Source organism: Agelaius tricolor, unplaced genomic scaffold (genome assembly GCF_023055355.1).
Source record: "Agelaius tricolor isolate 1412-34295 unplaced genomic scaffold, bAgeTri1.0.p SCAF_53, whole genome shotgun sequence".
NCBI lineage: Eukaryota > Metazoa > Chordata > Aves > Passeriformes > Icteridae > Agelaius > Agelaius tricolor.
The window spans coordinates 1,484,636-1,555,914 of record NW_027269313.1 but is presented as its reverse complement, the minus strand read 5'-3'; the positions used below and the strand labels follow the sequence as shown (position 1 = coordinate 1,555,914).

The 71,279-nt window shown below is 47.9% G+C and overlaps 1 protein-coding gene across 1 annotated transcript; it reads right to left on the bottom strand.

The window, feature by feature from the left end:
* Window positions 1-10,843: 10,843 nt before the first annotated feature.
* Window positions 10,844-41,865, bottom strand: LOC139604598 (RNA polymerase II elongation factor ELL2-like). Its single transcript, XM_071455723.1, has 8 exons — window positions 41,737-41,865; window positions 40,279-40,345; window positions 38,645-38,749; window positions 33,082-33,335; window positions 32,406-32,530; window positions 11,584-11,755; window positions 11,082-11,126; window positions 10,844-10,942 (listed from the first exon to the last, which is right to left on the bottom strand). The coding sequence occupies exons 1-8, from the start codon at window positions 41,863-41,865 to the stop codon at window positions 10,844-10,846; spliced, it is 996 nt and encodes a 331-aa protein (XP_071311824.1).
* Between the last annotated feature and the right edge of the window lie 29,414 nt (window positions 41,866-71,279).

The following is a 71,279-nucleotide window of genomic DNA, read 5'->3' as shown; positions in this document are numbered from 1 at the left end:
CCTTGTGTCAACTGTATGTTGACAATGCTTTACAACCTTTACGACAAGCCTGGCCTGAAACAATCATTTATCATTATATGGATGATATTTTATTTGCGCAGCCACAACCTTTTACAGGTCAACAAATTCAAAAAATACACGATGCCCTGAAACTACATGGATTGGCTGTAGCTCCTGAAAAAATTCAATTATTTGCGCCTTGGAAATATCTAGGATGGATACTTAGTGATCAAATTGTTACCCCCTAGAAATTGCAATTAAATATTAAAATACATACATTGCATGATGCTCAAAAGTTACTTGGTGATCTGCAATGGCTGCGCCCTATTGTAGGCACCCCTAATGAACTATTAGATGAACTTCGACCTTTACTGAAAGGATCTGATCTGGCGCAGCCTGTTCATATAACCTCTGAGCAGGTTAAGACACTGCAACAGATACTGGACTGTGTGACACAAGGCAGTGTTCGGAGACGCGATCTTAACCTCCCCATACAGCTGACAGTTTGGTGTGGAACTAAATTTTTACTGGGTGCACTTACTCAGCAAGACAGAAAAACGGGGGAGGTGTGGGCCTTGGAATGGATATCTCCTCCACCTCAACAGCATAAAACCCTTCTTCAAAAAGTTGAAATTTTGGCTGATTTGCTTAAAAAGGGTCGTGAACGGGTGTTACAGATCACGGGAAAGGAACCTGATCAGATACAGATACCAATGAAGAAAAGACACATTGACCTGGTACCTGACAAACAGTATGGAATTACAAGAGGCTCTGTTGGGAGCTGGTAGTGTGATTGCCACTGATGATATTCCCAATATACCGTTGAATTGGATAGGGCAATGGGGTTGGATTCAATGCCCACAAAGATCACAGAAGCCCCTGTTGGATGCTATAACAGTCTATACGGATGCAGGAAGAAAATCCAGAACTGCTGCAGTGACCTGCAGGAAAAGGGACAATGGCACCATCAGATTCTCCAGGCTTCTGAGTTGGATACTTTCAAATGATGGAGCTGTTGGCTGTTGTATGGGCCATGATGCATTTTTCTGGGCCTCTCAACATAGTGACAGATTCTTTGTATGTTGCAGGAGTGTGTGAGCAAATAGAAGATGCCTCTATAAAAGAGGTTCAAAACTGGAGGTTACATGAACTGTTTATACAGTTGCAGAGGGTAATTAAGTTGAGGAAGCATTCTTTCTCTGTTATCCATAGCAGAAGTCACAAGTGGGATATTGGTCTAGGAGAGGGTAACACACGAGCAGATAAGCTAGTGTCAATCCCACAAGCAACTCCAGTTCCCAGGCAGACTATGGCCAGAGAGGCACATTCCATGTTTCACCAAAATGCAAAAGGCCTGCATAGAGAATTTCAGATATCTATGGAGGAGGCACAGGCAATAGTTAAAGCCTGTCCTATATGTAGTCATCATAATGGGGGCTGCGGGTTAGGTCTGGGAGTTAACCCAAGAGGGCTGAACACAAATGAGACCTGGCAAATGGATGTCACACATGCTGCTGAGTTTGGAAGGATGAAGTATGTGCATGTTACTATAGATACTTACAGTCATTTTATATGGGCCACAGCACAGACTGGTGAGAAAGCAGGGCAGGTGGAGAGACATCTCAGTGGTTGTTTTGCAGCAATGGGAGTGCCACAGCACATCAAGACAGATAACGGACCTGCTTACTGCAGCAAAAGAATAAAGCAGTTCATGCAAATGTGGGGGATAGAACACATGACAGGCATCCCTAATTCTCCTACAGGGCAAGCGATCGAAGAAAGAGCAAATGGTACCTTGAAAAGATATCTGGGTAAATACACAGATGTCAGAGAGCCACAAGAAAGATTGTTAAAGTGTTTATTTGTTTTGAATCACTTGTGTGTTTTTGGAGAAAGTAAAGTTCCTGCTGCAATTTGCCACTATGTACAGGAAAAAGATGATGTGAAGCAAGATGTATGGGTAAGATACAGAGATCCTAAAACAGGACAATGGCAAGGTCCTGCTAAGGTGTTATTTTGGGGCCGCGGATGTCTTTGTGTTTCTACCCCTACAGGATCTTTGTGGGTACCTGCTAAATGGACCCGAGCAGCTGTGTTAGATGGAACACCTCAATCAACTGAGCGAAGAGGATCATCAGTGAGTGGAGACGAGGCTGTTGATCATCCTTCGACCAATACTTCTTAAACTGAAAGGACAGTGTAATTTTGCCATTGACCAAGCGGTCGATCAGTGCAAATCTGTTGATAATATATTAAGCTTGCTTTCGGCGCTTTCTACATTTGAATTTAGAGGACCTAGGATTTTAACTTGTATTAAGTGTCAAAATAGACATTGTGCTGCATGGATACTGCTTTTTTGTGGGGGTTGGCAGGAAACTAAGTGGGTGCATCAGTCCCAATTACGAGTTGTGGTGCAGGAGCTGTGATTTCTCTTGGCAGTTCAACTCCTGGCAAAGAGAACTTGAAGCATTTACAGGGCTACCTGGCCGCCAAGGGTTATAGTTGTATGAATCCCCAGAACAGAAAATTCTTGCACGGTTTAGGTGGGAAACCCAGCACTTAGTCAAACGTGCTTTAGGGCAATCTCATTCGTGTATTTTACAGTCTAAGTGTGGTCGGGATATTCCCCTGTCACAGTCAAGTATAATAGGTCCGATTTCAGGAGATCAAGATCCCAACCGAGCGTGGGATGATTGTTAGAGAGACCTAAAGAGGTTACATCTGGGCAGATCAAGGGGGAAAAAGAGAAAGGGAAAGAAGAGATATTCTTAATAATTTGTGAGAAACATGCTTATTTCCCAAATGTCTGAGTGGTTCAAAGTAGTGCCTGGAAAAATTAGGGTGACGTGGCAGTCTTATGCTATTACTTTACTAATCTTTGCCCTTTTTCTGGACAGTGCAGACCATCAAGTATGGGTCCCACTTCAGCCCAAGACTAACATCTGGGTCACCCTGGCAAACTTAACTAACCAGGAGGCTATTTGCCTGTCATTATCTTCTCCTGGTACAACCTGTTTGGTTGGGTTACCAGCAGATCCCTGGCCATGCCCCTCACATGCACCCACCTGTAGGACCAACAATGCTAGGGCAAGTGTGGATAATTGGGACCAATGGGTTTCCTTTTTTCTCATAGCACCAGAGGAACCCCAAGAATTGGTGCTGTTAGGCTCAGTGATGGCAGATGCGTGTCTTAATTTCAACCATAGAAGCCAGCTGCCAGCCAAGAACCATTCCAATATTGTAACTTCCAGCATGGCTGTCTACCGTAATGCAACAGCCTGGTGCAATTATACCACAAAGAAAGTGTCAATCTCATCAAATGACCCTATTCAATTGCCAGCAGGATACTTCCTGATATGTGGGGCCGTGCTTGGCCCGGTACCCCATCAATGCTGCACGGGGGACTGTGTACAATTGGACGGCTGTCTCTACTCACACCCAACACGTCCATGATACTGAACATGAGCCGCCGGCATCATCGAAATAAACGAATGGCTCATGCATTTGCTGCAGACTGCAGGGTCGATGTCAAATTCTGGTCCCCAGGGGCCATAGTTGCAGCATCTTTCTTGACTCCAGGGGTATCAGCAGCAGGTGCTCATGCTATTTTAAACAAGTTGGAATGTTGGCTGGCTAAGCAAACCAATGCCACCTCTTTAGCACTTTTTAGCCTTTTGCTTGATGTTGATTCTATTCGCCATGCAACGCTTCAAAATAGAGCTGCAATTGATTTTCTTTTACTTGCACAAGGCCATGGTCGTGAAGAATTTGAGGGCATGTGTTGCATGAATCTTTCTGACCATTCACAGTCCATTCACTCCCAACTCTCTGAGTTGCGGAGGTTAACTGGAAACCTACAGGTAGAATCAGGCTTTGGTATTGATGAATGGCTCAAATCTTTAGGCCTGGGATCATGGTTACGCTCTATTGTTAAGGCCAGCATTATAGTGGGCATTATAGCTTTGTTAGTAGTATTAATTTTGCCATGCTTTTGCGTATGCCTACAGAACATGGTGCAAAAGATGATATCGGCTGCATTTAATCAGACCATGCTTGTTCAACAGAAAACGGGGAAAATGTGGAGTGCCTTGTGGGGAGTTGGCTAGCTGAGAAAGGTCACATTGACATTATACCATTGGTTAAGTTAGAAGGAGACAAGTCTAGGATTCAGCAGTCAGTGTGCAACCACTGAAAAGGACATTATGCCTTTGGTGCAACAACTGGATAGAGGAGAGGATCTTTTGCCAAAACTATGAGGATGGTTTCAGCAGAATAACCACAAGAATGTAGAAGTAGTAACAAAATAACCATAAGAATATAGAAGTAGGCGTGGTTGACTGATAAGTTATTAACCAATAATGAGCTCAGCTTTGCAATATGTATAACCTTCCTTAACACCAATATAAATATGTGTGAACTATCAATAAAGTTCAAGACTTGCTGATCACTCAGATTGAGTGCTGCATTTCTTCTGCCGATTTCCCACAGCCACCCACTCAAGAAACCTCCCAATAAGAAGAAGGGACAGACTGAGCATGCAGCCTAAGGAGCATGAGAAGTGAGAGGATCGTTACAAACGGCAGGCAGAATACTCATTATGAGAGAACTAGGGAACTTGCTAAAATAAACACTAATTGCTTTCTTTCCTCAAATGCATAAATACTCAAACGCTCTGGGTTCTTGTGCTGCTGGCTTTGTGAATTTGTCCCTGAGCCCCCCTTTCTGCACAGAAGTGTAAGTAATTACCTCCACTCACTGGGTGGATCGGCCTCTTGAAGAGCGGGTGCTGGAACCGGCCAAGCTGGAACAACACTCGCTGTGGCTCTGACACCTCCACTCTCGCTTCAGCCGCCGAAGGATCTGAGCGGTCCTGCCCTGTGCCTCTGACAATGGCCACGTGTCCTTGGAAATGGGGAGTTCCATGTGCCAGGCTGGCTGGGATTTCACTGAGGAGCGGGACAGGACACAGTGGGGACAGAGGGATTTCACAATGGGCACAGGTAGGGAATGCCCTGCCCTGTCCCATCACTGACTCTGCTCGTTCCCAAGTGCAGAAAGGGGCACCCCACCAAGCCCAGTAGCTGCAGCTGTGCAAACCAGGGCTAATGAAGTGTTTCTGCACAAAAGTGCTGCACTTGGCTCTCTCTGAGACATAGGAGCAGCTGAACACTTCTAACCAGGGCAATCCTGTCATGGGCCCCTCAGTCTCTGAGGCTTCCAGCATGTACACGGGCACTCAAATATCATCTCTTTGACACAGCCCAACGGCCTTTCCTCATCCCAGCCTCCTCAAAGGAAACAAGCCAGCAGCATGCCCAGGCCCCCTGGCTGCTCTGCAGGAGGAGCTGACATGGAAAGGCCAGGGAGGACCATGAACACAATTCCAGGCTGACAGTTGTGCTGACTCCAGGTGGCCATTGAAATTACTGACACATCTGGAAAAATATTTTACATTCAGCTTATGATCATTTGATTTTCATTTTCTCCACACCCAACCTTAGTCCTGATCTCAGTCAGCTGGCACCAATAAAACCCTTGTCCAGTCATTCCAGGGTGAGGTAATAAAGTAGGTAATTGAAAATAGGTTGAATATTGCCATCCAAAGATAATTTCCCATTAAATGTTGTCTTTGTTTTCAAGACCATGTCCATATCTGCCTATGTCTGATCTCTTGGCTGCCACACTCACAAGGACAGTGTAGTTTGAGGAGGGCAAGGAAGGAAACAAATTAGAAAACACCAGAAGCAACATGTCTAGAAGAACTGTGCCTCTTTTGGGGAATGACTGGATGGTATTGATTATGGATGCCCAGTTATGAACTATTGGAAAAGCCTTTGTATGAACCATGAAAGGAATCCAAGGAGTGTTACACTGGACTCCAAAATGTCCAACAGCCGTTCCGTATCTTAAAAGGCATTGATGAGAGCCCCTGCCCTGGAGTTACCAGATTTGACTGAACCCTTTGTACTGTTGAGGCACGAGTGCCTTTGCCTTGCACAGTAACTCCACAGTTAGCTCAAGGGCTGGGAATCTATGAGAGAAGCAAGTTGAAAGGAGTGTATTTCTTAAAAAAGAACTAAACATTGTACTTGAGGGATGACCAGTACACCTGAGAGCAGGAGCCACCACAGGTGAGGCTATTCATTTGATAGAATTGGCTTGAAAATAAATGGGGAGTGTCATGGTTTAACACTGGCACAATGCCAGTGCCCCCATGAAGATACCTTCTCCCTGGTTTCTGCTGTGAGATGTGACCAGGAATAAGCAAAGCAGGCTCCTACTTAGGGAAAAAAGAAAACAAAACTTTATTAACTACACTACAACTACAAAGAAAAAGGAACACACATACACAGGGAAAATGAAAACTTCACAAATGCATTTCCTCCTCCCCCCACCAAATTTCCAACACAATACATTTGTTTCTCAAATCACCAACTCTCGGTCCAGCACCACCCTTCAAACAATCAATCCTCAGTTCATCAAGAGGAGAGGAGTCCTTCTTGTGCCATGGGCTTCCCCTGGAAACACAGCTGAAGCCTCGTGTGTTTCTGTATCACTCGTGGCACCGCCCGGAGTACATCTGCCGTCGTGACTTCTTCCTTTTCATGTCCAGTGCTCTCACCACTGAACACGGACCAGAACTGCTTCTAGGGTTGTCTTTTAAGGATGCTCTGTCCCGATCCAAAAAAGGCACAGTCTCTCCTTTGGGACACCTATCCCCACAATCTCTCCTTTGGGACACCTGTCCCCCCCATATTTTTTCACCCTTTGGGGCCGAGGGGCATCAACACTGAACCCTCTTGGCTCTGAGGCCATTGCCTCCCCCTAGAATGCAGTCTCTGTATCACAAGGAACATGGTTCTGTCCATGGCTATACAAAAAGAGTCCAGCAAAAGCCACTCCATCATCTCTTCCCACTAGGATTCTTCTCTACTCTTCTACTATCTCTCACTCGCCCAGACCTCTCTCACACTGGCCCATTTCCTTTTTTCATCTTCCACTCTATCTTCTAGGAAAGGTCAATGTTCTGTAAAGTTCTCATTTTCCAAAAAGGGGTTAAAAGCTCCTACAAGCGGCTGGCTGAACCCCCCCCTCTTCTCCGTCCCAGCCGTGCTGCCGGCACAGGCCCATGTTTATCAAGCTTCAAGGTTACAGTCTCAGGCAGCGGCTCTCTCTTTCTCTCTCTCTCTGTCTCTCAGGGGGGGCTGCCCGATGGCTCCCGGTGTCTCTCTCTCTCTGTTCCACCCTTCCACCCCGGGGCTCAGGCCTACCTCTCTTGGCCACATGGCTTTCCCCTCCCCCTGCCCAGCCAGCAGCTGGGCCGGGGGAGAGACCCGAACTCTTTCCCGCCGGAAACCCAAGAGGGCCCTCCCAGGGGAGAGCTCTGCTTTTAACCCCGTGTTCTCAGAGGCGTGTCCATGTCCCAATGGCCAGGTTAAATGCCAATATTAAAGCCTGAATATCCATTGGCCAAAAACACAGCATCCCAAAAAACACATTTCCTGTCAAACCACCACAGGGAGAAAAAAGCAATTGATGTCCTGCACATGGGTATGTCTGGTGTAGAGCAAAAAAGAGCTCACTGCTTTTCCTAAAGTAACAGCTGGCACTCCTGGAACAAAAGACATGGTGCTAAGAACAGCCATTGTCTTGAACCCTGCTGTGCTCCTCAACCCTTCTACAAGGAATCAGCATCTCCAATCAAACAGGGACAGGTTTGGGAGCATCCAGTTCCCTGCTGAAGTTGCAATAATGCACTGCAAAGCTCAGCAGTTCAGACAAGCCCAGGAGACTGATGAGCAGACCAAACTGCTGGAGAGGTTGCAGAACAAAGCATCTGCTTGGCAATTCTTTCCAAAGCTGTGAACCTTTCCAAATCAGACCCAAAACAGCATGATGAAAATAATCATTCCACAAAATTCTTAAATATCTGATTGAGTCCTAAAGGGTAGTAGGTATCAAAAAATCAACAAGTTAGAGTGCCTCAAGCAATGACTCAAACTAGAGAAGACAGACATAAAGAAACCCATTGGGGTCTTGAAGGTACAGTAGACAATTTGGAAAGGGACTGACAACTGAAGTGTTAGGCTGACAGGGACTCTGACAACTGAAATGTAAAATTGGCTTACAGATCAATGCACAGTTTTACAAAAGACTGCCCTTAGGGATCCCAAAAAATAAGCTTGTAGTGCCAGAGATTAATGCCAAAGACATGTTTCTGAGTTACCTCAGCAAGAAGGACAAAAGTACTTCTTAGGTTTAGTAGACCCATTTTCTGCATGGCCAGAGGCTTTTTCTTGTCACACCAAACAAAGCTAAAGTACCTCAAGTAACAACAAAAGAAATACTACTAAGACTAGGGATTCCTTTTGGAATGCCATCAGATAGGGATTCTCATTTCATGAACCAAACAAAATTTATGTGAAACACTCCCAGTTAAATGGGACCTACTTAGCCCATGGAGGTCAATCCCCAGCAGCGAGGCTGAGAGACCAAATCAGAGTCTAAAACCAGAAAGGAGTAAAAGTTGCCAGGAAAACTCACTGAAGTGGCCACAAGTGCTTCCTTCCCCTTGGACTACTGAGGATCGGAATTCCAGTGGCTTCTAAAGAAAAACGTGAGCCCTTAGGAAATGCTCTATGGAAGACAATACCAAATGACAATCCTTTCTAGAGAAAGTCATATGATAGGAAATGATAATTTAAGTCAGTTTTTCCCATCTTTGTGGAAAGTGCTCTCAATTTTGCACAGGTTTCTGGTGTGAGCATCCCTGATTGCTTTGGATGCTCAGGTACATCCTCATCAACCTGGGGACTGTGTCTTATGTCAGAACTGTGCTTATGTACAGCAACAAGGCACTTAAGTGGAAAGGAACCATTTCAAGTGTTCCCAAGCACTCCTGCAGCAATTAAAGGGGATGGGACCAGTACATTGATACACCTTCCCCCAAGAAATGCCAGCCCCAAGACAAAAGGAACTGGATGGGAAAATATAGACAGGAATTTGAAGCCTCAATTTGTTAAAGCATGAAAATAAAACCTTTTTATGCAGTGGAGAATTAGTTAGAAGAGATGTCATAAAAGGAAAGATGAGCCATGAAAGTGTAATTATGAAAAATCCTCAGTCTCTGCCCACCCTCACCAGCAGCACTCCTGCACGCTCTGTCACCCAGCAGCAGCCCCCAGGCCAAGGGGAGGCTCCCAGCACAATTCACCCCATGTCCCCCACGGCAGCGTTCCTGGGGCTGCTGCACTGCAGAGCTGTAGGAGCAACCCCTGCCCCAGGCAAAAAAGCACCCAAGTCTCAGGGTTTAAGAGGTGACATTTTGTGGAACTTCCCTTGAAGGAGAACAGAAGGGCAATGATGGCTCAGGTGTTCAATCACAAAAAACCCCAAGATCTCTCAGGACTGGGGACTCAACATCACTGGCTTGGAGGCCATTGAGAAATTTGCAGAATACTCTCTAAGGAAGAAAAGGGCATTCACAGCCACCTTTGAGTGTTCCCAAATATTGCCCTCCCTCCTTCAATTTCATATCCTTTCCCAAAAGAAGGTTATGACCTTGTTAGTAATGTCTTCCTTTTCAGCTAAATAAATAAATGGCAGGAAATTTAGGAAAAGGACTAGACTTAAAAGTCCCCATAGGTGTGTGCAGGAATCAGCCTCTCGAACTCTCTAGAAAGGCTGGTTGTGACAGACAAGTTTGGACAAAGCTACAAAACTCATAGAGGTCCTTTGGGGACACTTGAACCCCATTTCTCTTTAAAACCCATTGAAATATCTTGCCTCCAACACTTCTCCATGTGTTTTACAAAACTCTTGCAGGCAGAAAAGACATTTCTGTGCTGTTCTTCTGAGCCAGCAAAGGCTTCTTGAAGATAAGGAAGCCTCATATCTCTCTTGAGGAATCACCAAGGCTATCACCATGACAATGTGAAGAAAGAGAGAGAAAAAAGTGTAGGCAAAATGATCTGGACTGTGATTGCCTTACACTGTGGCGTGGTTCCTGTCACCTGCAGAAAGCTTTGTATCTTTTTTATGACCGCTGGGCAGTGTATGTGTTGGTTAAGTAAATGTAAACACCTTGTAAAACTGTAAAAGCAACTTCTTCCTTAGATAAATAAATCTAAACAGCCTTCTGAGTGAGTCCTGCTGCTTTGCGCCATGTCGGGCTCAATAGCGACACTTGCAAAGATCTGATATTCCTTGGATCACTGACAAGGTGAGGCCATGATTTACAAGCAGTCCTGAGAGCTGCTTCAGCTGAGACCTTAGAGCAGCCCATGTGCACTCCTCTGTAACCCTCCAGAACAAAGTGATTTGAGGACGGTGTTGTACAAACTTCTAAGCCTTTGACCACTCAGGTAAAGAGTTTGCATTAACAAGAAAGGTCAAAAAACATCCCTAGACTTATCCTAAACCATTTCCATTTCCTGCAATATTTTCTTTAAATGTGCACAATTTCATCGTACAGGTAGTGGGCTTCCAGCCTCTACTGATAAATTTATTTCAGTGGACAAACTTAGGACTTGAAGGACAGAATTGACCAGAAGAAACCCACTCCAAATATGATACAAGCAACAATGAGAGAAGGAATTTCCAATAGTGAGATTTCTTTATTGTTAATGTTCAATACTATCATCTTTCAACTTCTTAAACTTACTAAACTTCTTTGAACTAATCCTATATTTTAAGGAAATATTCTATGGCTCAGTGCTAACATAACCTACTGTTCAACACTAACTTAAGAAATCCTAAAAATCTAATCTTCTAGTTGAAATAAAAAATCCAGGGTTCGCAGAGTTCACCAGGCTGAAGCAGATGTCTGGTGCCAGGACTCCACTCAGTGCTGGTCAAATTCAGAAATGCGGCTCTGAATATGGGCCAGCTTGTTGTGGAGGTACAGGCACCTGCTCTTCATTTCAGAGTAGCTGGGGCTACCCTGTGAAGGAGAAAGCAAAAGAAAATTAGGGCATGCAAACACTTCTGCAGAGTCTGGAGTCTGATGTCCTTTGCTTTAAAAAAGCCTTGAGGCAGACTCAGCAGTTACCATGGCCCTGCAGCTCTGGTGTCACACGTACCTGTTGTAACTGCTGATACTCTGCTAGGATTCGATGATGCAGCATCTACAAGAAAAAAAACATGAGGAATGTTTCACCACCATCATAAAATGCAAACTTTGGTAAAACACTAAAAGTTCACTCAGTCTGACTCTGGAGCTTTTCTTCTCTGTCATCTTCCACGCCCAGAAGAATGGTCTCTTCTGGGATGTTTGCAAAAACAAATCTCCATCTCCCAGCATCACCCAAGAGATGCAATTAGGCCTCTCAATAGGCAACAGAAAAAGCCCATGCTCTAACCCTCTGCTTGGGACATCTCTCCCCTTACTGTTTCTTCATAGAAAGCTCAAACAGGGGCTTTTGGGCAGGGTCTGGAAAAAAACAGACCCAGCCCAAGCAGTGTCTCAGCATATATGCCAATTCTGCAGGTTCCGTCCTGACTCACTAAGCAGTGACATTCCCGGGAATCCAAAACACTGCAGTGATGATGAAGCACAGTCTTCGTGGTTTTGTCCTTCTTTACCTGATAGGCTTCAGAGCCGGGAGTCAGAGACTTCCATTGCTCCTGAAACTGTCTGTACTTCTTTGTGGTCTTGTCAATCAGAGAATGTAAATTCCGGTATTCCTCATACTCTGCATTGAAGTCATCCTTGTAGCGCTGGTGTTGCTCCAAGGAGACAATGGCTACGTATTTTCTAATGGAAAAAATGAGAACATTTTTCTATGAGTGAACTCTAAGAGAACATTCCAGTATGTTTCTAGTCCATAAAACACATGTGTTATTTTACACCAAGCACAGGGCAATGTCAAACACAGACACCCAAGTTTTGAGTCAGTTGCTCTGGCACTGACAGTTTCTACTTTCAAGCTCATGTGCTTCAAGAGAATGTAGGCAGGTGGCTCTAGAAATCTGCCACATTTCTAGGCTGTCAATTCCACCTTACTAATAGCTTACATTGTAGAGGTTTTGTTCATTAGCACGTGGAGCACATTTAGAAAAGATTTGCCCTCATTTCAAATGTCAGATAAAGAAGAAACACAGCAGCTTCAGGAAAAGGAGATACATCACTAAATTATAATCTCTTCTGATGTAGGAAAAGCTTAATTTAGTTACATTTACTTGTGAAAATACATCTGTAAAAATACATTTTTGTAATTGAATGCATTTATGCAGTTGAGAGTTGCACAGAGTTGGACTTTTGAGCCACATTCTTGTCTAACAGCAAAGCAGAGTTAATGATAATATAGGATTCTTCAAGCAGACAGCAGTTACATCATCTGACCAAGGAACTGAGGCATTTGTAAAACAGCCACAAAAGCAAACTCTCTATCAGCCTGAAACTACAACTACTACCCAAACAGCATCTGCTCCTAAGGAGGGCAAAATTCATTAAAGCTTAAAGCCACTGATGGGAGTCAAACCTTCTTCATTCCCTTCTCCCTCAAATCAACAGGCATGAGGTTTATCAAGCTCATGATACAAATCCAAGATGAAGTGGCAATGAGAACAATAGATGCCACTTCTCAACACTCTCACACCATTGCTTCTGCTCTTCTGGGCCTTAAGTCCTGGTTCTTTTTGGATGACAAAAACACTTTCCACGTGGGAATAAACAATTCAAATGATCCTGAGATTAATATTTACAAGCAGTAAATCCTCAACAAGTTGAAGTTCAGCCCCAGAACAGACAACAGTTTGTGCCAAGGATGCATCCCAGGCCAGATACACCTGACAAGTGTGCAGGATAAGTTTGAGAAAAAAACTACAGATGCATTGCAAGATTTTAGGAGGCACCAGAGCAATCTGACCCAGGGCCCTGCCGCGCCTGCTCCAAAGGCCGCGGCTGCCCCAGAGCCCCAGAGCTGCAGGGGCCCCGACTGCCCTTGCCAACATCCCTGCTCTGACACAGGCTGGGAGCAATTTCCAGTCTTTTGTACCACACACACACGCACTTCTCCCTCCCCTCCTGCGCTGCAAATTCGATGAGGGGATGCAGCACCACTGCTGCAGCTGAGCCTGTGCAACTGCACTGCAGGAAGGGAGGGCCCGTCCGGGCCTAACCCACCTCGGTGTTCATCTCTGCTCTGAGCCTTCCAGGCCCAACTAAACCTGCTCAAACTCATCCTTTCAGCACAGGAAAGAGCTTGACACTGCACCCCACTGACAGGGGCAAGGCTGAATTGTTCTTTTACTCACCTCACATAGTCTGGTTCGTTGCTTATTGCAGAGCATGTGGAGGCAATGGAAGTCTCTTTTCTTGTTCCTACAGAAAAGTAGAATTTTGACACTCTTCATCAGGAGATCATTAAAAGGCCAAAAGATCCCCATTGGACAGTCTTGAAAAAGTCCTTCAGAGCATTCTTCTCACAGTAAATTACTCACAAGAAGCAACATCATTTAATAATACAATAGACACGACCTCCACACTATACAGTCCTGGGAATTAGAGAGAGGGAGTGGCCAATTTATTCAACAGGTTGTGCATTCCCACAGTGTGAGACCCAGCTCAGCTTTGCTTATTTGAAGGCATGAGGTGGCATCTGCACAGCCATTCAAGTCATGCAGCAACAGATGCAGCTTCCAAAGACAACAGCTGGAGAGAAATCAACATCAAGGTTCCAAAAAGAAATATAGAAGAAAGCTGAAGTTCTTCGCATGCCATGCTTTTATCCCCACTTCCCTGCCAATCCAGAGGCCCAAAGTTCCAATGAGTGCCTGCACTCTTGTCAGCAGGAAAGCCAATTCCATTCTCTAGGGCTTACTGGCACTAAGGCTCCAATACCCTGCAGCCAAAACCCAGTGCTCCTCATTAACGTGGCAGGATGGGGTTGGAAACAGCTCTGCACTTGGGAATCGCCCTTTGCCTCTTACCAAAGGGATTTGGGAAGCATTGCACACATAACCTCACTCTTTCCAAAGAACTGTTCAAGAATTATGAAGATATTAAATCAGCTGCCATAAGGAATAGTCAGCTGAAATAGGAAGGAACAATCAAGATCATGGTCATGTCTCTCTGCTTTCCATTTCAAGTCTTGTGCCAAGCAGAAAAAGCCCAAACAATCCATTACATTCCTTATGAGCTTTCATTGCCGTTGTTTACACAAAGTAGTCTTGTTAAAAGTCAGCCATTCTTGACAATCCTTAAGCTACCTGAGCTTCAATTCTTAAGGAAAGAGCTGTGATGTTCCACTTGCTTTTGTTGATTTTAGTTGTATAGCAGAAGTACAAAAAGAAGTGTAATAGTGGTAACAAAACTGGACAGAAATACCAATTGTCACAGTATGTTCAACACGACTTGGAAGAACAGCTTTGCTGTGAGCTTTTCATTTCCAAAAGTGCATTTGCTCTCATGGCACTGTCCACATGAAAGCTTCAGCCTAAGCCTCAACTTGAAACACAGAACAGATTTTTCCTTCACCAGCTGGGCAGAATTTGGGAACTGGCTCCTGAAGAAAGCTGCTGATGTGTTTATAGATTCAAGCAGGAATCCTTCCAAAGACATCCCAAGGTTAACAGGTACCGTGTGTATGTCTAGAAGAAATGTGGAAAGACCATCTCAAAGCACCTGTCTCTACAAGCACACCACCACTTGCAAGAGGCATCCGCACACTCCAAACCTGCCTCCAGGCTGAGCCCAACTTGTCATTTGCAAGGTCAACCTCCAAAAGGGACAACCCACAGATTTAACCAAGCAACAGAACTCTGCCCTACTGGGTGTGTCCCTGTCATCAGAAATCAAGTGTTCTTTATGCATTTCTGTTTAGCTTTTCAATGTTGTTTCCAGTCTGTACCACTCCCACAACTTTTGAAGAATGAAATTCTGCAGCTAGGATGGAGAGGAAATTCCCAGTCCAGCTGAAAGTAGAACTCCAGGAAACCACAGCCTAGGTTGTGTAGCTTTTGCAGTTTCCATGAAAAGGCTGAGTTCAATGAACAACCATGGAATCACTGAGATTTGATCCACAGGTTTCAGTAAACTAGTCTGCAATAAATGTGTGACAGATTTCTGCCTTCAGCATGCAGTCTTGAAAATCTGCTGATGGAAAAAGTGCTGTCTCAGTCAACACTTGTCATTTTACTTGAAATCAGAGGGAAAGAAAAACATCCATTCCCTTTGGTTTCTAGTGTCTGGCTCTTCCTTTTAACCAGTTTCTCCCAACAGCAATCTATTTCACATGTCTTTGTTCTCGAGTGGTTTTGTACTACTTAGAGGGAGAATTTCTAAAAATCAATGTACTTTTAATAAAGGTTCCAGCAGCACAGTTTCTGGGCTTTGCTGTTGTCTTTTAAACCAAGAGTTACAATATAATGTAATGGCAGAAAAAAAAAGTCTTGATTTATCATTACCATACAGCAGGGATAATGGTAGAGCAGTCATGTAGAGCAGTACCTTCATGTATCCAGTCCCCGCTTTAAAGCTCCCTTTTCACAAGGTGCAAGAGCACAATTAAATATTTCACAACACAGTCAAAGAAGGATTTTCCCATAAGATAAGCCACCACAACTGGAATTTGAGAGAAGTACAATTGGCAAGAAGAAAAGCACAAAGCCTTTGCCTAACAGAGCTGAAGGTTTGGAATTTTGACACCAGACAAAAACCTCCACTGTAGAGACTGTGAGTAAGGAAAATCAGTGCTTGCATGGCTTCTAGCCTGCGATGTGGGGACAGCTGTGACCACCCCGTGGATACTCCAATCTTGGAGAGTATAAAGGTGGTACTTCCAGACAGTCTTGCGGATCCCCTCCACAGAGAAGACCAAGGGTTAAGAAGGACTGGCTGGACAGCAGAGAGTCCATGTGGTGATGATATCTCCCCACTTAATGTCTCTCTCTTCCCCTCACCCTGCCTCTCTTCTCTCATTTCTTTCTATCTCCTTAGTTTGCATTTCCTCTTCAATAACATTTTTACTATTGACTGTGGGGAAGAGTTATGCTTGCACCTTAGTTTGGGCAGAAGCTTCTCTTAATAAGGAAATCTTTACACCACAGTTATCCACACAGGAGTCAGGAAAACCAGCACATCAATATCAATACCTTCATCGAAATCCAAGCGGTGCCACTGCTTCAGCCTCCCCAATTCATTTTTCTCCCCGTTTGAATTGGGGATCTCCTTCTGCTCCCTGGCAGGTGCTGGGACCCTGGAACTCTGAAATTTCTCTGTTGCTTGCACCACTTGGGTGCAGGGGGAAACGGAGCCGGCACTTGGAGACGTGTCCAAAGGGAAAAGAGATGTGGAAGGCAGAAGGAAGGAAGACAAGTGGCCACCAGCTGCTGGCTGGACATGACTGGGCTGGTGGCCAATTCTCCTCTTCTTGCTCATCACAGGACTGGTAAAGTCAGAAGCCAGAGGCCGTTTCTGCATCAATAACAAAATAATTCATTCATTAACCTATGATCAGGGTCAGCTTTTGCTCCCATTCTGAAAAAGCAGCATTTCTGAACTGGGCCAGCTTGAACACATATCTTTCTCTTTTTTACTAAAAAGAGCATTCAAACCAGGAAGTACTGCAGGTGAATACAGGCTCTGTCTCATTCCTACTTTCCCATTTTAGCACATAGCAAGTCCTACTTCAAGTCTGTAGCTAAAATGCTTTGGGAGAAAGACATTCCCTTCAGGAGCTCCATCAAAGGCTTCCCCAAAAGGGAAGGTTCTGCAATTTCACATGACAATTTTACACCATCAGCAAATCAGCTAAAATTTACCAGAGAGTCCAGCATGTTAAAAATGCACAAAATACCTGAGCAGGTCTTGCTGGAGCATCTCTCCCAAAAGGCCCTGGAGATGTCGCTTGACTGATGTTGGAGGTGTTCTGAGATGGAGTTGGTTTTCTGTATGGAAGGTCCAATATTTCATGTTACAAGGCCTAAATATCAACTGTCAAAATTCGTTCCTTGCAGGGAAGATAGACCTTCAGCGACAGGACACAAGGAAATAGCATGAAGCTGAGTTGGGGGAGCTTTAGGCAACATATCAGGAAAATGTTCTGCCCCAGAGGGTGATGGAGCCCTGCAACAGGCTGCCAAGGCCTGTGGTCACTGCAAGAGGCTTCAAGAAGTGTTTGGACAACACTCTTGGGCATCTACTGTGATTCTCGTGCTGACCTGTGCAAGGCCAGGATCCTGGCAGGTCCCTGCTACCTCAGCATGTTCTAACAATCTAAGCTTCTTTTCCCAGGGATTTTTTTTCCTTGCTCTGAAAGACTGAACTTACCCAGAAAGTATTAGCTTCAAATTCTGTCTGTCTATTTCAGTGTAGCCAGGCCAATCAGTCTGAAGGGTTTGAAATAGATGTTCCTTCAGACTGAAGGAATTATCCTTTGCATTCCACTTGGCTACCTACAGGCAGACATGTAGGAAAACAAATCTTTATTATGCTTGCTGCATGCAAACTACAGAAATAGGACTGGTCCTGAACAGCTGCTTGTGAGCACCCAGCTTCAACTAATTAATGTGTATTTGTACAGAGCTTGATTATTCCTCTATCACATGAGTTTTCAGCCATATTAATGTTTCACCAATTGGAAACAACCCAGTATCTCCATTCATATCTAGCAAGAGTTCCTTTGAAAACAACATTGAGAGCTACAATGTGTAAGGAGAGGGGGTCAGGCCCAGAGTCCCTCTTTATGTGGCTGATCCAGGGTTCATTCCAGCAAAGTTCTGCCATGAGAAGGCCGTGCACATGCCTTGCTGTATTCCTTTGCAAAGAAATGAAGTTCATATCTTCCTCAAGACAAATACAGAGTCTACTCACAAAGGTAAGTTGAGGTAGTAAAACCTCAAGACCACTGATATCTAAAGTTATGACTTCATCACCTGACACCTGCTCAGAGTTCCACAGAAAAGCCCATTGGGAAGGTCTCCATCAATTTGACCCCTGCCACACACGGAATAACTCATCTAACACACCACCAACATCTGTCACAACTTTGACTTTTCTCCTGGAAAACATGAAAAACATTGATAATTTGGGCCTGTGTTGATGCCTGTCTGCCGGCAGCTGAATAAGAAATGTAAAAGTGACAATGATACCCAGAATCAGGGATTCACTCCTTGGAAACAGAACTCAGGTTGTGTTGGAAGTGTGTAGACACACAGTGTGTGTGTACCAGATCTCAGCAAGCTCACACTGCCCATTTGAGATTTATACCAAAGAAACCCCCACTTGCTCTGATGTCCACAAAAGCCTGAGCAAGGCATTTCAGGCTGCAGGGCTGCTCACACAGAATTTTCAGAATGCAAACCTGGACCCTGAGGCATTTCACCCCTCCTCCAGCACCTTGACTCCAAGGAAATCTCAAAGATTGCAATGGAACAGGAGAAAATGTTTCCATCCATTACCTTCTAGGGAGCTGAGCTTTGAAAATTTATAATCAACTTGAAATCTAAATGGGCTAATTCGGCTGGGATGGCAGAACATGGCTCTCATTATATTGTGAATATCTTCAGGGTGAAAAAGCCCTGCCATTGCCCTGGGCAAACTCAGCAAGAAATTTCCCAGGTTCAGGGAATGAGTTCTTAAAAGTCACTGTGGGATCAACTGTATTGAATTTTCCCCCCTTGAGCAGGTTCCTAACTGAAAAGGAAATGTTCCTGCTTGATGTAATAATGCTGGCATAATGCAGCAACAGCCTAGAGGAGCAGGGAATATTGAAAAAGGAAGGAAAGAACCACTGCATCTTTCAATGCATGTGCATCCTATTGATGGCTGTAAATAAGAAAATAACCATGGAATTGAGAGGAGCACTGGAGAAGTTACCGAATTAAAGAGTTCCAAGGAGGATGGAGATTTAATTCACATGACAGTAAAGAAACACTCCGCTCAAAGTTTGGCTACCATCTTTATCAAGGAGGATTTGCCTGGAACACCCTTTCCTGGAAGGCAATCTCCACAGATCCCAGCAGAAGCCAAGTACCATTGAGAGGCCACCAACACCGTTCAAATGAAATACTGCCCCTCTGCAGTTCCTGATCTCCTCTGCTCTGGAACTTCTCCCAGGAAATTTTAAGTGCCATGACAAACCATTTCACACAATCAAGGAAGCCCTGTGAAGTTACTCCATGAAGTTAAACAGTGCACGGAAAGAAAGAGAATGGAATAAGGCATGAGGAGCAACAACTTTACAAAGTATTACTCATTGAAAGCTATTCCAGGAAAACAACTATGCCCCAAAAGTTTTGAAGTTTTCTTTCTTTTTGTCACATGGACCTGCAGCTTGAGACCTCTGGATGAAGTTGATGGAAAAAATTAACAGGGAGCATTTGCTAACTTGTTCATCTGTATCTAATTTAAAGAGTGGAGGAACAAGGGACAATTAGGAAGAAAAGAATAGCATGGTGGAAATAATTCTGGCACAAACTCCACAATCTCACCTGCTGAAGGATCTTTGCAAGGGTGCCCTTGTCCTTTTGCATGACTCCATCTCTCTGCAAGCGAGCAAGTAACTCTGGCTTCTTGTAAGTCCTCAGAGCAAGTAAATGAATCACCCTGTCCCTGTAGGGTCGCCGATAAACAGCACTGCAAGGATTCTGATCCCTCTCTGCAGGCTTCATGGGCTTTGTTCTCTTGTCCTCAGGGGCAGAACATGAAGCATTTGGTTTGGCTCTTCTTCTCACATCTGCTTGTTTTCCCAAAGGAAAGGAAGGCAGAAAAAGAAGTGTCAAATGGGAAGTTGGCAGAAGGCAAAAAGGCTCGTTTTAAAATGATGATGGAAATCTTGGAGACAGAGCTGCACTTGCATATCCTTGTGGATCCCTTGGAACTCACATATTCTCTGACTCTGTGAAAAAGCCCAGTTCCTCACTGGTCCTTTATGGAGCATGTGGTAAAGGCACCCTCTACCCTACCAGCAACCAGACCTGCCTCACCTGAGATTCTCTGTGCCAGCCCAAAGCAGATGTGGCACCAAATTCCAAAATTGACTCTCTAATGCCAGTCCTCACACCCCAGGTATTCAATCTTAAATATTCCCTTAGGATGTATGTAGACCACCACCAAGAATGATACAAATCATCACTCACATGTGAAACAGAACGTCCCCAATGAGAAATTCAGAAGTTGAGTTTTGTCTCTCCAAAAGCCACCATGATGCTGCCTTAAAATGCTGTGCTCTAGGCTAAGGCAGAGCAAGAGCTGCACCTGCAGGGGCAGGGATGTCCCTGCAGGCAGGTGACTGCAGCCACAGCCAGGTGAGAGCCTGTTTTGCTCAGGGCAGCTGGCTGGACCTGGCTCAGCTCACTGCTGCAGGCAGCACCACTGAGGGCCTGGAAGGGGAATGTGCACTTTGTGTCTGCCTGGAGCCAGGCTCTTGGGGAAACGGCACTCAGAACAGATTAATACAAATGGCACCTCCTAAGCACATTGTGATTTGAGGTGCTTTGAGGGCAATGTTGGAATCTGTGGGGATATCAATATTTTCCTTTCACTTTCTTTGAAAAGAACCCAGTGTAGTATTGTGGCAAAATTCTGTTGCTAATGACCAAGATAAAAAATAAATCAAGCATGATTTTCCATATCAACCTTATGAAATTCTACATGCGACTTCCTCAAGGTTATTTTCTTTCAATTTCCCAATTAGATTTAATGGATAATGACAGTGCTTAGGTACAACAGAACAGAAATCTTAGCTACCAAGTCTGTGAATTTAAGTGCATAAGGTGGTGCAAACTTTGACCTCCATGTTCCAAATTCCAACCCATCAAGCAGTATGGGAACAAGGAAGCACTGGCAGGCTTTCTCAGGGGAAAACAAACCAGTGGCTAAATGCAGTGACAAGAGACTGCAAGGCTGACCTGAGGGCAAACCAGCTCCAGGTTGAGATCTCTGAACACAAGAGATCCCCTGTCCCGAGAATAAGCTCCAAAAATGAGCTACCAAGTTGAAAATCTTACAGGCATTGAGCAAAATATGAAAGGTAACCATACCTCCAAGTGGGTTACACAATTTGACATCCTCTACACTTCCATTGTGCGACGCCCCGCTGGCATGTGGCTAAAATGAGAATGAAATTTTCTGTAAAATCTTCAGCCTACTCTCCATTACTGCTGATTAACTATGCCCGCCATTTTCAACGAGACCTATATTTGCAAAGGTTTGCTATCACATCACCAAAAAGAGCTGCTTTGACACAGTTCTCCCTCTGATAGCAGCCAGCCACAAAAGTGCTCTGAGAGAGCGACCCTCACTTAGCCTCTAATGCAGCCAGGCCTTCAAGTAGCAAGTCATCCTTTCCCAGTTGCTGGAATTTCTAGGCACAGGCTTCCCTTGAAATCAAGTGCCTGTGTACAATGGACCTGGCCAGCTTGACTCAGCTAACACTCCTGGTGACAGTGCTGCACAAAATGATCAAGAACTCAGAGCAGGACCCAGCACTGGGATATATTTGGCACTAGGGAAGCACATCACAGGGTCAGCTCTGAGAAGTATTTCATCTGCACAATCTGAATTTCAACTCTCAACACGCATGAAAATCCTTTCTCTTTTCCTCAGCTCTAGAAGCAATTATTTCCATAGATGTGAAATGGAAACAGTTTGTCAGATGTAATGAAATTTGGGTTGCTTGACTGAATTCATCATTTACTACAGAATATGTCACATTCCATTGGAACTCAAAAAATCACTAAAATGTTTATCAGCCTAAGTACATTTTTTTTAACAAAAACAACTATTGCCATCCATCTGCTTCAGTCTGGAGGCAAAATTGGCTGAGATAAAATCTAAAAGGCTATGATAAATGGACTGAAAAATGAGAATTAATTAGCATGAGTAGGGAGACATAAATACCAAAAAATATAGAATATTACTTAATGGAACTCTAAATTAGAACTAATGAGGGTTAATTTCTTTGTTTGATAAAAATGTATCAATAAGTGGAAAAGCTTTGAAAATGGTGTACATGTGTTTGGAGTTCTCCACTATGCATCACAGCCAGAAATACAGTTATATATGCTCCTAATAGTAGAAAATACTGTTAGAGAATTTCCTTTATCTGGACCTGTTCTGTGAGTGCAGTACAAACTTGGAACCATGAGAAATCCATGCATTTTGGCCAGGACTCATGACCAGAGTATGAATTCCCTGTGTCACCGTTTGGAGAATATCTGACTTTCACTGGCACCTCCTCAGTGTCATCCGTGAGAGCCACTTGCATCCATGAGAGCAACATCCCAGTTCCACTGGCACCTCCTCCGTGTCATCCCTGTGAGTCGCTCCCCCCGGGCAGCTGCCTCAGAGGGGCCCTTGGAGCACCAGTGGGGCCCCAGCCCTGCCCAACAGGTCCCGCGGGCTCAGCAGCACCTGACACCAACACCATGGCCAAGCCCCCACCCGCTGCCAACCCACAGAGCCCCACACCTGCCCCTCACCTGTTGCTCCTGGCACCCCTGGGTCACCCTGACGGGCATCGCAGTGCTGGTGGGGGCCCTGCGGGACGCAGTGCGGATTGGGGCCCTGCGGAACTCCCTGGATCCTGCCCAGGCCCGCAGCTCCGCCATCCCGCTCTGCCTCGGCTGCTCCCGCTCCCTCACAGACACTGATCCTGCTGAAAAGCTGCACAATGCAAAATACTTGTTAGGAGAATGTGTTTTTGGATGTTTAGCTATTGCGGCTTTCAAGGCTCATCAACAAGAAAGGAGATGACTCCCATGAAACAAGAAGTAGCCAGCAAGCTGGAAATGATGGCCAGGCCTTGGAAAGGCAGATGACTTCTTGGCTGAATTGCCTTGTTGAGGTGCAGAGTTTGAAAGGCTTCAGTGGCCTCAGACAGAGGAAAGGTCAGCAAGGCTTGGGAAGAAGGGTGTACCACTGATGGTGGACACAAAGAATGCAGAATTTATGGGCACAAGGACATTTCACAGAACCTCTGAGAAAAGGAACAAACTGATAAAGGCAATGCAGCAAGTGTGCTGAATCAGGTCCACCAGGGTAAAAGGCCATTCCAGCAGGGCCAGACCATGGCCACCCACTCAAGAAACCTCTCACTAAGAAGAAGCAAGAGACTGAGCATGCAGACTAATGAGCATGAGAAGTGAGAGGCTCATTATGGACAGAATGAGGGAACTTGCAGGCAATGAACACTAATTACTTTCTTTGCTCAAATATAAAAATACTAAGACGCTCTGGATTCTCGTGGTGCTGGCTTTCTGAATTTGTCCCTGAGCCCCCCTTTCTGCACAGAACTGTAAATAATTACCTCCACTCACTGGGTGGATCGGCCTCTTGAACAACGGGTGCTGGAACCAGCCAAGCTGGAACAACACTCACTGTGGCTATGACACCTCCACTCTCGCTTCAGCCGCCGAAGGCTCTGAGCAGTCCAGCCCTATGCTGGTGACAATGGCCACGTGTCCTTGGAAATGGGGAGTTCCATGTGCCAGGCTGGCCGGGATGTCGCTGAGGAGCGGGACAGGACACAGTGGGGGCAGAGGGATTTCACAATGGGCACAGGTAGGGAATGCCCTGCCCTGTCCCATCACTGACTCTGCTCATTCCCAAGTGCAGAAAGGGGCACCCCACCGAGCCCAGTAGCTGCAGCTGTGCAAACCTGAATGAAGTGAAGGGCTAATGAAGTGTTTCTGCACAGAAGTGCTGCACTTGGCTCTCTCTGAGGCAAAGGAGCAGCTGAACACCTCTCACCAGGGCAGCAATGTGCAGCCCTGACAGCTCTGGGCAATCCTGTCGTGGGCCCCTCAGTCTGTGAGGCTTCCAGCACGTACACGGGCACTCAAATATCATCTCTTTGACACAACCCCCGGCCTTTCCTCATCTCAAGCTCCTCAAAGGAAACAAGCCGGCAGCATGCCCAGGCCCCCTGGCTGCTCTGCAGCAGGAGCTGACATGGAAAGACCAGGGAGAACCATGAACACAATTCCAGGCTGACAGTTGTGCTGACTGCAGGTGGCCATTGAAATTACTGACGCATCTGGAAAAATATTTTATACTCAGCTTTTGATCATTTTACTTTCCCTTTTCCTCATACCCAAGCTTACTCCTGATTTCAGGCAGCTGGCAACAAAGAAGCCATTACAGGCAGAGGGAATAAAAGCATGGCATTGAAAATGGCTTGAATATTACCATCCAAAGCTCATTTCCCATGTCACCAAGTCTTGTCTTTGTCTTCAAGACCATGTCCATATCTGCCCATGTTTGCTTCCCTGGCTGCCACACTCACAAGGAAAGTTCATTTTAGGGACAGAAAGGAAGGAAGCACTTTCTCAAACATCAGAGTCGATATCTGTAAAACAACTGTGTCCCTTTTTGGGAATGACTGGATTGTGATGGTTATGGATCCCCGGTTAGGGACTGTTGGAAAAGCCTTTGTATGAACCATGAAAGGAATCCCATCAGGTGTTATAGCGGACTCCAATATGTTCAACAGCCTTTCCATATCTTAAAAAGACATTGATGACAGCCACTGCAGTGGAGATACCTGATTTGACTGATCCCTTTGCACTGTTCATACATGAGTGCCTTGGCCTTGCACAGTAACTCCATATTTATCTCAAAGATTGGGAATGCAGGAAAGAACCCTGTGGAAAAGAGCATTATTCTTAGAAGAACATCTAAGAAAACATTGTCTCCAAGGGGTGGCCAGTGCACCTGAGAGCAGGAGCCACCACAGTCCTGATTGATAGAATAGACGTGAAAGTAAATGGGAAAAAAATGTCAGTTTATGTGCCACACATGGGTATGTCTGGTGTAGAGCAAAAAGGAGCTCACTGGTTTTCCTAAAGTAACAGGGGCTACTCCTGGAACAAAAGACATGGTGCTAAGGACAGCTACTGTCTTGAACCCTGCTGTGCTCCTCAATCCTTCTGCAAGGAATCAGCATCTCCAATCAAACAGGGAAAGCTTTGGGAGCATCCAGTTCCCTGCTGAAGTAGCAATAATGCACTGCAAAGCTCAGCAGTTCAGACAAGCCCAGGAGACTGATGAGCAGACCAAACTGCTAGAGAGGTGGCAGAACAAAGCATCTGCTTGGCAATTCTTTCCAAAGCTGTGAGCCTTTCCAAATCAGACACAGAACACCACAATGAAAACAATCATTCAGCAAAATCCTTAAATGTCTGATTTAGTCCTTAAGTGTCATGCATATCAACAAATCAACAAGTTAGAGTGCTTCAAGCAATACAGACATAAACTAGAGAAGACAAAGAAACCCATTGGGGTCTTGAAGGTACAGGAGACAATTTGGAAAGGCAGCTGCTTAGTGTTAGGCTGACAAGGACGGTGACAACTGAAATGTAAACTCTGCTTATAGATCAATGCACAGTTTTACAAAAGACTGCCCTTCGGGATCCCAAAACAGGGAAGTAGTACCAGATATTAACGACAAGGACAATTTTCTGAGTTAATAAAAAGTACATATAAATACTTATTGGGTTTAGTGGACACATTTTCTGCATGGCCAGAGGCTTTTCCTTGTCCCATCAACAAAGCTAGGGAAATACCTCCAGTCAAAAATCAATAGTACTCTGATTAAGGATTCCTTTTGGAATGCCAGCAGATTAAGAGTCTCATTTCATAGCTGAGAGTGTACAAAATTTATGCAAAACACTCCCAGTTAAATGAGACCTACTCTGCCCATGGAGGTCTTATCCCAGCATCAAGACTGAGAGAAAAAATCAGAGTCGAAAGAGAGAAATGAGTAAAATTTTCCAGGAAACATCACTAAAGTGGGCAAAAGTGCTTCCCCTGCCACTGCTGAGATCAGAATTCCAGTGGCTTTTAAAGAAAAAGTCATCCCACGTGAAACGCTCTATGGAAGACCTTACCATGATCCTATCCCATCCAGATAGAGGCAGTCATGTGATAGGAAATGAGAATCGAAGTCCTTTCTTACCATCTTTGTGAAAAGTGCTCTCATCTCTGCAGAAACTTTGGGTATGAGCATCCCTGATGACTTTGGATGCCCTGGTACATCCTCATCAACCTGGGGACAGTGTCTATGTCAGAAAGTACTGCAAGGAGGCACTTAAAGAAAAGTGGAAAGGACCATTTGAAGTGTTCCCAAGCACTCCTGCAGCAATAGAAGGGGATGGGACCAGGACATTGATACACCTGCCCCCTAGGGAAGCCAGCCCCAACACACAGGGAACTGGAGGGGCAAATAGAAACAGCCAAGAACATGAAGATTAGACGTGTAAAAGCATGGAAATATAACTTTTTTATGATGTGTAGAATTAGTTAGAGGAAATTCCATAAAAGGAAAGATCAATCATGAAGGGGTCACCATGAAAAATCCTCATTCTCAGCTCACCCTTTGGCCAGCAGCACTCTTGCTTGCTCTGTCAACCAGCAGCAGCCCCCAGGCCAACTGGGGGCTCCCTCTCGGGGTCTCTCGCTGGTCAGAGTGACCCCAAGAAGAGTTAGAAAGTCTCTTTTCCCTGCCTGGAGGTTGAAGAAGGAGTCAGAGCTCCTCATTTCTCATTCTCAGGGTTGTTTATTGTATCTTATCTATAAAATTCTTTCTCCTGTCCTGCCGAGATCCACTCAGCAAGACAGTCCAAGGCACTCTGCCTGCACCTGGGTGGTGTTATCTTTTTATACTAAAAACTTCGTGTACAATATTTACAATTACTTTCCAACATTGATCATCTAGGTTAGACAGTGAGCTTCTACTCTCTACCAATCTAAAAGTGCCAACATCACAGCAGAAGTTGGAGGCCAAGAAGAAGGAGGAGAAAGGCTGGACACGCCCAGATTCCTCCATCTTGCCCCCTGAACCCCCATTCTAAAAACCCCAAAAATCCATTTGTCTACCCTGTGATAAATTCACTATCCTTCTACTTTAACTTTCGTGGCTTGTAATTCCTCATACAAGGTTGGTAATGGTTTTTTCCAAGAGCTAAATCAAAGGCACAGGGGTCTTGGGCTCTGGGCCAAGGTCTCTGAGCCCCCTGACAGAGTCTGCAGTCCTCCAGAGCAGCCAGAAGAATTTCCTGGGTTCCCACAGTTCCCCAGCACAATTCACCCCATGTCCCCCATGGCAGCGTTCCTGGGGCTGCTGCACTGCAGAGCTGTAGGAGCAACTCCTGACCCTGGCAAAAATGGACCCAAATTTCCGCATTTAAGAGGTGACATTTTGCTGAACTTCACTTGAAGGAGAACAGAAGGGCAATGATGGCTCAGCTGTTCAAACACAAAACACTTCAAGGTCTCTCAGGTATGAGGGCTCAACACCATTGCATGGAAACAACTCAGGAATTGGTAGCATACTCTCCAAGGAAGAAAGAAGCATTCACAGTCCTACTGAGTCTTCCCAAATGTTATCCTCCTTCAATTTCCTGTTTTTCCCCAAAAGAGGTTATGGCTTTGATGAGAACAGGTCTACCATTTCAGCTAAATAAATAAATGGCAGGAAACTTAGGAAAAGGACTTGACTTCAAAGTCCCTGTGGGAATCCACAAAATCAGAGGGTTTTGGGGATAGCTGCAAAAGGCAGGCCTCAGATACAGCAGAACTGTGAGTAGAGCTAAAGCAGCAGCCATGAGATAGGTCAGCAGAAAAATTATTTAAACTGTAGAAAAAGCAAGGGCAAATAGAACAATGGCCTGTATATTAATGCTTGTCTGAATAGCTCTCTAAGTTGCAGAAAGCTTATCTAGCAAGATATTAGGAAGGTTAAAGCTTAATAATGGAGCTCTGTGTGTTGTGTTTGAAGGCTTACATGTGGGTATTGTATTCCAAATAAGCAAGCATTGTTTTAACCAAAGGCACGTGTGCTTATGGTGATTGGATCGAGCTACCGCCAATATGCTTTTGCTTTGTGTGATTGGACAAGAAGCTTATAAAGTAAGTTGTAACATTAAGTATTCTGGCCTGCTGCCTGGAATGTGAGCTGCTAGCATCTTCCCATTGTCATAATCCTGTAATGAGACTGATACTGAAAAATAAAACAGCTGGAGGCACTTTCCACAGCAGCCCAGTCCTGTTCGTGTCTGTGAACAGGCCTCCTTGCCAGCATCAGTCCCCATAGGTCTGTGCAGGAACCAACATCTGTGTCTCTCTAGAAAGGCTGGTTGAGACAGAGCAGTTTAAAATATGCAAAGAAATGGACAGCATTTCCATAGGGACACCTGAACCCAATTTCTCTTTAAAACCCATTGAATTCCTTGCCTCCAACACTTCTCCATTTGTTTTACAAAACTCTTGCAAAGATCTGATATTCCTTGGCTCACTGACAAGGTGAGGCCATGATTTACAAGCAGTCCTGAGAGCTGCTTCAGCTGAGACCTTAGAGCAGCCCATGTGCACTCCTCTGTAACCCTCCAGAACAAGGTGATGTGGGGACAGGGGGTTGTCCAAACCTCTACACCTTCCACCACTTCAGGCAAAGATCTTAAATTAACAAGAAAGATCGGAAAACAGGCTTCTTCTAATCATAAAGAAGTTCTATTTGCTGCAATCTTTTCTTAAAATGTGCACCACTTCACAGTAGAGGCAGTGGGCTAACACCCTCTACAGACACAACTCATTCAGTGGGCAAACCTAAGTCTTGAAGAGAAGAATTGACCAGAAGAACGACACTCCCAATATGATATAAGTGACAATAAGAGAAGGAGTTAAAAATCATGCAACTTTTTTATTACTACAGTTCAAAGCTAACTTCTACAATCCTAGAGGAACTAATCCTATGTTTTTAACAAATAATTATCTCCTCATTGATAAGTTGAAGAACCCTAAAACAACTAATCTTCTTTCAAAATAAAAAAGCCGGAGTTCAGAGATTTTCCCTTGCTGATGCAGACGACCGGTGCCAGGACTTCTCTTGCTGCTGGCCAAATTCAGACACTCATTGCTCAATGTGGATCAGCTTTTTGTGGAGGTACTGGCACCTGCTGTTCAGCTCAGAGTAGCTGGGACTACCCTGGGAAGGAGAAATCAAAAGAAAAAAATTAGGGCATGCCAACATTTCCGCAGAGTTTAGAATTTCATGATCTTTGCTTTAAAAGAGCCTGGAGGCATACTCAGAGGTTACCAAGCCTGGCCAGTTTCTTTTATTGATCTAAAACTGTACAAATACTCTCAGTTTGACATTTGAGCTATTTTTCTCTGTGAGCCACCGTCCTTCTGGGAAGTTTGAAAACTGAGGCTGTTGTAATACAGACCTAGAACCAAACTCTAGACAAGTCTGAAACAAGAACAACAACAACCCAAACCATATAACTCCTAAGGAGGCCAAAACTCATTAATGCCTAAAGACACTGATGGAAGTCAAACCTTCTTCACTCCCTTCTCCCTGAAACCAACACAAGCGTGGTTTATCAAGATCATGATACAAATCCAAGATGAAGTGCCAATGAGAACAATAGATGCCACTTCCCAAGACTCTCACACCAATGCTTCTGCTCCTCTGGACCTGAAGACCTGGTTCTTTTTGGATGACAAAATCTCCCTCCCCAAGGGAATAAACAATTTAAACCATCCTGATATTATTATTTATAGGCAGTAAATCTTTAACAAGATGAAATTCAATACCAGGACTGAAAACAACTTGTGCCAAGGATGCATCCCAGGCCAGATGCACATGACTGGCGTGCAGGATAATTTTGAAAAGAAAACTACAGATGCTTTTCAACATTTTGGGAGGCACCTGAGAAGCAGTAGCCTGCACTGCTGCCTTCTGCCCAGTGACATTTGCTGGCAAGAGCCCCAGCACAGGCCTGACTGCACTGCTCCTCTGCAGGGCCAGCCTTGCCCTCAGCCTTGCACGGAGCATCCCTGGCTGTATCCAGTGTGACCCAGGGCCCTGCCGCGCCTGCTCCAAAGGCCGCGGCTGCCCCAGAGCCCCAGAGCCGCAGGAGGCCTGACTGCCCTTGCCAACATCCCTGCTCTGACACAAGCTGGGAGCAATTTCCAGTCTTTTGTACCACACACACACACACTTCTCCCTCCCCTCCTGCGCTGCAAATTCGATGAGGGGATGCAGCACCACTGCTGCAGCTGAGCCTGTGCAACTGCACTGCAGGAAGGGAGGGCCCGTCCGGGCCTAACCCACCTCGGTGTTCATCTCAGCACTTCCCCCCACCTGGCCCACCTCCTCCTTTATTCTTTCTATCTCCCTAGTTCACATTTACTTGTAAATAATGTCTGTAGTATTAACTCTGAAATATGGCCTTGCTTGCACCTTAATTCATACAGAGGCTTCTCTTAATAATCAAATTTTAATCCACCGGTATCCACACTGGAGTTAGGAAAAGCAGCACATTAATACCTTCATTGAAATCCAAGGGACAGTGCTGATTCAGCCCCCCAGCTCTCTTCACATCTCTTTGCACATGGTAGTCGTCTGCACACAAGGGCTGGCATTCTAGAACTCCAAATTTGTCTTTTTCTTGAAACCTTAAGGGTGCAGGGGAAATGGAGCCCAGACTTGGAGACAGGTTGGAAGTAGAATGGGATGTCAAAGGCAGCAGCCAGGAAGAAGAGTGGCCACCAGCTGCTGCCTGGACGTAACTGGGCTACTGCTCCATCCTTTGCTTCTTGCTCCTCACAGGACTGGTCAAGCCAGAAGCCTGAGGCCGTTTCTGCAACAACAGCAAAATAATTCATTCATCTATGATCAGGATCAGCTTTTGCTCCCATTCTAGAAAAGCAGCATTTGTGAAATGGCAAAGGTTGAAAACACATCATTTTTAATTCAAACTAGCTGTCAAACATGGATGACCTGCAGGTAAATATCTGCTCTGCTGCATTCCTACTGTCTCATCTTAGGACTTAGCAAGTCCTTCTCCAAGTCTACTGCTAAAAGGCTTTGGGAAGTAGACACTGCCTTCAGCAGCTCCAGCAAAGCCTCCCCAAAATGGGGATGCCCAGTAAGTTTTGTCTACGTCCCAATTACTGCTTGCACACACCAGGAAAAGACTCAGCATTTGCTGTCACACACCCACATGATTCATTAAAGAGGAACCTGGCTGTTTTAGAGTTTTATGTGTTAAAAAGAAGATTATTACATCACTATTACAACCCAGCAGTACAGGGTGTGATGGTTGGTTGTGAATTCTCATCAGGATGAACACAGACAGCAGCCACATGTCAAGAAACTCTTGTGCTTTTAGGTACAGCTGTCTTAAATCCAGCAGGCTCCCCACTCTGCAGACTCAAAAGCTGTTGGCTTACAAGCCCTTCCATTTGTACAAGAGAGTTTCACAAGTGGTTCCCAACAAGCCCTTCCTGTTGCTCAGGGCCCTTTACTCATCTCTCAGCTCCTCCCAAGGAGCTTCTCAAAGGTGCTGCCTCACAAGGCACAGCACACGGCCACAAGCTCCCCACAAGCACAGCAAAGCTCAGGGCCGAGGATGGAGCAGAACAGGACAGCCATGCTGTGCCCAGGCACAGGGAGGGAGGAGAGAAATTAAGGCAGAGCAGGGACTGAGGGAATATCACCATTCTGTAGATCCTGTGCTTTGTCCAGCCACGTGGATAGTGCAGAGCTGGGGTCAACAATGAGAGGGACAGAGAGACAGAGGGAGAAGGGAGAAGGCAGTGAGAGGGCCCCATCTGCCTCAGCCTCGTGCAGCCTCCATTGCACAGGAGATTTTTTTTATGCAGTTCTGTCACACATGAAGAGCCAGCCCTTGGAGCCCTTCTCCAGGGAATGAGTTGAGGCTGGGGACTGAGCTCAAGTCTCCAGGCAGAGCAGAAAGTTGGCTCAGGACAATGCTGCTCCACCCCTGCAGGATCCTCTCTTCTTGTCACACCCTTCCTGTCACAGCACTCAGAATGTCTGAGGCAAAAGATGCTTAGGCCTGCTCCTGCACATTCCACCACAGCTTTTACACCACCAGCAAGTCCGCTGAAATTTACTCTACAGTCCAGAATGTTAAAAATGCACAAAATACCTGAGCAGGTCTTGCTGGAGCATCTCTCTCAGAAGGCCCTGGAGATGTTGCTTGGCTGCTGCTGGTGAGGTTCTGAGATGGAGCTGACTTTCTGTATGGATGGTCCAATATTTCATGTTAGAAGGCCTAAATATCAACTGTCATAGTTCTTTCCTTGTATAGAAAACAGAGTCCTTCAGTGTCAGGTCTCAAGGAAGCAGCATGAAGCTGCGTTGAGGGAGCTTTAGGCAGGATATCAGGAAAATATTTGTGCCCCAGAGGGAGCTTGAGCCCTGCAACAGGCTCTCCAGGCCAGTGGCCACTGCACCAAGAGCTCAAGAAGAGTTTGGACAACACTCTTGGGCACAGGGTGTGATGCCTGTGGTGTCCTGTGCAGGGCCAGGAGCTGCATTCCATCACCGTGATGGGCCTCTGCTGGGGCAGCATATTCTAAGAATCCCGGCTTCATTTCCCTGGGCTTTTTCTCCAAAGGCTCTTTTCCTTCCCCAAAAGACTGAACTTACCTAGAAAGTATCAACCTCAAATTCTCTCTATCGATTTTACTGTAGCCAGGCCAATCAGTCTGAAGGGTTTGGAACAGATGTTCCTTCAGACTGAAGGAATTATCCTTTGCATTCAGGTTGGCTACCTACAGGCAGACATTCAGGAAAACAAATGTTCACTACACCTATATGCAAACTACAGCAATCTAAAGGAGCTACTTCAGCTGGGATGGCAGAACATGGCTCTCATTATATTGGGAATGTCTTCAGGGTGAAAAAGCCCGGCCACTGCCCTGGGCAAACCCAGCAACAAACTGCCCAGGTTCAGGGAATGAGTTCTCAAAAGTCACTGTGGGATCAACTGAATCTGCATCCACATGGAATTTGAGTTCTTTGACTAGGTTCCACAATGCTTTTTCCTGGCCATGGAGGAAACAATCCTATTTGATATAATAATGCTTGCATAATTCAGCAACGGCCTACGGCTATGGGGAATTTTTAAATAGGAAAGAAGGAGCTACTGCATCTTTCCATGGTTATTCCTCTTACAAAAGCCTATCAGAAAGAAATAGCAGTGGAACTTAACTTGAAGGAGAATTGGAAAAGCCTCTAATTTGAACAGGTGAGGAAGTAGTACAATTATGAACAGCAGAACAGCATGATGGAAGAATTGCTGGCGCAGGCTCCAAGATCTCACCTGCTGAAGGATCTTTCCAAGGGAATCCTTGTCCTTTGGCCTGACTCCATCTCTCTGCAGCCGAGCAAGCAACTCTGGCTCCTTGTAATCCCTCAGGGCAAGTAAATGAATCACCCTGTCCCTGTAGGGCCGGCCGTAAACAGCAGCGCAGCCGCTCCAGTCGATGTCTGCAAGCCTCACAGGCATCATCCTCTTCTTCTCAGGCACAGGCCCTGAATTGTTTTCTTGGGCTCCTCTCACCTCTGCTTTTTCTCCTAAAGGGAGGGAAAACCAGAAACAAACAGTTCAAACTGGACGTCTGGAGAAGACAAAGATGTTGGGACAAAAGGATGTACCAAGGCTGTTGAACCTCTAATGGTTCGGCATTCACAGGTCTACAAGAATCCAAATAGTGAAGAAATAAAAAGAAACAGTCCTTAAAAGCTGGTAAAGGAGTGGTACTGGATGGGAGCTTTTTGTGAAAAATTCCTTTTATGCATGCTGCTTTTATACGATTTCCCCAGTTTGTAAGCTCAAGCATGGAGCTGTGTCAACAATGACATGGACAGTGGGATTAAATGCACTCTCAGCAAGTTTGCCAACACCAGAGTCTGGGATGCCATCCAGAGAGACGAGGACAAGCTTGGGAACTGGGGCTCAGGAAACCTCATCAGATTCAGCCAGGGCAAGTGCAAAGTGCTGCATCTTTGAGTTTGTGACATGCCCTGGCACCAGAGACAGGCTTGGGGATGAAGGTGGGGAGCACTTGGAGGTGCCAGTGAATGAGAGGCTGGATAAGACTAAAGAATCATACAAATATCCAGTAAAAATTAAATGGAAGCATAGCTAAAAGTGGTCCCTCTGTTTAATACCCTTGGCACTTGGATTGTGTGACTCCTTTTCTGCCTGTGCTCTCTGCTCATCTCTTTGGCTTTGATCATGGCAAGCATTTTATAAAAATCCAAAGCGTGGGATGTTTGACACCCTGTTGAATTCTCTTTTCTCACCTTTGGATTTGGGAGTCTTCCCCTGCACCCTGGCAGACCCTGGGAATCCAGAATGTGTCTGAATGCTACTTATTTGTTTTACTTCAGGGGTGGAGGTTGAAAGGGAGCTGACACTTGGAGGCAGGTTCAAAGTTGAGCAGGATGTGGAAGGCAGGTCCAAGGAAGAAGGAGCGTGGCCACCAGCTGCTGGCTGGACATCACTGGGCTCTTGGTCAATCCTCTGCTTCTTGCTCATCACAGGATGGAGAAAGTCAGAAGCCAGAGGTCGTTTCTGCAAAGATGATCCCAATTAGTTTTGCTCCCATTCTGAAAAAGCAGCATTTCTGAACTGGCAATGGCTGGAAAAACACCTTTCTTACCTAAAAAGACTTGCAATATGAGGAGCTGCTGCAGCTAAAAATGTTCTCTATTTCGATCCTACTTTCTCCCCTGAGTATTCAGCAAGTCTTTCTCCTGCTCTGTGGCTCACAGGCTTTGGGAGAAAGACACTCCCTTCAGCACCTCTGTCAAAGGCTTCCCCAAAACGGGGAGCTCAGGTTGGTTTTATCTTGCTCCCTGTTTCTGCCTAGACACGCCAGGAACACACTCAGCTCTTGCTGTCACACACCCACACCATTCCCTAAAGCTGCCCCAAGAAGCCGCCGGTGGCTGCCGGTCACAGCGTGTCCAGAGCAGAGATGATAACAACAGAGAGAAGGGGAAGGCAGAGCTGTGTCCTCCCTCCTCTGTTTAAAGGGGATTCTTTAAGGTATAGAAAAGGAATCTTTTATGCAGCATTTTCCAAGATACTTTCAAAGGGTTTGCCTTGCCCTCTTGTGTTGCTAAGAAAACAGGCCATGTCTTGATTTTAAGCCTGACAAGTCCAAGGCATTGCCTCATGACTCCGAGTTCCCTCTTCACCCATGGAACAAAAATGGGGGCCTAAGTGCTGCTTAGGAGAGAAAAACAAGTTTCCTACAAATGCCTCACTCCTGGAATTTGTCCTTATTCCTGACTTCCCTAAGATTTCTCTTCAAACAGTAGCACTGGCGTGTGTGTGCATGTTTCAAGTACTAGAGCTGCCATATCATCAAGAAGCCCGCACAGACACGGCCAGGAACCAAAACCATGTCCACATCTTGTCCTTAGCAGAGTTCCCTATGCACCATGAGAAACAAGGCATGTGTGCAAGCTTGTTGCAGGCTTTGACATTGCAACCATCTTGAAAAGCATAGAGGAATCCCATTAGAAGTGCATGCTCCAGGTTCATATGATATAAAGACAACAGTACTGCTTCACATCACAGCTTGGACATCAAGAGCAAGTGGGATAAAACAGCAGACATGGGGGAGAAGGTTTAAAATATTCACAAAATACCTGAGCAGTTCTGGGTGGAGGATCTCTTTCAGAAGGTCCCAGAGATGGTGACGGGCTGGTACTGGTGGCATTCTGAGATGCAGCTGCTTTTCTGTAAGCATGGTCCAACATTTCACATTACAAGGCAAAAATATCAACAGTCATGGCTCTTCTCTCACAGGAAAAACGGACCTTCATTTCCCCAGAGGGTTTTCTGAAATGCTCGTTGTCCTGACTGAACTTACTGAGAAAGGGTCACCTCCAATGTCTGTCTATCCCTTTCACTGTAGCCAGGCCAATCTTCCTGAATGTCTTTAAAGAAATGTTCCTTCAGACTGAAAGAATCCTCATTTGCATCCAGGTTGGCTACCTAAGGACAGACAATTCAAACATACATGTTCATTACACCTGAAGGCAGACTACACACGTAAGGCTGGTACTGCAAAGCTAAAGCAAAGCTGAAAAGGAAATCTCGCACCAGATTTCCAGGACTTTTGTTCAATGTGAAGAACAGAGCAGCTGACATGTAAGAGGCAACAAGATTTAACAGGCGTGGTCCATTTGGGCTGTAGAAATTTGGATGTAAGTAAATGCCTAACTGCTGTAAGCAAAGGAGGAAATGGACACTGTGAAAACCTCTCCCTGCACCAGGGATCCAGGAGTTTTGGTCTTTAACACAGCTTTGAGAGTCAAAGTACACTATGCCAGAAGTCTCAGTCTTCCCCATTTGAAATACATGGACAGGCCAGGTTTTTCCTTCTGTTTCCTTTTCTTTTGAGTAGGACATGAAGAACATCATCTCCACGGGCAAATCCCTATTTTTCCACCCTCAGGAGGACTCCGGCTGCCCTCTTGTTTCACCCAGCTGCATTGCCATGGCAGAGCACAGCCTGGGCCTCTAACAGGGCACGTTTTCACCATCCCATGTCGCACCACAGGATGCTGGCATTTGTCTCTGCAAACAGAAGTGCTTCTCTTTCTCAAGGGCTTGCTCAGAGGAAGCTTCAGCTTTCTATGGAACACTTGTATGAGATAATCTGCCTAGAGCTACACTTCAACAGTTTAAAAGTAACCAAGATACCCAGAATCAGGAATTCACTTTCTAAAAGCAGAGCTAAGGCTGTGTTGGAAGAAGGAAGGCTGGGAGTATAAGAGCTCAGCAAATTCACCCAACTGGTTTTTCATCCAAAACCAACACCACCTCCCTTTGAAGTTGAGAAAAAGGTGAATAACAGTTTTCAGGATGAAGTGCTGTTCACACAGGCCTTTCAGAATGCAAACCTGTACCTTGAGGCAGTTCACACTGCAAACAAGAAAATACTCCTTCAAAATCTCCTTAAACATTGACATAAAGAAAGAGAAAGGTAACATTTTTTTCACCTCTTACCCTCTAAGGAGCTGAGCTCTGAAATCCTAGCATCCCTTCTTTCATAGCTAAAAAGGAAATATTGCCACTTGAGATGCTACTTAAGGCTTGCATAATTCAGCAACAGCCTACAGGAATGGGGAGTTTTTAAAAAGGAAGGAAACAGCCACTGCATCCTGCAATCAATGTCAATTGTATGAATGATAAAGAAATAAGGACGTCAAGTGATAAAGAAAACCAGCAGAACTAAAAGGACAACAGGAAAAGTCACTGAATAATAATAGGGTTCCAAGGAAGCTGAAGACTCAATCCACACAACAGCAAAGAACCCCTGTGCTCAAAGCTGGGCCACCACCTCTATCATGGGGGATTTGCCTGGAACACCCTTCCCTGGAAGGCAATCCCCACGGATCCCAGCAGAAGCCAAGTACCATTGAGAGGCCACCAACTCCATTCAAGTGAAATGCTGCCCTATGCAGCTACCAAAATTCTCTCCTCTGAAACTTGTCCCAGGATATTTTAAGGAGCTCAGCTAAGTGTTTCACCCAGTTGAGAGTTTCACCCTGTCAAGTTACTCCATGAAGCAGTTAAACAGTGCAAGGAGAAGCGTGAGGATTAAAAAAAAGGCATGAGAAGCAACAGCATTACAAAGAATGTATCATTGCCAGCCATTCTAGAAAAACAACAACAATGCCTCCGAAGTTTGGAAGGTTTCTTTCTTTCCTCACATGGACTTGCCGTTGGGGGAAAACTGGGTCAAGCTGATGGAAAAATGTAAACAGGGAGCATTTCCTAAGCATCTCCTTAATTTCTGATTGAAACCCTGAAGTAAGACAGCTAAGAGGTAGCATTGCCAGCAGCAACTCCAGGATCTCACCTCCTGAAGGATCGTTCCAAGGGATTCCTTGTCCTTTTCCACAATTCCCTCTCTCTCTAAGTGAGAAAGTAGCTCTGCCTTCTTGTAATTCTTCAGAGCCAGTAAATGAATCAGCCGGTCTCTGATGGGATGTTGAGAAACAGTCCTGAAAGGTCTCTGGAAGAATTTGGCAGGGTTCGTGGGCATCGTTCTCTTCCTCTCAGGAGCAAGGTCTGGAGAGCTGTGTGGGGTTCTCCTGAGCTCGGGAATTTTCACTTCAGTAAAGGAAAAACAGAGGAACAATTGTCAGATGGGGGGTTGGGAAACGGCAAGGAAGTTGATTCAAAAGGATGTACTGACACTGTTGAAACTCTGTTTGTTCAGCATTTATGGATCAGCAAAGATGCAAACAGTAAAGCATTAGGAAGCAACAGTCATTAAAAATACCTGGTAAAGGAGTGAGTGATATAGGAGGGGTGGTATTTATGAAGAATTACTTTTATGCATGCTGCTTTGATATGATTTCCAAATTTGTAAGCCCAAGCATTGGCTATGACAAGAATGACATGGACAGTGGGATTAAATGCACCCTCAGCAAATTTCCCAACACCGGAGGCCTGGGATGCCATCCAGAGGGACGTGGAAAACCTTGGCCAGTAGGGCACTGGGAACCTCATCAGGTTCAACCAGGGCAAGAGCAAAGTGCTGCGTCTTTGGGTCTGGGACATGCCCTGGCACCCAGGCACGCTTGGGGATGAAGGTGGGGAGGACTTGGAGGTGCTGCTGGATCAGAGGCTGGGCATGAGCTGGCAAGGTGTGCTGGCAGCCCAGAAAGGCAACCGTGTCCTGGGCTGCATCAGGGGAAGCATGGCCAGCAGGTTGAGGGAGGGGATATGACACACCCTGGTGTGTCACTGTTCTGAAACCAGGAATTCGTGCTTGATGGCTGATGGAGACTTCATGAGAACTGGTGAGAAATCCAGGAACTTTGTCTCTTCCATGCCACACACAGAGACTGACCTTTCTTGACACGCTCCTTCAATCTGTCAATGTAGGTCCAACTTTTAATGCCTTTCTCCACTTGCTGTTCCTTGGACCATGCCTCTCTCAGCTTGGCCTGCAAACCTAATTGCACAAACATCACACACTTCAATTCCATAGAACAGTGTAAACGTGCCAGTTCTAGAGTGAAGGCACTGCTAATGTTTTGAGAAGTTCAATCCGATGGAGATACAGAAACTTCCCACAGCATTCAAGCAAAACACCTCCTAAAATCACACCCCTGAATGACTTCTAACAAAAAGTACCTGAAACCATGACCAAAGATGAAGATGAAAATGAGGTAAGAGTTCTTCACCCAGAGGGTGGTCAGGCATTGGGAAAGGCTCCCCACAACTTAGTGGGCTCATGGCACCAAGTCCAGCAGAGCTCAGGAAGCATTTGGACAAGGACCACAGGTACCCGGGGGGATTCTTGGGGACAGAGCTGCACTTGCATATCCTTGTGGATCCCTTTCAAACTCCCATATTCTCTGATTCTGTGTAAAAGCCCAGTCCCTAACTGGTCCTTTATGGAGCATGTTGCAAAGGCACCCTCTACCCTACCAGCAACCAGACCTGTCTCACCTGAGTTTCTCTGTGCCAGCCCAAAGCAGATGTGGCACCAAATTCCAAAATTGACTCTCTAATGCCAGTCCTCACACCCCAGGTATTCAATCTTAAATATTCCCTTAGGATGTATGTAGACCACCACCAAGAATGATACAAATCATCACTCACATGTGAAACAGAACGTCCCCAATGAGAAATTCAGAAGTTGAGTTTTGTCTCTCCAAAAGCCACCATGATGCTGCCTTAAAATGCTGTGCTCTAGGCTAAGGCAGAGCAAGAGCTGCACTTGCAGGGGCAGGGATGTCCCTGCAGGCAGGTGACTGCAGCCACAGCCAGGTGAGAGCCTGTTTTGCTCAGGGCAGCTGGCTGGACCTGGCTCAGCTCACTGCTGCAGGCAGCACCACTGAGGGCCTGGAAGGGGAATGTGCACCTGGTGTCTGCCTGGAGCCAGGCTCCTTGGGGAAACAGCACTCAGAACAGATTAATACAAATGGCACCTCCTAAGCACATTGTGCTTTGAGGGGAATGTTGGAATCCGTGGGCAAGATGACATCAATATCTTCCTTTCACTTTCCTTGAAAAAACCCAACACAGAATTTTGGGAAAAATATTAATGACCAAGACAAACAATTAAATCAGGCATGGTTTTCCATATTGACCTTATGAAATTCTCTAAGCCACTTCCTCAAGGTCATTTTCTTTCAATTTCCCAATTGGATTTAATGGATAATGGCAGTGCCTAGGTGTTCCAAACCCAAAATCTAAGCTACCAAGACTGTGAATTTAAGTGCATAAGGTGGTCCAAACCTTGACCTCCATGCTCCAAATTCCAACCCATCAAGCAGTATGGGAACAAGGAAGGAGTGGAAAACAAACCAGTGGCTGAATGCTGGGACAAGAGACTGCAAGGCTGACCTGAGGCCAAACTACCTCCAGCTGAGAGCCCTGAACACAAGAGATCCCCTTTCCAATGAAAATGCTGCAAAAATGAATTACCAAGTTGACAGTCTTACAGAAATTGTGCAAAATAAAAGGCAGCCGTACCTCCAAGTGGGTTGTACAATTTGACAACCTGCACAATTCCATTGTGTGACTCCCCGCTGGCATTTTGCTAAAATAAGAAAGAAATTTTCTGTAAAATCTTCAGCCTACTCTCCATTACTGCTGATTAACTAGGCCCGCCATTTTCAACAAGAGCTGGATTTGCAAAGGTTTGCTGTCACATCACCAAAAAGGGCTGCTTTGACACAGTTCTCCCTCTGAAAGCAGCCAGCTACAAAATGGCCCTGAGAGCGCAACCCTCACTTAGCTTCTAATGCAGCCAGGCCTTCAAGTAGCAAGTCATCCTTTCCCAGTTGCTGGAAATTTATAAGCACAAGCTTCCCTTAAAATCAAGTGCCTGAGTACAAGTGAATTGGCCAATGCTAAGCAAAAAATCCAGAGAGGCTCACAAAGAGATCTGAAATTCTTGGCAACACCTGACACTGGGATTTATTTGCTACTAAGCAGGCACATCCAGGAGTCAGCTCCAAGAACAACTTCAACTGCAAAAAGATGAATTTCAACACTGTCACAGCCAACAAAACCCTTTATCTTTTCCTCAGCTCTCAATGCAATTATTTCAATAGATGTATAATAGTTTATCCTAAGTTATAGGAAATAGTTTATCCTAAGTTAGTCAGAGGTTACAAAATTTGGGTGCCTGGCTGAACTCATCAGATAGTACAGTATGTGACACATTCCACTGGAACTCAAAAATCACATATGTCTATTGGCATAAGCATATCTTTTAGCAAAAGACACTACTGCCATCCAACTACTTCATTCTGAAGGCAATTTGGCTGAGATAAAATCTAAAATGCTATGATAAATAGACTGAAAACTGTGGACTAATTACCATGAGAAGGGAGCCATCACTACCCAATAGAAGATAGAATATTAAACTTTGGAAGGAATTCTGTAATTTAGGACCAATGAAAATTAATTTCTTTCTTTACTACAAGTGTATCATAACTAGAAAAGCTTTGAAATGGTGTGCATGTGGCTGGAGTTCTCCACTATGCATGACAGTCGGGAATAAAGTAATGGCTACTGCTAATACTAAAAAATAATTTTAGAGAGTTTCCTTTATCCTGACATATTCGGTGAGTGCAGTACAACCATGTAACCATAAGAAATCCACACATTTGGCCATGCGCCGTGCCCAGAGCATGAATTTCCTGAGTGTCAAAGCACAGAGAACATGTGACTTCCACTGGCATTCCTCTCTGTCATCCCTGAGAGTCAATTCCATCAGAGAAGCTCCCAGTTCCACTGGCACCTCCTCCGTGTCATCCCTGTGAGTCGCTTCCCCCGGGCAGCTGCCTCAGAGGGGCCCTTGGAGCACCAGTGGGGCCCCAGCCCTGCCCAACAGGTCCCGCGGGCTCAGCAGCACCTGACACCAACACCATGGCCAAGCCCCCACCCGCTGCCAACCCGCAGAGCCCCACACCTGCCCCTCACCTGTTGCTCCTGGCACCCCTGGGTCACCCTGACGGGCATCGCAGTGCTGGTGGGGGCCCTGCGGGACGCAGTGCGGATTGGGGCCCTGCGGAACTCCCTGGATCCTGCCCAGGCCCGCAGCTCCGCCATCCCGCTCTGCCTCGGCTGCTCCCGCTCCCTCACAGACACTGATCCCGCTGAAAAGCTGCACAATGCAAAATACTTGTTAGGAAAATGTGGTTTTGGATGTTTAGCTATTGTGGCTTTCAAGGCTCATCAACAAGAAAGGAGATGACTCCCATGAAACAAGAAGTAGCCAACAAGCTGGAAATGATGGCCGGGCCTTGGAAAGGCAGGTGACTTCTTGGCTGAACTGCCTTGTTGAGATGCAGGGTCTGACAGGCTTCAGGGGCCTCAAACACAGAGCAGGCCAGCAAGGCTTGGGAAGAAGGATGCACCACTGATGGTGGACACAAAGAATGCAGAATTTATGGGCACAAGGACATTTCACAGAACCTCCGAGAAATGGAACAACCTCATAAAGGAAATGCAGCAACTGTACTGAAACAGCTCTGGCAGGGTAAAAGGCCATTCCAGCAGGGCCAGACCATGGCCACCCACTCAAGAAACCACTCACTAAGAAGAAGCAAGAGACTGAGCATGCCGGCTAATGAGCATGAGAAGTGAGAGGATCATTACTCAACAGCAGACAGAATCCTGGTTAGGAAAAGAACTAGGGAATTTGCAGGCAATGAATACTAATTGCTTTCTGTGCTCAAATATATAAATACTAAGATGCTCTGGATTCTCATGGTGCTGGCTTTGTGACTTTGTCCCTGAGTCCCCCTTTCTGCACAGAACTGTAAATAATTACCTCCACTCACTGGGTGGATCGGCCTCTTGAACAACGGGTGCTGGAACCAGCCAAGCTGGAACAACACTCACTGTGCCTCTGACACCTCTGCTCTCGCTCCAGCTGCCAAAGGCTCTAAGCAGTCCTGCCCTGTGCTGGTGACAATGGCCACGTGTCCTTGGAAACGGGGAGTTCCATGTTCCAGGCTGGCTGGGATGTCACTGAGGAGCGGGACGTGACACAGTGGGGGCAGAGGGATTTCACAATGGGCACAGGTAGGGAATGCCCTGCCCTGTCCCATCACTGACTCTGCTCATTCCCAAGTGCAGAAAGGGGCACCCCACCAAGCCCAGTAGCTGCAGCTGTGCAAACCAGGGCTAATGAAGTGTTTCTGCACAGAAGTGCTGCACTTGGCTCTCTCTGAGGCAAAGGAGCCGCTGAACACCTCTCACCAGGGCAGCAATGTGCAGCCCTGACAGCTCTGGGCAATCCTGTCATGGGCCCCTCAGTCTCTGAGGCTTCCAGCACGTACATGGGCACTCAAATATCATCTCTTTGACACAACCCCCCGACCTTTCCTCATCCCAGTCTCCTCAAAGGAAACAAGCCAGCAGCATGCCCAGGCCCCCTGGCTGCTCTGCAGCAGGAGCTGACATGGAAAGACCAGGGAGAACCATGAACACAATTCCAGGCTGACAGTTGTGCTGACTCCAGGTGACCATTGAAATTACTGACGCATCTGGAAAAATATTTTATTCTCAGCTTTTGATCATTTTACTTTCCCTTTTCCCCATACCCAAGCTTACTCCTGATTTCAGGCAGCTGGCAACAAAGAAGCCATTACAGGCAGAGGGAATAAAAGCATGGCATTGAAAATGGCTTGAATATTACCATCCAAAGCTCATTTCCCATGTCACCAAGTCTTGTCTTTGTCTTCAAGACCATGTCCATATCTGCCCATGTTTGCTTCCCTGGCTGCCACACTCACAAGGAAAGTTCATTTTAGGGACAGAAAGGAAGGAAGCACTTTCTCAAACATCAGAGTCGATATCTGTAAAACAACTGTGTCCCTTTTTGGGAATGACTGGATTGTGATGGTTATGGATCCCCAGTTAGGGACTGTTGGAAAAGCCTTTGTATGAACCATGAAAGGAATCCCATCAGGTGTTATAGCGGACTCCAATATGTTCAACAGCCTTTCCATATCTTAAAAAGACATTGATGACAGCCTCTGCAGTGGAGATACCTGATTTGACTGATCCCTTTGCAATGTTCATACATGAGTGCCTTGGCCTTGCACAGTAACTCCATATTTATCTCAAAGATTGGGAATGCAGGAAAGAACCCTGTGGAAAAGAGCATTATTCTTAGAAGAACATCTAAGAAAACATTGTCTCCAAGGGGTGGCCAGTGCACCTGAGAGCAGGAGCCACCACAGTCCTGATTGATAGAATAGACGTGAAAGTAAATGGGAAAAAAATGTCAGTTTATGTGCCACACATGGGTATGTCTGGTGTAGAGCAAAAAGGAGCTCACTGGTTTTCCTAAAGTAACAGGGGCTACTCCTGGAACAAAAGACATGGTGCTAAGGACAGCTACTGTCTTGAACCCTGCTGTGCTCCTCAATCCTTCTGCAAGGAATCAGCATCTCCAATCAAACAGGGAAAGCTTTGGGAGCATCCAGTTCCCTGCTGAAGTAGCAATAATGCACTGCAAAGCTCAGCAGTTCAGACAAGCCCAGGAGACTGATGAGCAGACCAAACTGCTAGAGAGGTGGCAGAACAAAGCATCTGCTTGGCAATTCTTTCCAAAGCTGTGAGCCTTTCCAAATCAGACACAGAACACCACAATGAAAACAATCATTCAGCAAAATCCTTAAATGTCTGATTTAGTCCTTAAGTGTCATGCATATCAACAAATCAACAAGTTAGAGTGCCTCAAGCAATAATGACATAAACTAGAGAAGACAAAGAAACCCATTGGGGTCTTGAAGGTACAGGAGACAATTTGGAAAGGCAGCTGCTTAGTGTTAGGCTGACAAGGACGGTGACAACTGAAATGTAAACTCTGCTTATAGATCAATGCACAGTTTTACAAAAGACTGCCCTTCGGGATCCCAAAACAGGGAAGTAGTACCAGATATTAACGACAAGGACAATTTTCTGAGTTAATAAAAAGTACATATAAATACTTATTGGGTTTAGTGGACACATTTTCTGCATGGCCAGAGGCTTTTCCTTGTCCCATCAACAAAGCTAGGGAAATACCTCCAGTCAAAAATCAATAGTACTCTGATTAAGGATTCCTTTTGGAATGCCAGCAGATTAAGAGTCTCATTTCATAGCTGAGAGTGTACAAAATTTATGCAAAACACTCCCAGTTAAATGAGACCTACTCTGCCCATGGAGGTCTTATCCCAGCATCAAGACTGAGAGAAAAAATCAGAGTCGAAAGAGAGAAATGAGTAAAATTTTCCAGGAAACATCACTAAAGTGGGCAAAAGTGCTTCCCCTGCCACTGCTGAGATCAGAATTCCAGTGGCTTTTAAAGAAAAAGTCATCCCACGTGAAACGCTCTATGGAAGACCTTACCATGATCCTATGCCTTCCAGATAGAGGCAGTCATGTGATAGGAAATGAGAATCGAAGTCCTTTCTTACCATCTTTGTGAAAAGTGCTCTCATCTCTGCAGAAACTTTGGGTATGAGCATCCCTGATGACTTTGGATGCCCTGGTACATCCTCATCAACCTGGGGACAGTGTCTATGTCAGAAAGTACTGCAAGGAGGCACTTAAAGAAAAGTGGAAAGGACCATTTGAAGTGTTCCCAAGCACTCCTGCAGCAATAGAAGGGGATGGGACCAGGACATTGATACACCTGCCTCCTAGGGAAGCCAGCCCCAACACACAGGGAACTGGAGGGGCAAATAGAAACAGCCAAGAACATGAAGATTAGACGTGTAAAAGCATGGAAATATAACTTTTTTATGATGTGTAGAATTAGTTAGAAGAAATTCCATAAAAGGAAAGATCAATGATGAAGGGGTCACCATGAAAAATCCTCATTCTCAGCTCACCCTTTGGCCAGCAGCACTCTTGCTTGCTCTGTCAACCAGCAGCAGCCCCCAGGCCAACTGGGGGCTCCCTCTCAGGGTCTCTCGCTGGTCAGAGTGACCACAGGAAAAGGTAGAAAGTCTCTTTTCCCTGCCTGGCGGTTGAAGAAGGAGACAGAGCTCCTCATTTCTCATTCTCAAGGTTGTTTATTGTATCTTATCTATAAAATTCTTTCTCCTGTCCTGCCGAGGTCCACTCAGCAAGACAGTCCAAGGCACTCTGCCCACACCTGGGCGGTCTTCAAGATGCGGTGCAGGCGGGACATGTCCGGGCCAGCAGGCCAGGAGTCCGTGAGGCCAGCGGGGCTGCTATCACCGCCTGACTGTCGGGCCCGGTGCAGGAGGGAGCACGGGATCAGCCGGGCAACGGAGTGAAACCTGAGTCACTGCCAGGGGGCGTGCAGGTTCCGTCGGCCGTCGTACTACCATGGCCTGGGTCGGTTCACTCTGCGGCATGGGCGAGACACGTACGGGCCAGCAGGCAAGCACGCCGTGAGGCCAGTGGGGCTGCTATCGACACCTAACTATTGGGCCCGGCACCGGACACTGGGCACTGGATCGGCTAGGTGACGCAGTGGAGACTGAGTCGCCGCTAGGCGGAGCGTGGGTTCTGTCAGCCGTCGTACTACCGTGGCCCAGGTCGGGTGAATCTGCAGCGTGGGCAGGACGCGTCTGGGCGGGCCAGCAGGCCAGATCCCCTGTGAGGGCAGCGGGGCCACTATCGCCACCTGACTGTCGGGCCCGGCTCCGGAGGGGGCACGGGATCGGCCGGGCGACAGAGTGAAGCCTGAGTCGCTGCCAGGCAGAGCACGGGTTCCGTCGGCCATCGTACTACCGTGGCCCGGGTCGGTTCACTCTGCAGCGCGGGCGGGACGCGTCCGGGCAGGCTGCCCAGCACCCCTTGAACTCAACGGGGCCACTATTGCCACCTGACTGTCGGGCCCGGCACCGGAGGGGGCACTGAATCGGCCGGGCGACGCTGTGAAGACTGAGTCTTCATGGAACCCATGCAGAGCACGGCTTCCATTGGCTGTTGTCCTACCGTGGCCCGGGTCAGTTCACTCTGCGGTGTGGGCGGGACAAGTATGGGCCAGCAGGCCAGCAGCCCGTGAGTCCAGCGGGGCTGCTATCACCGCCTGACTGTCGGGCCCGGTGCCAGAGGGGGCACGGGATCGGCAGGGCGATGGAATGAAGACTGAGTCGCTGCCAGGCAGAGCGCTGGTTCAGTCGGCCGTCGTGCTACCGTGGCCCAGGTCGGTTCACTCTGCGGCGCAGGCGGGACGCTTCCAGGCCAGCAGGCCAGCACCCCGTCAGGCCAGCGAGTCTGCCTGACTGTGGGGCCCGGCGCCTGATGGAGCACAGGATCGGCGGGGCGATGCAGTGAAGACTGAGTTGCCGGGAGGAGGTGTGCGGGTTCCGTCAGCCGTCATACTACCGTGGCCCAGGTTGGTTTACTATGCGGCGCAGGCGGGAAAAGTACGGGCCGGCCGGCCAGCACCCCATGATGTCAGCGGGTCTGCTATCCCCACCTAACTGTCGGGCCTGACGCCAGTGAGGGCACGGGATTGGCCGGGTGATGGAGTGAAGACTGAGTCACCGCCAGGCGGAGAGTCGGTTCCGTCAGCCGTCGTACTACCGTTGCCCGGGTCGGTTCGCTCTGTGGCGCGGGCGAGATGCGTCCGGGCCAGAAGGCCAGCACACCTGAGGCCAGCAGCGCCGCTATTGCCACCTGACTGTCGGCCCCGGCGCCAGAGGGGGCACAGGATTGGCCATGTGATGCAGTGAAGACGGAGTCACCGCCAGGCAGAGCGCGGGTTCCGTCGGCTGTCGTACTATCGTGGCCTGGGTCGGTTCACTCTACGGCGCGGGCAGGACGCGTCTGGGCGGGCCGCCCAGCACACCTTGAACTCAATGGGGCCATTATCGCAGCCTGATGGTCGAGCCTGGCACCGGAGGGGGCACGGGATTGGCCGGGCGACGGAGTGAAGACTGAGTTGGCGCCAGGTGGAGCGCGGGTTCCGTCAGTCGTTGTACTACCGTGGCCCGGGTCAGTTCACTCTGCGGCGCAGGCAGGACGCATCCGGGTCAGCAGGCAAGCACCCCTTGAAGCCAACGTGGCCGCTATCGCCGCCTGTCGGGCCCGGCGCCTGATGGTGTACAGGATCGGCTGGGCAACGGAGTGAAGACTGAGTCGCCGCCAGGCACAGCGCAGTTTCCGTCGGCCGTCAGACTACCGTGGCCCGGGTAGGTTCACTCTGTGGCGCAGGCGGGACGTGTCCGGACCGGCCGGCCGGCCCCCCTTGAAGCCAACGGGGCCACTATCGCCACCTGACTGTCAGTCCCAGCGCCTGATGGAGGACGGGATCGGCTGTGCGACGCAGTGAAGACTGAGTCGCCGCCAGTCCCTTCCAGAGGGAGTGGAAGTTCTGTTGGGCGCCATCCTACGGTAGCCTGAGCCGGTTTCCTAAGTGGCCTCGGCGGGATATGCCCTCGCAAGCAGGCCAGCAGCGCTGGAAGCCATCAGGGCCACTATCCCAACCTAGATGTCGGGCTCAGTGCCTTATAAAGCATAGGATCTGCTGGCTGACAAAGTGAAGACTGAGTCGCTTCCACACAGAGTATAGGGTCTGTCGGCTGTCACACTACTGTAGCCTGAGTCGGTTTCTTTCTACTGTAGCGGCGTCGGCAAGAGACGTCTACAGCGCATCTGATACTAACACAGCCTCCGGTGCAATGCCATGCAGAACAGGTTTTGGGTCATCAATGGAACCAGCCATCAACCTGATACCAGCCAGAACCAATAGTGGGCCATCCATGCATGCATCCTCCCACACCAGACAAAACAGAGCTTTTACCCTGCCTTCAAGCAACATGCCCTACCATCTGACAGGAAACAGAGCTGCTATTGGCTCTTCATCCTTCAGGTTCAGACCACGCAAAACCAGTTCTTTGCCTTCAGTAGCTCCTTTCAGCTGGGATGTGTTATCCAGCAGTAGAAGAAAGAAGGACATTTAATTAGCAGATGTGAGAGACTTCTTCATTGAAATATTAGCTTCTCCTCAGAAGGAAAATACTCCAGCAATACAAGAAGATCTAAATAAAGTACACCCTTCCCTACCTTTGTATTGTAGTTCACTGTATATATTGGTTTGTAATTTCATATTTTTAGGAAAATGTCATTCATATCTCCACATTTCTGTGTTTCTAATTCAAAAGCACTTCTTTGTACAATTCTTTTTATTGCAGTTTTTCATTTTGATGCACTATATTTTAAAACGTTAGAAAACAACACCTTTTGGGTACTTTTCCCCATTCCTAAAGAAAAAATCAATCACAAGCCATTTTAGTCTCTGTCTCTCAAAGTTGTTTCATCCTTGTCTATTCTAAACCAGGATTTCAATACTTTAATAGGATTGGGAGAGGTCCATGAGATCTACACCAGTGATTCCTCTTGTGCAATGTCATGGCCTTGTCTTTTGGTTTGAAAAGACAGGTGTCTGCTAAGGAAGGAAGGAGCCTCCCTTGAAATGGAAAATGCAAACTCCCTCTCTCTGAATTATCAGTTTGAAATTAAGGAGCTCTCAGGCAAAGATACGCGAGCAGGAATAGTAATTCTTTATTAGGAAAATTAAAATACAAATGCACTAGTAGGAAAACAAGCTACTGACAGAGTCAGCATATGCCCTGCCGCTCTGTTGGTTGGGGTGTTGGGAGCAGTCCAAAGATACATGGTGGCTGTAGCTTTCTTGGAGTGGCAGATGTGCTTCTTTTCAAGCAGTGATCCTGGAGAAGGGTGGAGTCTTCCTCTGAAGGGCCAGTGGTGGTGTAGATGCGCTTGGTCTTCTTCTGGAAATCTGGTGGAAAAGAAAGCTGCAGGCCTGCCTGTCCTGTTGTTCTTGTGCTTGTTGTTAGCCAGCTGATCGCAAAGGGCTCAGAGCCCCAGTGAGTGGGGCTGCCTTTTCTATCTCCTGCAAGCTGGGATCTCTGCTTTCAAGTAGGCATCTTGCATTTTGTTTGCCTGCGGGAAAATAGTCAAGCAGGAAAATGCCATCATGAAATTCACTGAACTGCAAGATATTGGCAGTGGCTGAGCCAGCTCTTCCTCTCAATGGCACCGTGTTCTGCCATTACTGCCCATTGCCCTGGAGAGGCAATCTTTCAGAGTCTTTCTTTCCTTTCTTGTGTGATGAACTCGCTTCATCAATTTCTTGCCCTCCTCTTTCTGTTTTCTCTCGCTGGGCCTGTGAGGACTGCATTTTCTGCACTCAAACCTCCTGATCCACCACAAAGATGTCAAGAGCGCCAACATCCTTCTCAGAACTGACAGCTCTGTCAAGCTGGCTCAGTAGATTCTGGGTCAGCTGCAGTCTTTCGGGCATGTGGGTGTGGTGCTGCTTGGAGTGACAGCCAGCTCCCCAAAAATGGTGCTGGTGGCAGTGCAGGGACACCCGCTGGCAGCTGCTGACACTCTTGCAAGCGTGTACAGAGGTTATGACAAGGAACAAGCAGTCAAGAGTGCCGTTGATCCCAAGCAAGAGCCTGCCCCGGCCCCATCCGGCCACATCCAAGTATTGACCTCTCACCAGGTGACTTTGGCAACAAAAGGTGACCTCTTCGTCTGGCCAAGCTGTGCTCACTTCTTCCCCCAAGTGGAGCCATGGAGCTGTGGCACCCTGAGGGAGGGAGGGCGTCCCCTGGGCAGGCAAGGCAACCAAGTGGACTGTGGGCACTGCAGGTGGTTGTGCAGAGACAGTCTGCACGGCTGCCACAGCTTGCAGAGGCCAGGGCCAGGGCTGGGGCAGCTTTTCCCAGTTACATGCCAGCTCTCAGGAGCCTCCGAGTCACAGGCACACGCCAGCTGCTGCTCCTTGCCCACCATGCCACATGCCTCTGGCAGGGCACTGAAGGCCGGGCAGGGCAGGACAGGCTGCAGCAGCGTTGGCCTGGTGTTCTCCACTGATGGCCTTTGCTTCTCTTTCCCTCAGCAGCAGCAGCAGCAGCAGCAGCAGCAGGAAGCAGTGGCAGGGTCAGGACGAGGAGGAGGTGGCTGCCCTGCCCCTTTGCTGCCGGGCCCCAGGCCAGGAGGGCTCTGGCTGCAGCAGGGCGCTCTTCGCGCAGCCCCTGACAGCCTCTGCATGGAGCATGGCTCGCTGCCCCGTCCTGCTTGTCTCACTTTTCTTCAGCAATACCCTAGCTCCTCTTCACAAGGAAGAAACTCCAGCAATGGAAAAAGAGATCATTCAAGTCCAGTTCTACCTGCCGTTGTACTGTACTTCAGGGCATCTATTTTTCTCCCTATCATTTCATCATTTGTATCAAAACATCCATTCCTATCTTGACAGGTTTTGTCTTTCTAATTATTCCTATACCAAAAGACTTCTTTTTTAATTCTTGATTTATTGCAGTTGCTCATTCACAACTAGTCTCTTTTTCAAATGTCACAAAACAACACCCACCACTTTTCCTCACTTGTAAAAAAAGCCCTAGAAGCCTTTTGAGTCTCTGTCTCTCCAAGTTGCTTCATACCAGTCTATTTTAAAGCAGGGCTAGAATACTTTTGAGAGCATTGAGAGAGGTCCATAAAATAAATGCACACCATTGATTCCTCTTGTGGAATGTTATGGCCCTGTCACAAGCCTCTTCTTTCTTTTTTTTTTCTCTCACTAGCTCAACTGCAAACACATCTTCAGTTGCAAACTTCCACGAGATGAGCAAAACAACCCCTTATGTCATGGGCCTTTGGGAACTCCTTGCTCATCTTTCTGCTTCTTCAGTTGAGCAAGGCAAAAAGATCTGCACTTAGAACCATTGGGCTGGAACTCTGCTCATTTCTAGCAACAGCTGGAGGCCTCTATCTCCCCAGGATGTTTTGGCTGAGCCAAGCTTTGCTGCCTTTTGGCTGCAAATACCCTTTGCCCTTGCTTTCTTCTAGCCACAACTAGCATGGCTAGGCAAAAACTGCCACGTGGCTCATATTGCAAAGGCACTTTGGTCTGCAGTTGGTCAATGAAGGAGACCATGATCCACTTCCAAAGCACATGAAAAAAATCCTCAAAGACAACTTCCCATCCTTAACAAACAACTGACCATTGACAGGTGGATCTAGAGCTTCTTTACCCAATGAAAAGGAAGGCAATCTTCCAATGCAGTTGTGCTTTCTCCAGGTTTTCTTCTGACTCCCATTCCCAGCTGGCACTGGAAAAGGCACCTCTCTGCAAGTGTCAGTGTCTTCAGTCTGCCATCAATTGTTTTGCTGCAACAATCACAACAGGCATCAGGCTGGAGAGAGGCTCAGTTGACATTAGGAAAAGGAGCTGCCCCAAGGAGAAAAAAGAAGTCACTTTTACCTCCCAAACCCATCTCCCCAGAGACTCAAGCAGGATACCTTTGCTTCCCAGAAATACAAAGAAAGAGGGCTGACAAGACCATCTGCAGCTAGCTGTTTATGCCCAAGACTTTGCTGATGCCATTTGGGCTTTGCCCTTTTTTTTTTACTTATTGGGTTTCTGTATTCTTTGCACATCTCTTTAGAGCTCTGTAGGCAAATCTATTTGTGACTACTTTTCCCAGTACTTGACCATGGCCTTTGCCTAAGCAGAAAGACAAACTTGCAGAGCTCCAAGCGCTGGGGGGTAGAAGGCCCCAGTGTTAGCTAGGTTCTTCCTGGACAGAGCCCTACAGGGAGCTGGTGGACTCCCCATCCCTGCAAGCCTTTCAAAGGAGACTGGATGTGGCACTTGGTGCCGTGCTTTAGTTGAGGTGTTAGGGCATGGGTTGGACTCCATCATCTCGAAGGTGCCTGTCTTCCAAGGCAGTAATTCTGTGCATTGGTGACTGAGGCAGCTTTTCCTGCAGCCCTGGAAAGAGCTGTAGAGGCCCTTGGCCGAGGACGGCCATCAGGGCTCATGGAAAAGAAGCAAAGGGCTCAAGGCGAAGGCCTAGAGGTTCGAGCTGCCCAAGCATGGCCCAGAGCGAGTCTCATGTCCTCCTCCTCCTCCTCCTCCTCAACCTGCACCCTCTGCGCTGCCCTTTGCGGCGCCGGCGGCTCCTCTTGCTGCGGGGCTCCAGGGCGCACTGGGGGCCGGGCCCCTCGTCTTCGACAAGCGCCGGAGCCTCGGAGGCGAGCGGCTGCTGCTGTGGCCGGCAGGGGAGAGCTACGGCTGCGGCCCTGGGCACGGCCAGCTGCCGCTATGGCCGGCTCCTGCCGCGGCTCCTGCCCTGTGCGCACAGACACGGCCGAGGGCTGCCCGACAGCTCCCTGCCGCTCCGCAGCGGGCCCGGCCGGGCTGCTGCTCTCTGCGGCCTCTGCCCGCCGCTGCCGGCCCCGCCGTGCTGCCGCCTGCCTCTGCCGCAGCCGGGCCCACACGGGAGGCAGCACATTGCGGCCGGCTCGGAAAAGCCCCGCCCGCAAAATGCCCGCCACGGCCTCGGCCTCTGGGCACGGGCTGCCGCCGTCCTCGCAGCTGCGAGCCGGCCCGGGCCGCCTGCCGGCCTCGGCCACAGCTCCCGCCTGTGTCTCCATGGCCGCGGCTGCTCGGCCCAGCGGGCTGAGCACAGCGAGCGTCAGCAGCAGCAGCTCCTGACGGGCCCGGCCTCCGCGCGCTCCGAGCCCGCCCTGCCCCGAATTCCAGCCCTGAGGGCCTTGGCGTCCCAATGCATCCCCTGCGGGCAGCAGAGTCGGCTGCTGAGCTCAGCCCATGGTGACACCACCAAGTGACCAATGGAAAATTCACCAAATCCTCAGCAGAGACAAGACAAAACTCCCATGCTGCCTGACAGCCTGAAGCAACTGCCAATTCCACCACATTCCATCCATGTGAGAAAAGAGACTTCTGCATTAAAGCAGAAAGGGTTTTAGCCAAAAGGGGACCAGGAACAACCAACAAAGTTCTTTGGACTCATGTTTCTTCTGGCGTTTAGGAAGACCAAGAAAATGCAATCTTTGCTCTTCTGACACAGCTCTCTCTTCATCATGTGGGACAGCGAGTGCTGATGTGCAGGAGAGTTCCAGCTAATATGGGTGAAAGGTATGGGAAATAAAGGTAAATATGATATACGTAGTTTTTAGTATAAAAAGACACGACCGCCCCGTGGGTGGTCAGAGTGCCCTTGGCTGCCTTGCAGGTCAGACCTCTGCTGGGCAGAAAGAAAATTCTGAAGATAAGAAATAATAAACAATCTGAAGATCGAAAACTGAAGAGTCCAGTCTTGTCCTTTGAAGCGCGGGCTGCCCCAGAACCACCCTACCCGTGTCCGGACAGAAACAGACAGCTGAACCGGACACCTACCAGCAGACAAAAAGACAAAACAAAAAGAAAAAAAACCAAAAAGGGACCCAAGATGCCTGAGATAAAAGCTCTTTTAAAACTTACACTTCTTCAGCTGGGTGTGGGTCAAGGGTCTGCTGGAGGCGGTCTGCTGTTGTCAGTCTCCTCGAACACTCATTCAGATGTCAGCTGTGAGGGTCAACTGACCCTCCCCCGCAATAGAACCCTGCTATAATGGAGGCTTTTCTTCGGGGGTCTTAGCAATCTGAAGGTAATAAGGATTTCAAAAGAAATGCTGCTCCAGAGTTCCTTCTGTTTGGTGTGCCATTTATTGCGGCCTTTTGCTGGGTTTCGGGGTGTCTCCAGCAGGCGGCAGCGGCCCAGGTAGCGCAGTCCGGGTCAGGACAGACTGTCCGAGCTCCCAAGCAATTCTTAGCTGCAGGCCACCTTAGCAAGATTAAGTGATATCAGCTCTTTAGTGACTATCAGCTCATTGTGATTGCAGCCCTTCAGCTTGCTAGGTGCCTAGGCAGGCAGACACAGGGAGAGAGAGGAGAAGTCTGTGTGGGGTTCCACAGGAGCGTCTTTATTGATTCTTCTGTGAAGTTCCCAGTGACAGCTGTTCTGCCCGAGCTGGGCAAAAGCAGCTCTTTATCTAGGGTAGAGGGGTATGAGGAATTGTCCAATAGAAAGGGTTAAAGGAAAGTGACCTATAGTCTTACAGAGAGATAAGCAGAGGTCCGAAGGCAGAAGAGAGGGGCTTCTAGCCCATTCCCCATGACTTGGCATTTCCTGTCTTAGGCTTCTGCATGCCAGGGAGCCCTTGCAGGCCCTATGCCTGCTACATTGCTTATCATCTGCCCAGTCACAAGTTATTGCAGCTGGCAAAAACAACCAGTCCGTCCTTACGGCCAAATAATAGTTGAGTGCCAGTGCAGGGACCCACCGTCTTCACTGACGGCTCAGGAAAAACAGGGAAGGCTATTGTTACCTGGAAGGATGAGTCCAGATGGCAAGTGCTGGAAGGCCACGTGTCCGGCTCGGCCCAATTGGTTGAACTAAAGGCTGTTGCTATGGCATTCCAGAAATTTTCTCAGGTGCCTCTGAATTTGGTCACTGACTCTGCCTATGTGGCAGACATAACCAAGCATTTGGATTGCTCACTTCTGAGAGAGGTCAATAAGGCAGCTTTTTTTCACTATTGAAAGCCTTGTGGTGTGCAATTGAAACCCAGGTTCATTTGTATTCCATCCTGCACATGCGGAGTCTCACCACTTTACCAGGTTTCATAGCAGAAGGTAATGCAGGCCTGACAGGTTGGCGAACCCTGCATGGGTAGCGCTTCAGCCTGACAAGATTGTGCAAGCCAAAGCATCGCATGATTTTTTCATCAAAGTGCACCTACTCTGCAAAAGCAATTTCAGTTAATGTTGACTGAAGCTCATGACACTGTCAGTTCCTGTGCTGACTGTCATGGACTTGCTGCACCTTTACCAGCAGGGCTGAATCCCAGAGGCTTAAGGGGCTTGGAGCTTTGGCAAATAGATGTTACTCACATTGCCGAGTTTCCTATGTGCATGTGTCTATTGACACCTTCTCCTCTGCTGTGACTGTGCTCACAGGGGTTTTCAGGTGAAGGAAGAGACGAGAATCTTGACTCCATGATCAGAAGGCTCCATTTCTTATTTGATGTTATATATATATATATTACATTATAACTATACTAAAAAGGAAAAGAAGGACAGGTTTTCTCAGAAGCTAGCTAAGCTAAGAAGAGAAAAGAAAAGAATGATAACAAAGGCAGCTCTCTTGGACTCTTTCCGAGATAGCTCGGTCCTTGATTGGCCATTAATTATAAACAGCCAAGATGGGCCAATCCCAGGTGGCCCTGTTGCATTCCACAGCAGCAGATCAGCATTGTTTACATTCTGTCTCTGAGGCCTCTCAGCTTCTCAGAAGGAAAAATCCTAAAGAAAGGATTTTTAGGGAAAAGATGTCTGCGACACTCTGCCACGTGGGCATCTGCTCAAAGGGGTTGCGACGTGATTGCCCATTGGAGGATGGCTTTTGCAGTTTTGGGCCTACCTTCTTCTGTGGAAACTGACAATGGCCCTGCCTTGTCTCCCAAGAAAACACGTCATTCTGTATGCTTATGGGGAGTCTCACATAAACTTGGTTGCTGCAGTGTGGTTTCCTGTCTCACCTATCCCATCCCCCTCAGGTACGCCAACCTTTCCCCCTCCCCCTTTGCCTTCCTGCCTGGGAGCTGTCCATTAATCTCCACCTTCCAGCAAGGCGTCGTGTGATTGGCAGATGCCCCCCAGGCCTGGGCTCATTGGTTTGTCCTAGCGTCCACATCCCCTGACCCTTCCCCTGCTCACACCTGGTTGGGCTCACCTGTCCCTCCCCTCCCCCTTTCCCCGGGGCTTAAAAGGCCATGTGGCTGGGTCTGTCTGTCTGGAGCTGTTACCACATTCAGAACTCTACCATGCTACAATAAAACTCTGGATCTAAGCTCCACAGCAGAACCCGCTCCTTTTCTCTTCACTGTCGTCTGAACCTTTTCTACCAAAGGTAAACTGAGTTCCTATTTTGCCTGGACATGTTCTGAGCGCCCCACTGCAGCACCTAGCCAGCCAAAGGCATCTCTGGGGTGAAAAACGCCACAGCTGCCGCCTTTGGTCCAGCAGCGAGGCCAGACGAAGCCAGGCAGGACGCACCCCAGAAGCATTCGGGGTTTAATATTTATTATAGTGGCACCCAACGTCAGGCTGCACGGACCTGCAGTCTCAGAAGGATTCTCAGAACCTTGGAAAAGCGTTACAGCAGCTTTGCTTCCACTGGAAAGAGCTGTGGTTGCACAGCTCTCCGGAGAGACTTGGGACGGATCCCAGAAAAAGCCTCGAGGAACGCATTGCGACTCTGGAAAGTGAAGCTCCTTTCTGGTGAGCGAAGTTTCCGGGGGAGAATAGGGGAGCCCCGCCTGCCCAAGGGGTCCTATTCAGTGAAGAGACCAGCCTGCCTGATCTTGCCAGGAACTGCTTTGATTTCGGTGAGTATTTCTGCTCCTTGGGGGGGGTAGAAGCTCAAAAATCCGTCTTTGCCGTGAGACAGGTTCCTTTTTGCTCTTTCATTTTAGGCTGCGCAGCCCTGCGGTGATAAGGTTGTTCCCTGTGTAAAGCTTTAACTCTGTGGCGTGTTCTCGCCGCTTTTGGAATTGGCGCCAGCTCAGAGGAGCGGGATGGCTCTGCCTGCCCCTCCCCCCAGCTCGGCAGCGTGCCCGGCTCTCGGTGTGGGGGGGCTGCATTCTTGGCGGGGGAGGCTTTGTCTGTCTCTCCACGCGGCCGGGGCGGGTCCCGACTCCCTGCTGCTGCTGCCGCGGCAATTTTAAACGCAGTGTACACAGCTGCATTGTGAAAGCTTTTGTCTGTTATCGCCTTTTACCCGTGGTTTTTTTTTTTTTAATTGGTAGCTGATTTTGGTTTTGTATTCGGTCAGGCGGGACTTGTTCTGTGCCATTTACATCTAACATGGGCTCGAAATTAAGTACAGCACAAAAAGGAGTGTATTATCATATTATTGGAATTTTAGTTAATGCAAACGTAAAGTTCTCTAAAGGAAAATTGAAACAGTTTGTAAGGTGGCTTTTTCTGCACTTCCCACAAACTTCTCCTGAGGAAGTCCACAATCTTCAATTTTGGGAAAAAATAGGGTATGAATTGATAACCTTGGGACAGTCTGGGAATACATCCTCAGCTAAATTTGTGTTCTGGAGCTTGCAAATTCGGACCGCTTTGCTCAAACAAAGGGAATTGGAGAAAAAGCCAAATATTAAGCCATGTACCTCTGCTCTCCCTGTGTCCCCCCCTACCAGCCCTGAACCTCTTACCCCAAAACTTGGTATTTTAAAGAGAGCAAATCCTGCTCATGCGCTGGGAAGTCGACTCCAGTGCAGGTTAAAATGCCTGAGTCCCCTTGTCCACAAGGCCCTGGCCAGGTCTCATGGAAAACTTCCCAAAACCCTGTTTCCCCCGCTCTAAATCCCAGAGCACGTGTTAGCTTTTCGGAGAGCAGTGATCCCTAAAATGGCCCCCAGTCCCTAGGGGCTACCCAAGATGGAGGATGCCACCTGGCACCCTCCCAAACCTGGTCACCTTCTTCCCAAGATTCCCCTAAGTATCCCAAAATTCCTTCCCCATCCCCCTCTCCTCCTGTTCCTCGTGACACCTTCCCTCCCCGTCCCCTACCCACTGTACCCTCAGCTCCGCCCCTCTACTCCTCCCAGGGGGCGTCTGCCGATGTGACATCACCAGGTGTCCCCCACCCCCTGTTCCCATGGTATCCCCGCCCCCTGCCTTTCCTCTGTCTCCGCCCCCTGTTCCCATTGCCTCCCCGCTCCCTCCCTGGGTTCCCTCGGTAGGGGCACACCCACTGCATGTCCCCAAACCTGCTTCTGTGCTCCCGTTGCTTCCAATGCAAGGGATACAGGGCAGGAAGCTGCAGACCCAATACCGGGTCCCACTCTGTCATTTGCCCCTGTTTCGTATCAGCCTGCAGCCCAAGGGGGAGCAGCTCAAACTGCTAATTGGAGCTCTTTTGGACGACAATTGATTAAAGAGATCTGTAAATCTCACAAGGAGTATGGCCCACACAGTCCATACTTCCGTGGCCTTTTAAATTCTGAATTGAGCAGGACTGTAGGCGTCCCGCATGATTTAAAACAGCTTTTCTCATGCCTCATGACATCTACAGAATTCAAATTATGGGAAGTAGCATGGAAACAACTGTTCAAAGAGGCTCTCCCAGGCTTGCATGCTGATCCAAACACAGCGAAAGATGCTAATGGCATGCCGATTACCATTGAGCATCTCTTCGGTGATGGTCAGTGGTTTTCCCCCTCAATCTAAGCAACTGTAATAGCTGTACAAACACTCGAGAAGGTAAAAGAAGCAGCTGAAAAAGCATTCTTTTCCCTCCAACCTGAGGGGCCTTTTGAGCCCTACAGTAAGATTAAACAGCTACCATCCGAGCCTTTTCTGAAATTTGTAGAAAGGCTAACTAGAGCCATTGAAGTCCAAGTTAAAAAAGAGAATGCAAGGGAAGAGGTTTTAGAGGAAATGGCATTTACAAATGCAAATGAACAGTGTCGAGCGGCAATTTTGAGCCTTCCTCTAGAACCTCCCCCTACAGTAAAAGATATGCTTCTAGTTTGTAACAGGAAAGTGCCTCTGATGAGTGTTGCTGAAGACACCAGACCAAGGCTGCTGCCAAGACCACCTCAGCGTGTCGCCGTTGCCAGCCCTGCGCCCATTCCCTCAGCACAGCAGTACCCTGGGCAGCAGCGACGACCACCAATGGTTGACCCCACAAAGCCATGCCTGCTTTGCCATAACGTTGGGCACTGGAGTAACCAGTGCCCCCTGAAAAGGCAATTTGATGAATTTAGAAACGGCACGGGAGGGAAATTACAAACACTCCCAGGGGGTCAACAACAACAAAAAAACTGAATGGAGAGTGCCGGCCTGCTAGGCGTGCAGACACAAAAAGAGCAGGCCAAGAGAATGAGGGAACCAAAACGAACCAAGCGCACGGTAATGTTACTATTTCTGTAAGTGAAGCAGATGCTTCAAAGACCACGTCTGCTGGTCCACTGTTAAAAATGAAACAAATAACCTTTGTTATAATTTAGATGAAGCTATGTTAACCACATCTTCTGTCAATGAGCCTTACAGGTTGCAGCTGAGAGAATCACTCCACCTGAAAGATACGGACTGGCATTTTGTCTCTGTCAACCCAGATCAGAAGGGTACTTGGCACCGTATTCACTGTAAGTACATCGTCATTGGGGACACCAAACACACACCACATGAGATTGAAATTGCTCCAGGAATGACAGCATCAGATCCTGAGCAATTCATTCTCGGGCTGCACTGTTTCCACCCACCCCTGTTTCTTCCCAAAGGTCAAATTGTTGCCCAAGCTATCCCTGTGCCGTTTTTGCCTAAAGGCACCGAAAAACAAGGGCCGACAGTCACCCGGCTCCAAGTTATTGGGAGAGACAAACCCAAATTATGGTGTAATGTCAGTGGGGGTGGAGAGTCAAAACGCATTGAGATGCTTGTAGACACGGGTGCAGACTGCACAGTGATCCCAGTACAAGACTGGCCAGCACACTGGCCTTTGCAAAATGTTGCTAGTCACGTTCAAGGTGTAGGAGGTCTGCAATTGGCAAGACAATCCAAAAGCATCATCCAAATCGAAGGACCAAATGGACAGTTGGCAAATATCCGTCCATTTGTCTTAGTTTATTCGGAACCTTTGTTAGGGAGAGATTTGATGGCCCAGTGGGGTGTCACAATTGATATTCCAGACTCTCCACAGGATTTTTGTACAGCGGTCATGGAACAACAGCGCCCCACCCAAAAACTGAAGTGGAAAACAGACAAACCAGTTGAGGTGAAACAGTGGCCGCTCAGTAAACAAAAAATAAAGGCGCTTGAAGAGCTAGTGGAAGAGCAATTGAAAAAGGGTCACATTGTGGAGACCATGTCCCCGTGGAACTCTCCAGTGTTTGTCATTCAGAAAGCTGACAAAAAGAGATGGCGGCTCCTCCACAACCTCCGACAAATTAATAATGTCATTGAAGATATGGGCTCCCCCCAACCTGGTATGCCAGCCCCAGCAATGCTTCCCCAGGATTGGAAATTGGCTGTTATTGATAGAAAAGATTGTTTTTTCGATATTCCCCTCCACCCTGACGATGCACCGCGTTTTGCATTCTCGGTCCCCACCATCAACATGGAAGCCCCTATGAAAAGGTACCATTGGACAGTTCTCCCTCAGGGCCTTAAGGTCTCGCCAGCGATCTGCCAGTGGTCTGTCTCTTCCCTGCTTTCCCCAGTGCATGCAGCTGCAGAAAAGGCCATCATCTATCGTTATATGGATGATATCCTTGTGTGTGCCCCCACTGATGATCTACTCACACATGCTCTTGATCTAACAATCGATGCATTGATTGTTGCAGGGTTCGAGCTCCAGGAAAGGAAAATTCAAAAGATGCCACCTTGGAAATATTTGGGCCTAGAAATTGGAAATAGGACCATTGTTTCTGAAAAACTAGAAATCAATCCAAGGATCAAGGCCCTTGCGGATGCCACAAATTGTGTGGGTCTTTGAATTGGGTAAAACCATGGCTTGGTCTGACTAATGAAGACCTTGCCCCTCTTTTCAATTTATTGAAAGGGGGAGAGGACCCAGTTGCTCCTAGGTCTATTACCCCAGAGGCACGGAAAGCTCTAGAAAAGGTTCAGATTGCAATGTCCACAAAACAGGCCCACCGATGCCGGCCTGACCTGCCATTCAAATTTATCATCTTAGGTAAGTTGCCACACCTCCATGGAATCATTTTCCAGTGGGAGGAAAAACAAACTCCTAAGGTAAAGGGCACACCTAAAAAGGGCCAGGACAAGAGGGACCCTCTCTTGATCATAGAATGGGTTTTCCTCAGTCACAAAAGGTCCAAGAGAATGACAAAGCCTCAGGAGCTGGTAGCAGAACTGATCCGGAAAGCAAGAACCCAGATCAGGGAGTTAGCAGGATGTGACTTTGAGTGCATTCACATTCCAATTGAGTTAAAATCGGGTCAAAATTCTATGCAGATATTGGAACAATTGCTTCGAGAAAATGAAGTGTTGCAGTTTGCTCTGGATTCCTACTCAGGACAAATTTCTGTCCACTGGCCTGCCCACAAAATGTTCCAACAAGATGTTCAATTTATTCTGAAATTGAGAAGTGCTCAGAGTAGGAGACCTTTAAAAAAGGCTCTGACTCTCTTTACAGATGCGTCCGGGAGGTCCCACAAGTCTGTTATGACTTGGAAGGATCCTCAAACCCAGCAGTGGGAGACGGACATTGCTGAGGTGGAAGGTTCACCTCAAGTTACTGAATTGGCTGCTGTTGTTAGGGCTTTTGAAAGGTTCTCAGAACCATTCAATCTGATTACGGATTCTGCATATGTGGCAGGAGTAGTGTCCAGGGCAGATCAAGCCATACTGCAAGAAGTGTCTAACATTGCACTTTTCGAATTGCTCTCAAAACTTGTAAAGTCAGTCACCCGCTAAGAGCAACTACTTAATGTGATGCACGTCAGGTCACACACCGACTTGCCAGGGTTTATCGCTGAAGGCAACAGAAGGGCAGATGCTCTTGCTGCACCTGCAGTGATGGCCACTCTTCCAAATGTTTTTGAACAGGCAAAAATCAGCCACCAGCTTTTCCACCAAAATGTACCTGGCCTGGTTCGTCAGTTTCACCTCACTCGAGAACAGGCCAAAGCGATTGTGGATACATGCCCAAATTGCCAACAACATGCACTCTCTACAGTGAGTACAGGGGCAAACCCAGGGGGTTGAACAGTTGTGAACTGTGGCAAACAGACGTAACACACATACAGTCTTTTGGACGGCAGAAATACATTCATCTTAGTGTAGATACCTTTTCTGGAGCGGTCTATGCTTCTGCCCACACAGGAGAATCATCTATCGATGCCATTAAGCACCTCTTACAGGCTTTTTCTTTCATGGGCATCCCCAAGGAGTTGAAAACTGATAATGGGCCTGCCTACAAATCCAAGGAATTCGGGAGCTTCCTGCAGCAATGGGGAGTAGAGCACAAAACTGGCATCCCCTACGCCCCTACGGGTCAAGCCATTGTAGAACGGACTCACCGTGATATTAAAAGAGTCCTGGACCAGCAACAACCGGTTCTGAAGGTGGAACCTCCCCACATCCGGTTATCCAGGGTGCTGTTCACAATAAATTTTCTGAATTGTTCCTTTGGCAGCCTGAACCCGCCCATCCTACGCCACTTTGGGGGGAGCAGTCATACGATGATGAAAGAAAAGCCTCCGGTTTGAGTAAAGGACCCTGAGACTTGGAAGACGGTGGGACCTTACAAATTGGTTACTTGGGGACGTGGATACGCCTGTGTGTCCACCCCCTCTGGGTTAAGGTGAGTTCCTTCCAAATGGGAAAGGCCCTACGTTCCCAAGGTCTCAGAGAAATCGACAAAAGCGCCCCAGTTGCCAATGCTGCCTGGAGAAGGAAACGCCGCACGCATTCTCTGGAGGAAATTCCATTTAAGCCTCCTTTCTGGAATAGTTTGTAATATGTTTGTCTTAAGTTCCTTGTACCAGTTTAGATCCCATGGTTCGTGTGTAGCCTCAAGATGCCATGAGACCAAGCCTGCTCCTCGTCCTACTCGTGATCATCCCACCCGCAATCTCCTGCATAGTCCCCCAGCCCAAAGCACATATGGACTACCTTGGCAAAAGCCCTCGGACATCAAGAGAGAAACTGGCGACTGGCTGAGTGAACTGTTCAAAGGCTGGGGACTCTCGGGCTGGTTGGGATCTATTCTGAAAACTGTGTTTTTAGTATTGTTTATATTAGTTATCGCTCTAGTTGTTAGCATTATTTTTGGACTAGTCAAACGCATGGTTCTCAAGTTGATTTCAAGCTCATCTCCCCCTCCTGAAGTTTACCATTTGGAAGCCCTTAGTGCTCCAATGAATGACATGGAACCCTCAGTGGAAAGCACTGAACCTCCTGTAGAGGAGGAATCGATTTACCAACCATGGTTTGGCAAGCACTCTGCACCACAAACCCAGTCCTCTTCTTTTTAAACAAAACTAGGGGAAGATGTTGCAGTGTGATGGCCCCAGGTGTGCCCACCTTTCCCCTCCCCATTTTGCCCTCCTGCTAAGAGGTGTCCATCAATCTTAACGTTCCAGCAAGGGCATCGTGTGGTTGGCAGAAGTTCAAAAGATGCCCCTCAGATCTGGGCTCATTGGCCTGTCCAAGCGTCTGTATCCCTTGAGCCTTCCCCTCCTCCCACCTGGTTGGCCCTCACCTGTCCCTCCCCTCCCCTCCCCCTGTCCCCGGGGCTTAAAAGGAGACGAGACCATGCGGCCGGAGTTCAACAGCTGGGAGCTGTTTCAGAGGTCTACCATCCTGAAATAAAACTCTGGATTAAGGCTCTACGATAGAATCTGCTCCTTTCTCTTCACCGTCGCTTAACCTTTTCCACCAGAGGTAAACTGAGTTCCTACTATGCCTGGATTTGTTCCCAGTGCCCAGCTGCAGCATCCAGCCGGCCAAAGGTATCTCTGAGGTGAAACACCACAGCTGCCGCCTTTGGTCCAGCAGCAAGGGCCAGATGAAGCCAGGCACCCCCCACCCGGAAATATATGAGATTAATATTCTATAAGAAAGTAATCTCCACAATGGACAGCAGAGAAAGAGTTGGCTGACAAAACTTTTGGAGGAGCTAAGGGTATAAAAGGCAGAGCATCCTTTTTGTAGATGAGCGCATGGCTGCTAGTCACAGAGACTCCCAATGCTGTAATTTTTCCTTATTCAGTCCTCTGTTAAGGTTTAATAAACCTTTAAAATTTTAAAAATGAGAGTCATTTCTCACATGTGCAATGCTATGGGCCATTTTCTTGGTCTAGTTTCCTTTGCTTGTCTCCCATCTGAGTGTTCAGCTGGGGTACAGGCTGTAGGTGCTTGGGGCACTCTTGGAGTTCCTCTTGGATCCCCTGAACAACAGGGTTTGGCCCATGAGGGGAATTTGTGCTGCTTTGGGACAGAGGAGAACTTCCCTGGCTCTTTTGTGTTTGCTGTAGGGAAGGTTGGTTATTGCTTGGCATAAATTCACAGACCAACATGGAGCGTTTGCTTTGTGATGTCAGGGCATGGTTGCCACGTCGTCGTAGTGACATCAGAAGGGTGCCTTGGTGCACGGAAGGCCTGAGTGTCAGAGCAGCCCTAGCGCTTGCTCAGATCAGGAGAACTTTCCTGGTTGGAGCCTTTGTCAGTAGGCAGCTGCCCACTGACGAGAGCCTTTTTTGTTCTAATGTTGTGGCAAAGTCCCACAACATTGCCACAATGTTTCACTATCTGGCCACGGCAGGTTTTGCTGCCTACGGCATTTCTTTTTCTGCCTATTATGTGACACACTTCTACCGTAAGTAGAGGTTTCCCTTCTACTTAGGTTAGGATGTAACCTAACCTGGCTTTTGTACATCTTCCTGCTCTTTCTTAGTGTCTGGGTTTCTGATTTTGAAACAGAAAGAGCATTAGGATGCCACTGCTTTGGTAAAGCTCCTGTCAAGACGTTCAGCTAAAAAGGGGATGTCTGTAGCCACAGGGGCAGCATTTGCAAGGGAACCTGCAGGGCTTCCGTTCCCTCCATGGGAGAGTCTGTGGCAGCAGAGTCTGTCATTTCCTCAGTTTACTGGGATAGCAAGACACCTTTGAAAATGTAGACTGGGAGAACTTCTTGGAAGGCCTTCTAAAAACTCTGCAGTTGTTCCCAGAATTCAGAGAAAGCTTCTTTCTTTCTAAGTTTTCTCCTGAAAGGATTTGACTGTCTAACTTGACCTTTTACTGAGTGCTAAAATAGTGATTCCCTTTGCAAGGAAGTGCAACCTCTAAAGCAGTGAGTGTCTGCTCCAGAACCCTGGAGCTGCTGTTGTGCTGTTTCACAAAGAACTGCCACAGCTCAGGGGAATTTTGGGAAGCTTTTCTGGGCAACTGTTTCCTGCAAGTTAATGAGAATTAGTGCATATAACTGATTGAAAAAAAAAGAGTAACGGAAGGAGAGGATTTCAGAAGCTATTTTATGTGTTTGATAGAACAGGAGCATGGAGTGTTAAAGAACAATTTGCACTTTCTTGATTGTATTTGTATTCATTTCCTGGCTAAACAGGCTGAAGTGTAGGCACAGCCAAGAATATTGTCCTGATCTTGTGCTGGCTGTGTGAATGAAATGTGTCTCCTGGCGGGATGTTATAAAACGGGAAATGATCTCTTTTTGGGTTGACTTGTTCTGTGGGATTCAGCAGCCCAGGCAGTTTTCTGACAGCATCTGGTTCATTTTCCCTTCCCACTACAGGACACCTGAAGCATGTATTCAGCAGTGCTGATCCTGAGGTGAGTGAGAAAGGGACGCTTCATGTTCCTGGTGTTTAAGAATTGCAGAGGAAGATGTGAGCTTGCCCAGTAGCAGTAGACAGAAGGGGGCCAGCTAGGAAGGTTGAAAGAAAATCCATTTTAATCCCTGAAAAAAAAAAACCAAAGGCAGAGATAGATATTCTTCAATTTAAAACTCCCAGATCTGAAGAACTAAAAAATAAGTCAGCAAAGAGAACAATTCCAGCTAACAGCAGATAAAACAAAATTAACAAAGAGCAACTACCTCTACAGTGGAATTAGACATTTAAATTGAACAGAGTGCCTTGAATCCTATTCCTACAAAACTTAATATCTACTTGGAACACAAATGTCAGAAAAGGAAGGCCATCTTGAAAGGGCACATGCAGTATCACAAGTGGAATGAGCACCTTTGTGGCAGGGGAGCTGCATGGGCCAAAAGGACGCAGGGCTGGCGGCCTTGAGCTGCTGAAGATGAGGCAGTGTGTGGCCAAGAAGGCCAGGTGGCCAAGAAGGCCAAGGGCATGGTGGCCTGTGTCAGCAGCAGTGGGGCAGCAGGAGCAGGGCAGTGAGCGTGGCCCTGTGCTGGGCAGCGCTGCGGCCACCGCTGCAGTGCTGGGTGCACTTGTGGGCCCCTGGGCAGCAGAAATTCCTTGAGGGGCTGCAGCGCGTGCACAGAAGGACAGGGGAGCTGGGCAAGGGCGTGTAGCACAAGGCCCGTGAGGAGGTGCTGAGGGAGCTTTTGCCTGGACAATGGGAGGCTCTTGAGGGACCTTCAGGCAGACGTCCATCCATCCCTGCGTGACAGTGCTCAGCACGAGGGCTGTTTCACCGCCAAACATCCCCTCACTGCATCCTAGGCCTTTAGACACTGGAGGGGGTGACCTTTCCATCTTGTGCTTTGTTGGCTGGTAGTTTTGTTAAGAAGAGAAGGCCTGTTCATTTTCCTTTTTGCAGCAAGCAAAGATGCTTCTGGACAACGTTTCCTGCCCCTTTTTCAGCCCTGGCTGGGATTGTGATCCAGTTTCAGTTTTCTACGTCTGCAGCAGCAGGAGCCAAGGCGTTGCTGTCGCTTTCCTACTTTTGCATTTCAGTGCTTTCAAGCACTTAAAGCTCCCTTCTGCCAAGACAACCTTCTTGCTGATAGCAGCCAGGGAGGAAAATCAACTTTGTATCCATCTAGAGTGCTGCTGAATTGGCCCATTTGAATTTGGTAGCTGTGAATTAGAAGCCCTCTGTCACCATGAAATATGGACGATTTTTCCTTAGTAGGTGGTGGTAGATGTGAAAAGAGATGAGATTCTGCATGATAGGAAATGGCCTGTCCCTCATGCTCCTCTCTTCTGACAGATGACAGAAGCAAAAGCCGTCTCTGCCCTGGCTCCCGCTGCTCCTGGACAAGAAGCCAAAGAGGAGCAGGCTGAGCTGCATGACCGCCAGCCTCCATCAGTGCTCACACCAGAGGCTGGATATTCTGAAGCTGTAAGTGCCAGTTGTGTGGGGTGCTGTCTTTAGTGCAAGGCAGAGCTGCAAGTTTTGCAGCAGCCAGCACTTTGCTGTTGCTGGCTGAGGATGCTGGGTGCCGGAGTCCTGCCAGGAGCTCGGCATTTCCTCCAGGCAGCGACCAACGCACTTGGCCTCTGACCTGTCACCTTGAGGCAGCCCAGGGTTGGTGCTTCTGGGAGAGCATCTGGCTGCTTGACTCAGGGCAGCTCTATCTCTTGGCTTCTGCAGTGCTATGGCCAAGGGCAAAGCAGGTAGTGCTGGAGGCGGCAGGCCTTGGTTTGCTTGTTTTCCCTGTTTGGAAAGGAGTGCTTGGCTTGGGAAAGCAATCTGCACTTTCTTTGAGTAGTTCTTCACTTGTACAGTCTCTTTTGGGCCAGCTGTCTTTTGGCTTTTGATAAGCTGCAAGGGGAAGATTGTGTGGTCCATGCAGCTGTGGGGGGGCCACTCTTGTCCCTCCTAGGCAAAGAAAGAAAGTGCGGAGTTGCCAAGCCTTCTTGTGAAGCCAAAAGCAGAAGCGGCCAGTTTCTGTCGATGCATCTTTTGCTGCAGTCTGCAGCTTTGGCAAATGCCTTGGAGCCTGCAGTGGGGGTGAAGCTGCAAGTCCTTGAGCGCTGTCTTGTGTTGCTGGGAAGAGGAAGGCCATCTTGCAATGGCGCCTGCTGTATCTGAAGTGACATGGGCACTTTTGTGGGGGGGGAGCTGCGTGGGCCCAAGGGACGCAGGGCTGGCGGCCTTGAGCTGCTGAAGATGAGGCAGCCTGTGGCCAGGTGGCCAAGAAGGCCAAGGGCCTGGTGGCCTGTGTCAGCAGCAGTGGGGCAGCAGGAGCAGGGCAGCGAGCGTGGCCCTGTGCTGGGCAGCGCTGCGGCCACCGCTGCAGTGCTGGGTGCACTTGTGGGCCCCTGGGCAGCAGAAAGTCCTTGAGGGGCTGCAGCGCGTGCACAGAAGGACAGGGGAGCTGGGCAAGGGCGTGTAGCACAAGGCCCGTGAGGAGGTGCTGAGGGAGCTTTTGCCTGGACAATGGGAGGCTCTTGAGGGACCTTCAGGCAGACGTCCATCCATCCCTGCGTGACAGTGCTCAGCATGAGGGCTGTTTCACCGCCAAACATCCCCTCACTGCATCCTAGGCCTTTAGTCACTGGAGGGGGTGACCTTTCCATCTTGTGCTTTGTTGGCTGGTAGTTTTGTTAAGAAGAGAAGGCCTGTTCATTTTCCTTTTTGCAGCAAGCAAAGATGCTTCTGGACAACGTTTTCTGCCCCTTTTTCAGCCCTGGCTGGGATTGTGATCCAGTTTCAGTTTTCTACGTCTGCAGCAGCAGGAGCCAAGGCGTTGCTGTCGCTTTCCTACTTTTGCATTTCAGTGCTTTCAAGCACTTAAAGCTCCTTTCTGCCAAGACAACCTTCTTGCTGATAGCAGCCAGGGAGGAAAATCAACTTTGTATCCATCTAGAGTGCTGCTGAATTGGCCCATTTGAATTTGGTAGCTGTGAATTAGAAGCCCTCTGTCACCATGAAATATGGACGATTTTTCCTTAGTAGGTGGTGGTAGATGTGAAAAGAGATGAGATTCTGCATGATAGGAAATGGCCTGTCCCTCATGCTCCTCTCTTCTGACAGATGACAGAAGCAAAAGCCGTCTCTCCCCTGGCTCCCGCTGCTCCTGGACAAGAAGCCAAAGAGGAGCAGGCTGAGCTGCATGACCGCCAGCCTCCATCAGTGCTCACACCAGAGGCTGGATATTCTGAAGCTGTAAGTGCCAGTTGTGTGGGGTGCTGTCTTTAGTGCAAGGCAGAGCTGCAAGTTTTGCAGCAGCCAGCACTTTGCTGTTGCTGGCTGAGGATGCTGGGTGCCGGAGTCCTGCCAGGAGCTCGGCATTTCCTCCAGGCAGCGACCAACGCACTTGGCCTCTGACCTGTCACCTTGAGGCAGCCCAGGGCTGGTGCTTCTGGGAGAGCATTTGGCTGCTTGACTCAGGGCAGCTCTATCTCTTGGCTTCTGCAGTGCTATGGCCAAGGGCAAAGCAGGTAGTGCTGGAGGCGGCAGGCCTTGGTTTGCTTGTTTTCCCTGTTTGGAAAGGAGTGCTTGGCTTGGGAAAGCAATCTGCACTTTCTTTGAGTAGTTCTTCACTTGTACAGTCTCTTTTGGGCCAGCTGTCTTTTGGCTTTTGATAAGCTGCAAGGGGAAGATTGTGTGGTCCATGCAGCTGTCGGGGGGCCACTCTTGTCCCTCCTAGGCAAAGAAAGAAAGTGCGGAGTTGCCAAGCCTTCTTGTGAAGCCAAAAGCAGAAGCGGCCAGTTTCTGTCGATGCATCTTTTGCTGCAGTCTGCAGCTTTGGCAAATGCCTTGGAGCCTGCAGTGGGGGTGAAGCTGCAAGTCCTTGAGCGCTGTCTTGTGTTGCTGGGAAGAGGAAGGCCATCTTGCAATGGCGCCTGCTGTATCTGAAGTGACATGGGCACTTTTGTGGGGGGGGAGCTGCGTGGGCCCAAGGGACGCAGGGCTGGCGGCCTTGAGCTGCTGAAGATGAGGCAGCCTGTGGCCAGGTGGCCAAGAAGGCCAAGGGCCTGGTGGCCTGTGTCAGCAGCAGTGGGGCAGCAGGAGCAGGGCAGCGAGCGTGGCCCTGTGCTGGGCAGCGCTGCGGCCACCGCTGCAGTGCTGGGTGCACTTGTGGGCCCCTGGGCAGCAGAAAGTCCTTGAGGGGCTGCAGCGCGTGCACAGAAGGACAGGGGAGCTGGGCAAGGGCGTGTAGCACAAGGCCCGTGAGGAGGTGCTGAGGGAGCTTTTGCCTGGACAATGGGAGGCTCTTGAGGGACCTTCAGGCAGACGTCCATCCATCCCTGCGTGACAGTGCTCAGCACGAGGGCTGTTTCACCGCCAAACATCCCCTCACTGCATCCTAGGCCTTTAGTCACTGGAGGGGGTGACCTTTCCATCTTGTGCTTTGTTGGCTGGTAGTTTTGTTAAGAAGAGAAGGCCTGTTCATTTTCCTTTTTGCAGCAAGCAAAGATGCTTCTGGACAACGTTTTCTGCCCCTTTTTCAGCCCTGGCTGGGATTGTGATCCAGTTTCAGTTTTCTACGTCTGCAGCAGCAGGAGCCAAGGCGTTGCTGTCGCTTTCCTACTTTTGCATTTCAGTGCTTTCAAGCACTTAAAGCTCCCTTCTGCCAAGACAACCTTCTTGCTGATAGCAGCCAGGGAGGAAAATCAACTTCATATCCCTCTAGAGTGCTGCTGAATTGGCCCATTTGAATTTGGTAGCTGTGAATTAGAAGCCCTCTGTCACCATGAAATATGGACGATTTTTCCTTAGTAGGTGGTGGTAGATGTGAAAAGAGATGAGATTCTGCATGATAGGAAATGGCCTGTCCCTCATGCTCCTCTCTTCTGACAGATGACAGAAGCAAAAGCCGTCTCTGCCCTGGCTCCCGCTGCTCCTGGACAAGAAGCCAAAGAGGAGCAGGCTGAGCTGCATGACCGCCAGCCTCCATCAGTGCTCACACCAGAGGCTGGATATTCTGAAGCTGTAAGTGCCAGTTGTGTGGGGTGCTGTCTTTAGTGCAAGGCAGAGCTGCAAGTTTTGCAGCAGCCAGCACTTTGCTGTTGCTGGCTGAGGATGCTGGGTGCCGGAGTCCTGCCAGGAGCTCGGCATTTCCTCCAGGCAGCGACCAATGCACTTGGCCTCTGACCTGTCACCTTGAGGCAGCCCAGGGCTGGTGCTTCTGGGAGAGCATCTGGCTGCTTGACTCAGGGCAGCTCTATCTCTTGGCTTCTGCAGTGCTATGGCCAAGGGCAAAGCAGGTAGTGCTGGAGGCGGCAGGCCTTGGTTTGCTTGTTTTCCCT

What these genes read in the sequence shown, in the direction of transcription:
- LOC139604598 (XM_071455723.1), bottom strand. Translation starts at nt 41,865, where the DNA reads ATGGCGGAGCTGCGGGCCTGGGCAGGATCCAGGGAGTTCCGCAGGGCC. An exon ending in GAAGGAGCGTGTCAAGAAAG is followed by an intron (nt 33,336 to 38,644) that starts GTCAGTCTCTGT and finishes CCCTCCCTTTAG; the next exon opens with GAGAAAAAGCAGAGGTGAGA. An exon ending in CCGGCTCTGAAGCCTATCAG is followed by an intron (nt 11,127 to 11,583) that starts GTAAAGAAGGAC and finishes TTTTTCTTGTAG; the next exon opens with ATGCTGCATCATCGAATCCT.